This window comes from Hydra vulgaris, chromosome 09 (assembly GCF_038396675.1).
Source record: "Hydra vulgaris chromosome 09, alternate assembly HydraT2T_AEP".
In the NCBI taxonomy this organism is placed as follows: Eukaryota; Metazoa; Cnidaria; class Hydrozoa; order Anthoathecata; family Hydridae; genus Hydra; species Hydra vulgaris.
Genome location: NC_088928.1, coordinates 26,552,647 through 26,624,735, shown reverse-complemented (window position 1 = coordinate 26,624,735; position 72,089 = coordinate 26,552,647). Strand labels below are relative to the sequence as shown.

The window sequence follows — 72,089 nt, the reverse complement described above, 5'->3', positions numbered from 1 at the left end:
GGATACTAAAGAGTTTTGTATTACAGCTCTTCATAAGAATACTTTTCAGAGAGGTGATTACAAGTATCTTTGTGAGCTTATGGCATTTTTTCTAGGAGCTGAGTTATCGAACTTTTCATTTAAACAGCCTGGAGCTCATCATGAAGCAAGGTTTATGGCTGACTGTATATATTTACTGGTTATTCAGATGACTCAAAAGTACCACCCTGCTGATTCCAAAACAGTTGGAAAAAATACAATAAATCATCTGAAAGTCGCAACCAACTACATAGTATTTTTTCATGAACTCTTCTTTCTAAAAAGCCCTAATGCTTCTCCAGCACCTTCAAACGATTTAAAGGCGTTCAATATTGCTTTTCAGTTACAAACAGTAGACGAGTTTAAAGAATTTGCAGCAATAGGAAAGGTTCTTTACCAAAGTCTTAAGCGTCACACTTGGTATCTGTCTCCGCAACAAGTCATTTTTGCTCTTGCTGATAAAGATCTGAAAACCGAAGTTAAGACCAACATGTTAAACAAACTGCTTTCTTATGATATCCCGGAATTAAAAGGTCTGATTAAAATGAGACCTGAAACTAAGGTTGAAATTATTCCTACATCAAAATTAGAAGACTTTGTCAACGAGCAGTCCTACCTTTTGTTCTTGCTATTAGAGATCTCCAAGAAGGAAATTCTGCTATGGAAAGAAAAAGGCATCAATGCATGTGAAAATGAGGAAGTTTCCCAGTCTTTTACTTACTTTTCAAAGTGTGTTAGAGCACTTGCAGTTGTAAATGACCGTGCAGAACGCCACATAAAGTTAATTCAAGATTTCATAGAGAGAACACACAATGAAGACAGGCTTCAGGATACTCTCCAGGTATTTTCTTCAATAATACGAAATATAAATGTGATTTTTAGTTATTATTAATAATAATGGTTGTTAATGTATATGTAGTACTTTTTATAAATTTATGTATTTGTAATTTAGGTAGTTCAGAAGAGCCATAAAATAGTTTCAAAGAACGCTACAAAGAAAGATTTCAAAATTATTAAGTTAAATATTATTTGAATTAATAATATTGGTTTATGTTATTTTACATTATGTTATATTATTTTTTGATGTTTGAAAAAAGTGATTTTTTGATGTTGAAAAGGTCAAACTTTTATATCTCATAGTTTTCGAACGTTAAAAGATTTTTGTGTCAATTTTAAATTTTATCGACGAATATAGATTTAGTTGAGAATAGTAAAAAAAATTACGTATCACCTTGTTGCTCTTACGTTTAGGGCAGTTGTAGCTAAAACTTTAGGGCTTTTTGTTCCCAGGATCCAATCATTGTAATTTTTTGCAAAGCATCCTTATTTAACATAAGTATAAACATATATGTTTGGAGTTTGTTCTATGTCTGAAAATTAAATTCAAACGTTAAAAAATGCTGTATCTGCGCATGCGCCTGCATTCTAAAAATTACTTGCTGTTCATTTTGTTGCATTTAAAACAAATTTCTCCTTAAAATCGATGATTTATTTTGTAATAAAATTTACTTAAAAAGTTTACGACAAGCATATTTGTTTGTTTAACACGCAGCAATTTTTTTGTTTGCTTAGGTAACAATTGTAATCGGAATAATATGAACTAAGTTATTATTAAGTCAAGTTTTACTTAATAAATTAAAAGTGAATTCACCTAAATAACCTTCCGCTTGAGCTAAAAACTTAATTTTTGTTTTGTTTTTCTTTATGGATAAAATTAAGCTAAATGTAGTATTCCGCACATTAAAATTTGATTTATGATATATTTTTGGGACACCCTAATGGCCAGCACGTTTGCAAGAAACCACACTTTTGACATTGCTAACGTATTTATCAACATAGTCTTTCCCCTAAGTGACAAAGTACGTAGTCCCTGAAACTTGAGTTTTTTCTCTACTTTGTTTAGAGTTACTAGCCAGTTGAAATCCGTAGTATTACTCAGTCTGGTGTAAAAAGTAACACCCAATATTTTGAAACCGGTGTTATTGTTCCACTCTGTTGTTCAATTCTGGGTACATTTCAGGATCAAAAACCCTAAGCGCGAGACCTTTGGTTTTTGAGGCATTGATCACTGAACCACTTGCTTTTTCAAACAGTTTTACTTTTTCAAAAAAATGGCGGACGGATTTTACGTCCCTGGCAAAAAAGTTCGAATCGTCTGCGTACTGCTGCATTTTAAGGGGTTTCGGTGTTCCTGGTAGTGGGAAACCCTCTATTCTGCTATCCGCGCTGACCACCAAAGCAAGAGCTTCGGCAACAAAAACGTACAGCAGAAGAGAGAGGGTCACCTTGTCTGACTCCTCTTTCCGTAGGAAAGAAGACCGACAAAAAACCGCAGTTCAGAACAGATGCCGAAACTTCTGAATACAGAGTGTTAACAAAAGGTACAAAATTTTCTCCAAGATTGAATTTTTGGAGATTTTGCAGTAGAAATGCACGATCGACTTTGTCAAACGCCTTTTCTTGGTCTATAGATAAAATGAAACTAGATAGATTTTTAAATTCTGCGTAATCTATAAGATCACAGACTAAATGTAAATTTGAGAATATTGTTCTGCCTGGGATTCTGCAAGTTTGATTTGGTTCTATAATTTTACCCATTACTTTAGCAAGTCTTAGACCCAGCACTTTTGTGATTATTTTGTAATCAGCGCCGATTAAGGATATGGGCCTCCAATTTTTGCATTCAGTAAGATCTCCTTGTTTTGGAGTTAGTGAAATTACTGATTTTTTCATAGAGTGGCTGGTTTGTTTTTCTACAAAAAGTATTTCAAAAGCAAGTTCTTCAAAATCTTTTTCTAAAATATGCCAAAAAGTTTTGTAAAATTCAGCTGGAAGTCTGTCATAGCCCGAAGATTTTCCATTTTCAAATTTAAAAAGAGCTTCTTTTAGTTCCGTGCTGGTCAGGCGGGTGTTTAAAATTTGGTTTTCATCATCACTTAAACGTTTAGTTATGTGTGACAAGACATAGTTTTGGCTGTCTTTGCATAAATTAGTTTTGGTGTAAATGTTTTATAATATGAAACCAGAGAATTGAGTATTTCACCAGGTTCACTCGTCAATATGCCATCATTCTTGCAAATTTTGGTAATTGACTTGTTCCGCTGTTGAGTTTTTTCCAAATTATTCAAAAATTTTGAAGGTTTTTCTCCTTCGATTAGTTTTTATTTCGTGCAAATTAACGCTCCGGGAAACTGGAGCAAAAAAAGAGCATCGCGTCTTTCTTTGATGCTATCTAAATTTGGGTTAGCGTTTTGTCGCTCCTGTTGGGTTTCGTTTTCAATCCTTTTGATTTGTTTTTTGTTTTTTTTACTTTCCTGTATCGATATGCGTTGTAATTCAGCCCTAACAAAAAGTTTGCAGTCGTCCCACCATTTTAAAATTGACTTATAGGACCATTTTTTAGTTTGCCAATCTTGAAATAAGAGTTTAATTTGCCTATGCACCTCTATTTCCAATAGAAAACAATTTAATTTCCAGTATCCTGGTCCTCTCCTAGTTTTACTAAAATTGACAGTTGTTGACACGATATCATGGTCGGAAAAAGGGTTGGTGAAAATTTTGGTGTATGTTGTTTTTTTGGCAACTTTATCAGGGCAGTAGATTCTGTCGAGTCTACATTTAACCGCCTGATTGCGACATGTGAATTCTCTTTTGTTGGAAAACTTGTAACAAAAAACATCTACTTGGTTATACATACCTTGGATGACCCCGAGTTCAGCAATGCCGTAGGTGTGATATTTAGAGTTGTTTGTGCCTTCTGTGTCAAGAAGTAGGCTTTCGACCATGTTGAAATCTCTAGCCAACAGGACGGGTAGTCCTGTGTCCTGCGAGATGTCTCCAAGGCCGCTGAAAAAAAGGCGCCTTTCTCTCGGCATATTAGAAGCATAAATATTCAGCACCTGCATTTCGTGTTCATCAATTTTTATCATGACGTTTAATATTCTCCCGTTATTGTCTCTTTTTAGTTCGTTTAAAGAAACGTTGGATTTAGAGAGAACTGCCACCCCATAACAGTTATGACTGGGACCGGAGTTCCAAATAGACTTCTAGTCCATTCGTCCGGATTTAGTTTCCTGAAGGAGGATAAGATCAAAGGAGGATTTTTTAAGAAATCCAAAAAAGTTCTTGCGTTTGTCTTGGTCGTTTAGACCATTTATGTTGCACGTTAAAATGTTAATTTCAAAATAGGAAAGCTGATCCTCTCCATGACGGAGAGGATCAGCTTTCCTATTTTGAAAACTCGTGGAGCTTAAACATAAGTATAATGATTTTACAACCTGACATAATAACACCAACATATAAACCTTAACCTTAACCCACGAGTTTTCTAATAAAATTTTGCAATACAAACAGCTGGACTTACCAAAGCATAATATTTTACACAATGAGCGCGTTCTACAACAAAACAAATTAAAACAGCTTACGTACCTTTTTACATATAGAACATGCATTATAAGAAAATAACGTCAAAGAATCGAAAAATTTAGCAGGTTTGAGAACAGATAAAAAAGAAAGATAATTTTTACAAAGAGAAAAAATTATGAATATATAAAAAGGAAAACCCTTACGATTTCGTTTCCGCACATTTTAAAATGTCGTACTCTGCGTAGTCGAAATTAAGCTCCTCGTTTTGTTCTCCTAAATGATATTGCCTTTCTATTTCAACGCCGTTAATTTCTTCCAATTGATTTCCTTGTTTTAATGGTGTTTCACCCTCTCCCAGTTCGTTTTGAATCTTTCTTTTTGGTTTTGTCGTTTCTCTCAAGTCTTTAACAATCTAAGTTACTTCTTGGTTTTGACTTTTCTTCTTTATTCAATTTTATTACCTCTGGGTTTTTTTGCTTCGGTTGTTCAGGTGATACTTTAATGGGTAAAATCTCTTCTGTTTCACTTTTCGAAACCTCTGATTTTTTTCTTGGAATATGAATTTTTTTATTTTTATATACGGATGTATTCATCTTAATATTAATACTACAGAAACGTTTCATGTTTAATGTTTAATGTCGTTTTATTAGTTATGCTTTGAAAGAACGCGTTCTCAAAATGCACGCGGTCATCGGAGAAAAATCTCTTAAGCGAGTTCAAACTTTTTTCCTTATGAAATTTAATTATTGGTTAAGATATATTACATGAAGAATCATACTAAGATAAATAATCATCATTAAGATCATATTATAATTGAAGTAAGTATATAAAATAGTTGTATATACATTTTTATTTGATAAAGTAGAAAGAATTTAAATTTTTATTAGATGAAGTAGCAAGGATTTTAAGTAGAAAGGATTTTAATTTTTTAAATCGTTTATATTTTGTTTGTTTTAGCTTTTCTTTTAGCAGTTTTATTATTTTATTTTTTAGAAAGAAAATAGGGGTATGGATGTTATTTAAAGTTTTACTAATGCTATTTCCATAAAATGGTTATTACTACTTTGAAATTTCTGTGATGCTATTAACTATTTTTGTTCCTCTTTAGAAAATTTAGAAAAATTAAATTGAAATTTTGTGCCAACACTGACATGACATGTCACATGTTATTATATGTAAAGGTTAAATTTTGTATTCATTCTAGATTTTATTAAATTATGGTTTGAGAATATTGGGTATTGTATTTTTATTAATTTTATACATAAAATTTATAAAATGATATGAGGCTGTTTATAAATTATGTCACGCTAAAATTTAACTTTTAAAGAGACATAAAAAATTATTGGCGTTCTTGCGCAGTTATGCTTAATATAAAAGACTTATAAAGCACGAGATCGAAAAAAATGAGAAACGGAAACCACTTTCAGAATATATTACTAGCATGCGGTAGTGGTGTAGTGGTAAGAGCGCTCGCTTTGTAAGCGAGAGGTTCGGAGTTCGACTCCCACCACGTCCCTGGAAGTACCGCGCTCAACTTAGTTTCTCCGCGCAGCGGCCTTGCTCGGCAAGGTTCGTGTTTCGGAGTTAAAGAGTTGAGAGAGGGTTGCACCACGAATAATGACTAAAAAAATAAAAAACATAAAAAATAAAAAAATATTAAAAAAAAAAAAAAAAAAAAAAAAAAAAATGAGTATCCTCCTCGACTGTAGTGGCCCCCCTCGGGCCTTGGGGAGGTAAATAATCTAAAAAAAAAAAAAAAATATTACTAGCATATTAAAAAAACAACAATAGTAATACTTTAATCTGAAAAACGATGGTAGTTGTCCAAAAACATAAAAAAAGAAGTTCAAATTATAATTTATTAAAATGTCATCGAAGCAAGTTGAAAATCAGAAAAAAATCTTGCACATTCATGACAAAAATTCATCATGGAGATAAAACGAGCCTCAAAAGCTACCAGAACCCCCATATCTACTGTTAAAAATGTTATGAAAACAATATAAAAAGACTTTATCTATTGAACTTGCTAACGGCTTAGGAAGAAAAAAAAAATTTAAACTATGAATCAGTGATAAATAAGATTCGTTGTTCTTTTTGTTTTGGCCTGAATTAGATTTGTGCCACTACGCTAAAACAACTTTTGGAGTGGTATAATTTAAAAAAAATTAATTTTGTACCAAAAAAGCTTTATTTATATCACTTACAAAAGAAATTACTTCATAAGATCAACAAGTAAATGTATTAATTATAACAAGGTAATCCAAATAATAAGCATTGAAAAATCAGATCTTTGTTTCCTATTTATACAATTTGTAACAGCAGCAGAAAGAAACATCCTTAGAAAAATATCGACATTTAGGAATATAGATACAATTTTTATTGGTCATCGGTACCCCTTTGTAATACCAATTGAAGTGGAAATGAAGCTCATGAAATGCAGACTTTCATTTGGAAAGTTAATGTCATATTGTTTGTGTAGATTTTTAAAATCTCTAGGGTGTGCGATATAATTAAATAAAAGTTCATATCAGGAAGATGGAAAAGAAATCCAAAACGAGAGATTAATAGAACATAAGCTTTCTTTTGTCTTTCAAGCCTAACTAAAAGTCAATTTGTGATGATATTAACCTCAGCAATTAGTTGTTTTCATCTAGTAAAGCCTTATGTCTCAATAAAAGTCAATCCGTCATGTTGGTTTTTGATCACTCGTTTTCGTTTCTGGTCAGCAGAGTACTTGTCAGTGCCCACCAATGTCATAAAATTTGTCGAAATTTGATCTGACCTCTTGAACGAAAATTGACAGAGAGTTATACAGTTTATTTACCATTCTTAAGTCAGTTTCAGCAACTTGAAGCATTTTGTTCAATTTGTTCCGTCTTTCAATAGTCGTACTCCAAATGACTTTCATGACGGCTGTCTCCAGCCGATCCTGAAAAGTATAACAGCTTCTACTACCATGTCGCTTTTTGTCATCTTTTGGTTCTTTTAGGATTACTCTGAAGTTTAAACGCATATTTTAGCATATTTAGGATTACTCTGAAGTTTAAACGCATATTTTTAGTATAAAAGTAAATAAGTACTGTTGACAAATAAGAACATAAAAAAACAATTGATTCTGGTACTTATACCTTGTAACTAATAAAAAAACGTTTAAAGAACAGAACACGCATCTGTACATGCAAACCATATAGTCTATGAGAAACTTTTTGGAATCTTAACACGTTTTTTCAGTTTTGATATCAAGATTTCCGAGCAATGCATTGAAAAATCTATCTAGCTGTTAAAGATAGCCAAAGAATTTTTTTTTAATTTTATTTAGGTGCTCCAAGAAGTCTTGACGGTCTTATCACAGAGCACCGCGGATAAGCATTTAATAGAAAGTTCACGCCTGCTTCCTAACCGATGTCGCAAAACTTGCCCAGATGAGGGGTTTGAACCACGGATTCTTTATTTCTAAGTCAAGTGCACAACCTCTGCGCCACGGCTGCTCAAAATAAGAATAAAGCAGTTGCCACACAAGACTCAGTCGCTGCAACACCAAACAGGTTCAAAGAATGACCGGTGCGTTGAACATATTCAGTTTGTAGATTTGACTTCTTAAAGTGAGCTTGCAACTCAGTAGACCCCACACATATTGGAGACATTATCAAACAACTGCTAACGGCTAGACATGGAGACATTATCAAACGGCTAGACACGGAGACATTATCAAATTGGCTAGACACGGAGACATTATCAAACGGCTGCCCACTAATGTTGATGCAGTGCATCTCTAATGTCTTTTTGACAAGATAAAGCATATCAGCTACTCCGTGACTTCTTGTAACTAACTAACATAAATAACTGCTTTAAGGCGCGTCACAAAGTTCCAGCATTTTACGGGTTTCAGACCTTAAAAAACTAGTGGCGTAAATCTCTTTCTTATGATTTGTTGTAATGAACTTAATCAGGCTAATATTTTAACGTATTTAGTCGACAGAATTCGTAGAAAATGCTTTGACATTCTGAGCTAATTTTTCGATACGTACTCTAATGGAGTCCAAGGTTGCATCCACCGCCTTTTGATAATGCATTAGATTGTTTTTTTGTGAAATATGTTAGTAACTTTGGCAAGGACGCAACAACATTTTGCAATTCGTTTTAAATTTGCCTGTTTGATTCTTTTTCCGCCGGATTTTCTCATGCTAAACTCATCCATGTTAATGTTATTCACTGATCGCTTTAGACTTGCTCACTTATTTTTTTAATCTAAAAGTTATGATGATTTTTCACTATTATTTTCACTTATGAAAATTATTTAAATAACTTTACTTTTTAAAAAAGAATTTCGAAAAAAAGTATTTTTTTTTAAATTCGTTTTGCCATCCCTCAGCCAACTTATTTTCTGTCTCCAATATGTATGCAAGAAAATTACTTTTTTTTTTAATAGATTCAAGGTTTAAAAACAGAATATATAGAGTAAAGTGACATTTTTAAAAAGCTTTATCATTCATCTGAAAAAAAGTTTTTTTTAATTGATTAAAAGAAAAAAATTGAGTTCCTGCTGGCCTCTCCAAATGCCCTGGCCTCGCAGCGACATCTTAGGCTGGACATGGGTAAAGACGGGGTTGATCTCATGCTTTAGTTCTTTAAAATCATTGTGCAAAAAACTGATTTCCCACATTTATTTATCATATTAACTTAGCATGAGTTTATAAACAGTACTTATTTATTAATTTGGTACGTATTTAGTTTTTTCAGTTTGTTAAACAAAAGTTTTTAATGTGAGAGATGGTATGTGTTTAATAATAATCTAATTGCATCTTCTTGTTTGTTGAATTGTTTTTTGTCTTAGTTTTGCATCAAGCAATGTCTTTCATAATCAAAATAGGAATGAAAAAGTAAGAAATATACGTACTTTAAGCATGATGATCATAGAAAGATTTTACTTTATAAAGTTTTAGGAAAGTTTACTAAGATTAAAGTAATATTTTTAAAATTTCATTTTCTATTATGTAAACATAACGTGATCTATCAAGAATTTCACCTAAGAATTTCATTTAAACATTCTTTTTTTACAACATGATTACAGATAAGTTTTAAAAGTGTTAGAGTGATTTTATCTCGTTTATAAAAGTGTTAGAGTGATTTTATCTCGTTTATAAAGGAGATTAAAAACAGTAAACTTAGTTTTATTTAAAATAGTTTTTTTTTAATTAAAAAAAATCAAAAACGTTCGAAACTTTGCTTTAATCATTAATAAAATAAAAATAAAATTGTGCATTATAAAATAAAATTGTGCAATTATATTGTACTTTTTTCTAAAAAGTTCTGAATTATTGAAAATGATGAAACTTATATGAAGTGCGATCATCCGCATATTCCTGGTGCTGTCTATTACAATGCCAAATATAGATGAAAACCAGATAAGAAATTTAAACACAAAAAACATGATAAGTTTGCTTAAAAAGTTTGATTATAAAAATTTTTTGGACTTTCAAATTGGCTTCGGGCCTTTGCTACGAAGTTAATTTTTAGTTCACTGCCGATTTTTTATTACTCATAGCGTTTTTTATCATTTTCTACGAAGATAACCAGTTTTTGGGCTACCAGTAGTGTTTCGGTAACTTAATTTAGTTATAAAGTCAGTAAAATAAATAGAGAACATAATTTTATGAATGATGCAGGTTTACTTAAAAAAAAATTTTGAACATAAAGTTTCATAGAGTTTGTTTACCTTTAAATTTTCTACAAGGCAGAAAAAACAAAAAAAGTGTTTGCATCCTATTAGAGTTACTGATTGTTTTGGCATTTTACCACATTACACTGACAAGGTTGTAAATGAGGATTAAATTCATTTTTTAATTCTTCAATATCTATTTCTGAGTCGTGTGCTGTCACAATGCTTTTTTTAATGAACGCAAACATTGAAAATTACCAGACTTTTTCACCAATACCAGTACAATCGATAAGCTTTTTAGATTAAGTTATTTTGCAAAATTTAGACTTTTACTGAGTTTTTATACCTGCTAAAAACAATAGGGTTCATTATAATGAGGTTTCAAAATCATACTTAAATGAAGTGTTTTCGATGTCTTTTGATGATATAGTTTATGGTATTATAACAGCAAAATTTATTCGGATGAACATTTTCTAACTCATCTGACAGCATGACATGGGACACCTTTTCATTTCTGTTTTGCTGGTTTGTTCCAACAGCGTAATTTATTTTCTGAGCCAAATATCTAGAAACCCCACAGAGAATATCTAAATTCTTGTTACGGATCTCCATCTAAGAAAAAAAAAAGTTTTTAGGTAAGTGTACTGAATAACCAACAAGCTTTAACTTTATCTATTAAATAGTGTTTATATTCATCAACTAAACTAAAATAGTGTTTATATTCATCAACTAAACTAAAATAATAAATCAATAATAAACTGCATGCAAAATTAAAAATGCTATTTAAAATTAAAATAAAAAAAGCTTATTTTTTAAGTTAATTTTTTTATATAAAGAAATGATTTATTTTACATAAAAACACTACATAGATCATGAACTAAAATGGTGTCACTTTATGGCAATGGTTAAATGTGATTTTTGAACAAAATAAAAATCGAGTCCTAAGATCAGTTAAAAGTAATAAAAAGATAAAAGATTCATATAAACAAAAATCATAGAATGTTTTAAGTTTTACCACACAAAAAAGTAAAAAGCCTTACAAATCTATAAACAAATTCAAGCAAGATTTTTTTTTAAGTAAACCTGCATCATTCATAAAATTATGTTCTCTATTTATTTTACTGACTTTATAACTAAATTAAGTTACCGAAACACTACTGGTAGCCCAAAAACTGGTTATCTTCGTAGAAAATGATAAAAAACGCTATGAGTAATAAAAAATCGGCAGTGAACTAAAAATTAACTTCGTAGCAAAGGCCCGAAGCCAATTTGAAAGTCCAAAAAATTTTTATAATCAAACTTTTTAAGCAAACTTATCATGTTTTTTGTGTTTAAATTTCTTATCTGGTTTTCATCTATATTTGGCATTGTAATAGACAGCACCAGGAATATGCGGATGATCGCACTTCATATAAGTTTCATCATTTTCAATAATTCAGAACTTTTTAGAAAAAAGTACAATATAATTGCACAATTTTATTTTATAATGCACAATTTTATTTTTATTTTATTAATGATTAAAGCAAAGTTTCGAACGTTTTTGATTTTTTTTAATTAAAAAAAAACTATTTTAAATAAAACTAAGTTTACTGTTTTTAATCTCCTTTATAAACGAGATAAAATCACTCTAACACTTTTATAAACGAGATAAAATCACTCTAACACTTTTAAAACTTATCTGTAATCATGTTGTAAAAAAAGAATGTTTAAATGAAATTCTTAGGTGAAATTCTTGATAGATCACGTTATGTTTACATAATAGAAAATGAAATTTTAAAAATATTACTTTAATCTTAGTAAACTTTCCTAAAACTTTATAAAGTAAAATCTTTCTATGATCATCATGCTTAAAGTACGTATATTTCTTACTTTTTCATTCCTATTTTGATTATGAAAGACATTGCTTGATGCAAAACTAAGACAAAAAACAATTCAACAAACAAGAAGATGCAATTAGATTATTATTAAACACATACCATCTCTCACATTAAAAACTTTTGTTTAACAAACTGAAAAAACTAAATACGTACCAAATTAATAAATAAGTACTGTTTATAAACTCATGCTAAGTTAATATGATAAATAAATGTGGGAAATCAGTTTTTTGCACAATGATTTTAAAGAACTAAAGCATGAGATCAACCCCGTCTTTACCCATGTCCAGCCTAAGATGTCGCTGCGAGGCCAGGGCATTTGGAGAGGCCAGCAGGAACTCAATTTTTTTCTTTTAATCAATTAAAAAAAACTTTTTTTCAGATGAATGATAAAGCTTTTTAAAAATGTCACTTTACTCTATATATTCTGTTTTTAAACCTTGAATCTATTAAAAAAAAAAGTAATTTTCTTGCATACATATTGGAGACAGAAAATAAGTTGGCTGAGGGATGGCAAAACGAATTTAAAAAAAAATACTTTTTTTCGAAATTCTTTTTTAAAAAGTAAAGTTATTTAAATAATTTTCATAAGTGAAAATAATAGTGAAAAATCATCATAACTTTTAGATTAAAAAAATAAGTGAGCAAGTCTAAAGCGATCAGTGAATAACATTAACATGGATGAGTTTAGCATGAGAAAATCCGGCGGAAAAAGAATCAAACAGGCAAATTTAAAACGAATTGCAAAATGTTGTTGCGTCCTTGCCAAAGTTACTAACATATTTCACAAAAAAACAATCTAATGCATTATCAAAAGGCGGTGGATGCAACCTTGGACTCCATTAGAGTACGTATCGAAAAATTAGCTCAGAATGTCAAAGCATTTTCTACGAATTCTGTCGACTAAATACGTTAAAATATTAGCCTGATTAAGTTCATTACAACAAATCATAAGAAAGAGATTTACGCCACTAGTTTTTTAAGGTCTGAAACCCGTAAAATGCTGGAACTTTGTGACGCGCCTTAAAGCAGTTATTTATGTTAGTTAGTTACAAGAAGTCACGGAGTAGCTGATATGCTTTATCTTGTCAAAAAGACATTAGAGATGCACTGCATCAACATTAGTGGGCAGCCGTTTGATAATGTCTCCGTGTCTAGCCAATTTGATAATGTCTCCGTGTCTAGCCGTTTGATAATGTCTCCATGTCTAGCCGTTAGCAGTTGTTTGATAATGTCTCCAATATGTGTGGGGTCTACTGAGTTGCAAGCTCACTTTAAGAAGTCAAATCTACAAACTGAATATGTTCAACGCACCGGTCATTCTTTGAACCTGTTTGGTGTTGCAGCGACTGAGTCTTGTGTGGCAACTGCTTTATTCTTATTTTGAGCAGCCGTGGCGCAGAGGTTGTGCACTTGACTTAGAAATAAAGAATCCGTGGTTCAAACCCCTCATCTGGGCAAGTTTTGCGACATCGGTTAGGAAGCAGGCGTGAACTTTCTATTAAATGCTTATCCGCGGTGCTCTGTGATAAGACCGTCAAGACTTCTTGGAGCACCTAAATAAAATTAAAAAAAAATTCTTTGGCTATCTTTAACAGCTAGATAGATTTTTCAATGCATTGCTCGGAAATCTTGATATCAAAACTGAAAAAACGTGTTAAGATTCCAAAAAGTTTCTCATAGACTATATGGTTTGCATGTACAGATGCGTGTTCTGTTCTTTAAACGTTTTTTTATTAGTTACAAGGTATAAGTACCAGAATCAATTGTTTTTTTATGTTCTTATTTGTCAACAGTACTTATTTACTTTTATACTAAAAATATGCGTTTAAACTTCAGAGTAATCCTAAATATGCTAAAATATGCGTTTAAACTTCAGAGTAATCCTAAAAGAACCAAAAGATGACAAAAAGCGACATGGTAGTAGAAGCTGTTATACTTTTCAGGATCGGCTGGAGACAGCCGTCATGAAAGTCATTTGGAGTACGACTATTGAAAGACGGAACAAATTGAACAAAATGCTTCAAGTTGCTGAAACTGACTTAAGAATGGTAAATAAACTGTATAATTTTGGGGGTGTTGAAATATTGACGAGTTGGGTTTTCCCGACTCGTCAATATTTCAACACCCCCAACTTGTCAGTATGCAATCATGGGTAAAATTCATCATTTTCATTAAAACAAGCTGTGTCTGCTTTGTCAAAAGATAAAATTAAAGTAACTATTCCACTAAATGCACATAACTTGAATATAAAATGCATGAAAATTTCATTTCTACACAGTTAATAGTAAATATCTTAAATATATGAAGGAAATAAAACTACAACAGCACATTCCAAAATCGATTTTTGTTGATTATAAAAACAATACTTGTGCACAAAGGGACGTTTTTTCACTAAAACTAATGTAAAGTCAGTATAGTCATGAAGGTCTAATCATTTTTTTACCAAAATCAATTTTAATGGAAATATGACCGGTATGCCATCATAGGCACCTTTCCTCTACTTTAAAAATAACTTTGTAATACTCTGTATTTCTATTTTTAGTTACAATGCATTTTAAAAAGTGTGCAACTAAAAAAATTGTAACTAAAATTAATTTTTTATTTCGCTGAAATCACTAACTTATAGATGAAAAAAAAACAAAAAACAATCCGCACATTTTAAAAACTACCGCTTAACCTAATAAATAAGCGGTAATATTTGAAACGGAATGCAGTGTTTGATCCCCACCCTTTTACTCACGACATGAAGCTGTTTTAAGGTTTGTGCTTTGGAGTTACAGGACTGCGACAAATAGATTTGCATTATTTAAATAATAGTAATGCTAATAAGATAGTATAAAACTAGTCCCTGTCTCCAATGTTAGTTTTTTTCTTAAATCTAACAATTTTTGTGCAAAAAAAGCGTAACAAGTTCGTGCAGAACAAGTTTTGCGCAGAACAATTTTTGGGGAGAACAAGTTTTGTGGAGAACAGCTTTTGTGGAGAACAAGTTTTGTGGAGAACAAGTTTTGTGCAGAACAAGTTTTGTGGAGAACAAGTTTTGCGCAGAACAATTTTTGTGCCAAACAACTTTGTGGAGAACAAGTTTTGTGTAAAAGTAAATTTGTACAAACCAATTTTCGGGTTTTCAATTGCCTCCAATGATTTTTGGATAGTAATAATTCGTAGAAAATAATAATACAAGATAATAATACGTAATTTCTTTAGTTTTTGAACTATTTAATTTTTTACTTTAAATTTACTCTCATTTAAAAAGCGAAAACAACAAAGTAAAATATCGACAGTTACAATTTTTATTTATTTCTGTACTTTTTATTTAAAATATATCTTGTTGAACTTTCCATTTTATTTTTTTTTATTTAAAAGTTAACAATATTTACTTTTTATGTTTTTCTTACAAACTAGTTGATATTTAATTCAATAAAAGAAAATATTTTTAAATATTCGAATATAACTTTTATGTTGCTTAATTGACTGTTTTCTATTTTTATATATTTTTATATGTAAAACTTGTAAATATTTTATATAGGATTAAATACATAATAACAATTGTGAATAAATAATTTTTTTTACCAGTTTATAGTTTCAAAATGAAATTTTGTAGATTTTAAATTGAAAACGAAAAGAACACTGTTATTTTTTGGGACTTAACTTAAAAACATATGTACCGTTGTGAGGAGTTGTGCACAGACTGGTTTTAGAAGACTATTTTGTATTCGTTGGATAAAAATCAAGTATGCGTCGAAAATGTAGAAAAAGAAAGTAGGGAATAAAGCTTAAAGAAAAAACACAAAAGTTTATCAAAAATCAACAGAAAAGAGAACAGGCATAGCATATATTAAAAACAAAGCTGCTGAAAACGATATAAAGGTAGCAGAGAAAAAGAGAATGGCTGTTGAAAAAAGCAAAGCATGGTCAATACACACAATATATATATATATATATATATATATATATATATATATATATATATATATATATATATATATATATATATATATATATATATATATATATATATATATTTATTATATAATTGGTAAATTTAAACACTCCGTTCCCTAATGAAAACATAGTAACGCAAGTATTTATTACCCAGCAACGTAAAAATAATCTTTTTAAAAATAGTTGCTAAGTTAATTTTTTTTCTTTTTTTAATAATTGAAAAACCACGCAAGACATTTCTAACATTTTACGTGTAATTTATTATGTATCCTAGCATCATGCAAAAGAAATGAATAAATGTTTATTTATAGGGTTTAGATGCTTATTTATTAAGTTATAAATACTAAAAAAGTTATAAATACTAAAAATTTTACTTGCGATAGAGTAAAAGTAAAAAGAATGACTTTTATAAAATTTTCTCTTGTGCTTTTTTTGTGTAAATTATCTGTTGAAGGTAAATTATGAACTTTTTTAAGTTTTTTGAGTGACTTAATTATGGTTTATTATTATTTTTAAAAAAATTATTTTTTCTCAAAATAAAAATAAAGTTTTCATATAAGTTTATCATGGTAAATTTAGATTGCATTGATCAAGGTAGTTATTGCTCGTCTTACCAACCATTTTGCGATGATCCTGATTACAAAGATTATTTAATCATGGAATGTCAAAAAACGTGCAACTATTGTCGTAAGTATTAAAAATGCAAATAAATATTTATACTTTGTAATGATAACTGTTACAAGTAGTCAACTAATTAATCTACGAGTATTAATTGTCATTCATCGGATAACACCTACTATTTATCACTTAGCACTTATAAAAACACCGTATTTAAAAAAAAAAAAAATTTGATCAATCAAAAAAATTAAAATCTGAAAGTAAAAGTACTGTTCACACTGTGAAAACTAAACCAACCTAATTGTTTAATGTAAAAACCAAGTTTTTCCGTAGGACAATTAGGCACTGACGTTAACGCATTGGCGGTTAGCACAAAATCAATTTTTTCAATTTTGCGATAAAAACCAATAAAAAATTGTATCGAATCGCACGCGATTTTTCAGATAAAAATCGACGCGCAATAAATGGCCCAGCGATTTATTGTGCGTCGATTAATGCGAAGCACTATTGCTTATGCGATTATGCTTCGTAATTTATATTATCAATAAATGAAATAAACTCCTGTTCTAAATTTTTTTGAATTAGTAACTTGTATTTTTTGCGACTTTTCAATCAACCGGTTGATTGAAAAGTCGCCAAAAATACAAGTTACTATTCTCACGGTTGCAACCGTGAGAATAACGATTAGCATAAGGTTTTTTATCTATTGCTTATCAAGTTATATAAACTGTTTAATCCATTTCTTGTGATAATGTAAAAGCAAACTCTACATCATAAACCATTATGTCTATGATGTATAGTTCTGTTATTTTCGGTATGGGTATTGTTTTTTCGATATTTTTGTGTATATCGACTTTGTTATCAACTTTTGTTTTCATTATCATAGCTATCGTTAGCGCCCTTTTATAAATTTGAAATTTATAATAAAATATCCTAACATATTGAAACAATAAAGTTAAATAAAATAATTTATATATGTATTAGATTTAGTGACAACAACATTGCCAACAACCACACTTGCTAGCAGTCCACCATTTACAGGCTCAGGAGGCAGAGGTGTGCTTTATTATATTTTATTTTGTTATAAGTTGTTCCATAAATATGTTTTATGAATTATTTCTTTATTATTTTTTTATGAAAGTTTCATCTGTAGCTAATAGTTTTATCTACATCATCTTCTTTCTTTTTAATTTTAAATTTGGCTTTTAAAAAAATGTAGTTTTTATTTTTTATCACTTTTCATTAAACTTTATTTTTTATTATTTGTTTAAACTCTTTTTAATTCTTAATTACTTAATTTTTTATTAATTTTATTTTGTCTTTGGTATATAGAATATAAAATATATACAAAAATATTTTTCATATAGAAATTATTAAAAATAAATGAAAATAACGCGACAACCCGTGCACTGTTGAAAATAACATGTGATTCCAAAGAATCTGGACAAATTAAATTCTAAAATATTTTTAGAAAGATGACTTATTTTTTAAGTTTTGAACGATGTTTCAAAAAAAGCAATGTTCATAGAGTTACTATATTACAAAAAATTATTACAAAAAATTACAAGTTTTTCATTCCTTGTCTGCGACCTGTATCAACTCTTGTAAAAATCTCCTTACCAAGTCGATGTACGTGCTCAATGTCGACATGTTTGAAGCAGTAGTTGATACGATTCCTCAGTTGGATCAAATTTTTAGCTTCCCAACAATTAGCATATACTGCTCTCTTGATTTTATTCCAAAAATTTTTAATAGGTCGCAATTCTGGTACGTTTGCAATATTTTGACTTCTGGGCACATATTCGACATTGTTGGACCTCAAAATGTCTTGAACTTTTTTTGAGTAGTGAGATGATGCAAGGTTAGGCCAAAAAACTATTTCATCATCTTTATGAACAGTCTCTATAAATGGGAGCACACATGATCTCAACACTTGTCTATGTACACATTTTCATTGACAGCTTGACCGGAAGGTGCAACATAATGCTTTGACAATCTCTTTGGAGAAATTGCAACCCAAACCAATAATTTTTGTTCAAATTTTTATTTTATTTTTAATTTAACATCATTTGGTGTCGTAGTAACAACTGATAAATGAAATCCACTGTTTCCTGAAATATTACAATTACTTAATCCAAAATATGATTCATCGTCAATGATCACCTGTTTTTTCGAAAAATTTCAACCAATTTAGAGCACTTTGGACGAACAAGAGATTGTTGTTCAGGAGTTCTTTTTGGAGCCTTAATTTTTTTATGATAATGAATGATTGTCTTCTGCTTTATCGTTTTGCATATGTATGATTGATTGACATTGAATTTTTTAGCAAGAGAACGTTGACTGATTCCATGTTGATTGTCGATTTTTTTTTCCAATTTTTGATCTTCTTTTTTGTCATCTTATCTGCTTTCCTACCGCTTCCAACTTGTCGTTCGGGTAATATGTTGTTGTCTTTTTGTTTTAGAATATTGTAGAGCATAGATCTTGGAATACTTTCCATCATAAAATGTTTTACAATTGCGTTTTTGGAAAGTTCTGGGCTAATTTCAATAAACTCGTACACTCGCTTTCTTACGTCATCTTGTTTCGAAGTAACTTCTTTCATCATTTCAAATTTGTTGCTCAGTATAAAATTAATGAGTTTTGTAGAGAATGCTTAATGATAAATATGTTCAAACGATTTGATATAATTACTTAGAAGAATAGGAAATTTAGATTTTAAACTTAACTTTGCCTTAAATTAGGAGTAAATTAGGTCAAACGCCCCTTATTTTTGAAAATCAAAAGGCACTGTTTTCCATGTGCTGTGGGCGTACGTTAAATTTTAGACCCCGCTCAACTTGCTCGAAAGTTAAATTTTTGTCCTAAAATGTCATACTATGAGTAATTAAACCCCCTTAATTAATTTGTTTTTTATTTGTTTAAGTGAATAAGAACATTTGTGTGATCAATTAAAACAATAATTCAGAAAAAAAGAGACTATTATGACAGCTTTTGGTGTTGTTTTATAAGTTTTAATGTTAAAACTTTGACTTGGTTTCTCAAAATAACCCGGTTTTTTTGTAATATTGGACTCAATAGCTAGCTATCGGTAGCATAAGAAATATACAACTAGGGATAGTTTTCTTATTGTGTTATGCATCGTTATGCACATATGTGGGTTTAGAAAGCTTTTTCTTAGCACATTTATAAATTAAAATTACAATTTTTAAAATTTTTTATTTTAAAATCAGTTTTTAAAAATAATTATTTTTATCAATTAACTTGACATAAATTTATGAAATTAGATAACTTTTTACAATTTAACAATTACATAAACAATGTAACAATTACATAACATATGTTAAATAATTTTTGACAACTTGTCTTTAGTATTGACTGAATATTTTTGTCTCTGACTTGAAATTTAAAGCATCAAACATTGCTTTAATTCCTCATCCTGGCACATGTGTGTAAAGTCTTGGATAAGCTTTACTCCTCTCTCATCCTGGCACATGTGTGTAGAGTCTTGGATAAGCTTTACTCCTCTCTCATCCTGGCAGATGTGTGTAAAGTCTTGGATAAGCTTTACTCCTCTCTCATCCTGGCACATGTGTGTAAAGTCTTGGATAAGCTTTACTCCTCTCTCATCCTGGCACATGTGTGTAGAGTCTTGGATAAGCTTTACTCCTCTCTCAGCACAATCATTTACGACAGTTAACTTTTCAATTAGTTTTTTTAGGACTCGATATCCTGAAAAATTATTCCAATCTCTAAAATAAAATATATATAGGCTTTTTTAAATATTTTAAATGGTAAAAAATTTAATAAAATTAAATCAATTAAGAGAATAACTTATTTTGAGCTAACTTGCATCCATTCTGTTTCTATTGCAGATAGATTTAGCTGTTGAATTAGAACCCAACTTTGAGTTCCAACCAGCTCTCATAACTCTGGAATTTTCGTTTTGTTAATGTTTGGAAAAGGTGGTTTTCCCAATGTTAATCTTGAAGGTTTAAGGCATAGAATTAGTTTTTTGATACTTTTTTCTTTTGTGTTAACGGGTGATGCGGAAGTTATCGGACAAAATAAAAACGTCAATAACTTATTTATAAATAAAAAAACAAACTACTATTATAATTTTTTAAATAAAGCATTTATCTTTTAATAAAAATATATTATTTTTTATATGAAAAAACACCACCATCTGCAATTCATCTCAATTTTGCTCTGACGCCTTTCATATGCGACTGTAAAAAGTTTAAATCAATTTCTTCTAGTTTTAGTTTAATGCAATCAATCAAAACTTGCTCTGTTGAAGCTTGCCAATCTCCCTCGTAAACCTTCTGTGCCAAATGTCCCCAAAAATTTTCAATTGGTCGTGCTTGAGGCACATTTTGGGGATTGGATTCTTTATCAACGTAATAGACATATTGGTCCATCCAATTTAGAGAATCTTGAGAATAATGAGAACTTGCTAAATCTGGCCAAAATAAATAGTTAAAGTCTCCATGATACTTGTGAATAAATGGAAGAAGTCATTTTTCTAAACATTCATTAATATAGATTGATGAATTGATCGCTACAGCCTTGGAAGTGCGAAACAATGGCTCGGACATACCACCTTCAGATATGGCTATCCACATTAATAATTTTTTTGAAAATTTCTCTTTTCCTATAAAACGAACACTTTCTGGGCATGTCTTTTTGTTGTTTGTGTAGTATCCAGAATTTGCAGGCATGTTGTCCCCTGCAAAACAAAAGTATTTTTCGTCATCGATGACTAGAAGCGATTTTGTGTTATAGAGTTGGTTAACTAGTTTCCTGCTTCTTTTCTTTGCCTTTATTTGTTGTTCTATAGTGTATTTTGGAGTCTTTTCGCGTTTTCTATATTTAGTATTCATTTTTTTAAACTAACGACCAATTGTCGATTGATTTACACCAAATTTAATACCTATTTTTCTCTGACTGACCCCTTTTCGATTGTTGACAAGTCTCGTTAATTCGGCTTTCTTTTCTCTAGTCCAGGATGTCGGACGACCAGGGTGCTTTCTATCAGAAAACGATTGAACAGTTTCAAGTCTTTTTAGGTTATCATATATTGTACTTCGAGCAAATCCTTCCTTTTCAAAATGATTTACGATTTTTTTTTTTTTTTTTATATTAGGTTTATTTACAAAAAACATTTTTAGTCGCTTTCGAAAAGATTCTCGTTCAGCTGCATTTAACCTCGTTTTACCACAAAAACTGATTATTATGCTTAAGTAATAATCAGTTTTTGTGATAAAATCAAAGATAAGCCACAGAAACTAATTATTATGCTCAAATAATGAAATTAGGATTTGTCCGATAAATTCCGCATCACCCGTTATTGTCTAGCGTTTCATCGCATATATAAAGTACAAAATTTTGTTCTGCAAGGAACAATCAAGATAAATTTTGGTTTCAAAAGCCTTCGAAAAAATGTTATTCTATTTTGTTAATATTATTTTTTTTTAATCTAGAAAAAAAAAAATATACAAATCTCTACCTAAAAAATGTCTACCTAAAAAATATCTAAAAAATGTTCCTTTTCGTTGCTCCATTCAAACCTGTTAAGGTTGTTCAAATTTATGTGGAGCTTTATAGTTTCCCAGAAATTTTGAATTTTTTTGAAAAGATTATCAACTGGTCCGTTTGAGACTATCTTAGAAAATGCAAGTGCTGCATGCTAGATAATGACAAATGAGAAAATAAAAAAGCCATTTGAACAGAACTAGTATTTTATAAATAAACAATAAATATAATGGTTCTAACTTTAATATGGAGCTCATATATGTGATGTCTGCAAGCAAACCATGTTAATAGTCTGCACATCTATTTTCCAGCAATACAAATGCACCCTGCATCCAACCTTAATTTGATTCATTTATTTGAAGAGAAAAAAATTAAAAAATATAATGAAATTATAAAAATATAAAAATAACAAGTTACAAAAGTATCATCTATTATACCATTAGGTGCACAAATTTTTCTCACCTGTATTTGAAGATGTAGTGTCAAAATATACACTATGCATTAAATCCCAGAGATTCCAAAATTCCAATATTTCTTTAATAGCTTTGGCTTGTTTATTCCATGACTATCTGTTATAGAAAGTTATATTTAACCCCAATAAGTTGTACTTTATCAATACTAGAGCTTGAAATCACTAGAGCTTGAAATCACTAGCTTTTACCATAAAAATACTTTTTTACTAATTTTGTATCAAAATGAACACAAAGTAGTTTTTCCTGGGCTATTTTAATGAAATCTTCCTTTATTTTCAAACCATTATCAAAAATTTTTTATCGACATTTCTTTTCTCTTTAGTGATATGTTTGTTTGATAAAATTTTTTGCTGCACATCTTTTACACTTATATCAAATAAGCCCTTTATTTTACGCTTAGTTATCTATAGTACTTCAATTTTGTGGTGTTTTACATATCTGATTTTTGAGAGCTTATTTCTATGATCTTCCAAGCACAAGATCTTACTTTATATAAAGAAAACAAAGTTGTAGTGTTATGGTAAGATTCTTAGAATAACATAATAAGATTCTTTCCCACTCTCTCCTCTGTGTGTGTGTGTGTGTGTGTGTGTGTGTATATATATGTATATATATATATATATATATATATATATATATATATATATATATATATATATATATATATATATATATATATATATATATATATATATATATCTGTGTGTGTGTGTATATATATTTGTTTTTAAAATCAAATTTAAAAATAAATATATACTGTGTCATTTAATAAATATATTAGTCAGCTACTATTGGAAATGAACTTCTGTTTCAGACTTTCTTCAGTGACAAAACAACACGAGTGCTTTTAAGAAAGTTACATCCTCCAGGGTTATTGCAACCAATTTCAAAATTCGCATGAGGAAATTTTTAAAAAACTATATCACTGAGTTTATATTGTAATTTTTCTTTTCCTGCTTTAATTAGTTTTCCATGTAAATATTGCAGAACTTGCTCTCCAATAGTAGGTATGCTACATGAAATTTTTTTTTGAATAAATTCTAGGTTGTTATATATCATTAGAAAGTGCTTCTATTAAATATTTTAAAATTGAAAAAATTATTAAAATCGAACAATTCCATAAAAAGTTATGACGTTATAAGTACCAATTTTTACATATATGATTTGTTGATAAAACTGTGGTCAAAATAAAGTTTTTTTTAACTAAAATTGTTATAACTTTGTCAACTCATATATATGCCCAAAACTTAGTTTCAATAGATAGATATAAGAATAGCCTATACATTAACACTGTCCTACACCTTCAGGGCGTATCTGTTAGGCTAGAGGGGCCACCCAACCTCCACCTTTACTGTCATAATATCAATAATTCATCTTTAAAAGAGTATTTTTTTTTTTTGCAATTGCTAGTTTTTATATGCAAGTAGTTGTTTTTGGTTCCTTCTAGAACAAATACGAGAGGTTGATTTTTGAGTCAGGGTGTATGTGGGGTTGGGGTAAGCACCGTATTATTGAAAACACTCTATTAATAACTTTACACTAATAGTAATATTATTACTAGTAATAATAGTATTACAATTAGTTTTACTGTTTCCATTTAAAAATCAACAAATAAATTTCAAAATGAAATTATTAAAATTCTTACAATTTAACTTTTCACTAATTTTATCTAAATAAAGCAACATTATAAAATTATTAATTATGACAGTAATAATATAAACAAACAATAATAAAAACCTTTTTAAGTTAAAAAGGTTTATATTATTGTTATTGAATATTAGTTTTTGTTATTGTTATTAAAATGTAACAAGCAAAATATTAAAAAACAAACAAAATTGTGCGTCTAAATAGGGTATCACCGCCTCTGAATCTGACAACAAAATTTGGCAGGAACATAAAAAATGTGCTAACTCGAGTGTAAGAAAAATTGAGAGTTTGTCAGGCTTTATCTTCAATAATTCCTTGATGCAGAATATAAAGTACCGTTTAGCCAAAAGTTATGAATATCAACATATCTACTTATAAAGTTCATTATTTTATTCAGAAAACACATATTATTAAAGTTTATTCATTCAAGTTTTTAAAAAATATCTATGTTGATATGAAATTCCAAAAAATAAATCAACAAAAGTCTGTAAAAGATTATAGAAAAAAGGAAATTAGGTACCAAAATGTGCGCCCAAATAGGATATCACCGCCTCTGAATTTGGCAACAAAATTTGGCAGGAACAAATTTGGAACAGGAAAAAATTGAGCATACTCGAGTGTCTCAAAAAGATAGAGTTTGTCAGGCTTTATCTTCAATATTTTCTCGATAGAGAAAGTAAATAACAGTTTTGAGTATCAATAAACCCACTTATAAAATTCGTCATTGTAATCAGAAGACATGTATTATTCAAGTTAAATCATTCTATTTTTGAAAATATATCTATGTTTATGTGAAATTCTAAAAATTAAGTCAACAAAATTTGGTACAACCTCTATCTCTAAAACCAACCTTCAAAAAGCGTTGCACATAATTTTAATACATTTATCGGTTCCGTTACACGCGATTTCCGCATACCTACCAGTTGGTAATTGAGATGATGGTAGTATACTACCATCATTGAGATACTAGTATCTTAATGGTATCATTTGTCAAAAAAATTTATGTTTCGATCTTGTATCTTTTCCCATTTTATTTTAAATATTAAATTATATTTGTTTCTACTGTTAATGTAGATATATTATTTTTTCCGCACAAATAAAACATAAAACAGGAGAATAATAAAAATAAAAATTATTTTTGATTCTTTTCTTTGCGAAAAAAATCAATTTTTCTACTTAAATAAAACTTAAAAGCGTCATAAATATTAGCGATCTTAATAAAATAAACAGACCATCAAGTTAAAGGTATAGTAAAAACCGGTCAAATTTTTAAGAAACCGGGTCAAAACTCAGGGTCCAAAACGCTTGAGGACATGCTAAAATTTATTCAATTACTATAAGGTTAGGCTTAAAATGATCATATAGGCCTACATATTCCGATAAAAAACAGTGCCTCAAAAATATCCATTTTTAAAGTTATTTAACCGGTTATAATATGATTTTTTGAAGTGAAAATTTGATCTTTGAGCCCATTGAGTAGGGTCTAAAAATTGTGTAAATGAGTTAAATTTTGTTTTTAATTGGTCACAGAGTACACCCACAGCACATGGAATACAGTGCCTTTCAGTTTTTGAAAATAAGGGGCGTTTGAACCACCCTAGTGTATATGCACAGTCTTAGATTTACCTATAGGCCGACTAGGCCCCAAAATTTAAGTGACAAATAGTTATATTTGGTAAGTAAAGAATAAAGTTATGAAGTTAATTTTTTTAGGGTGTATTTTACATGCTTATTGTTATGCAGACATAGATGGTAACAAACATGCATAAACTTGAATGTTCTCAAACATATAAAAAAAGCCTTGGCCAAGTTATGGCAACTAAATATTATGTACGTGGTCAGGAACAGAGTGCAATTGCATGTCTTTCCTGACCAAGCCTGTTACTTTAGTTATTTTATTTAGAAAATTAATCGATTATTCAAAAGTGGATTTCACTTGATGTTTTTTGGTAACAGAAGTACAGAGCCCATAAATTGCTCTATGAAACAGAACAATCACTTTCAGAAAATAATCATCAATTGCAAGAAGTCACTCGTTCTCCTGAATTAATCACTAATAGCTGTAACTTAAACATCAACAGAAAAGATGGCATTGCCTTATGGGAACATCTTTCTGAAGACAATATTTCGTTTTGGATTTCAAAAGGACCAAAAACTATTCAGAACTTTGATAATGATTTCAATGAATCAAAACAGTTTTAAAAAGATCGCGATCATTTTTGTTCAAAATTTTTTTTCTAAGGCCAAATAGCAAATGGTGAAAAAAACGATCGTGAATAATTTACTCACCAGCAAAAGGAAATTTCTATTGTTTTGTATGCAAGGTTCTTAAGGTTTTCTGTTTTTTTCTTGCTACAACTGGTTTGAGTGACTCGGAAAATGCCGTTTCACTGTTAAAAAGCAACGAAAATTCTACAGAACACAGAAAAGCTTTAATGGCTTATTTAATTAGAAGAAGTCACAACACATTGGACAGCAAACTTGAAGAAGAATCAAAAAAAGAAAAGCAATATTGGAGAATGGTTTTGAAGCATGTGATAGCTGTAATTTGTACTTTAGTTGAAAAAAATCAAGGATTTAGAGGTTTCAACGAAGTGGACTTCTTGAACTGATTGCTTGAATTTGATTCATTCCTATCAGAACACATTACACGTTACGGTCAAATTGGTTCAGGAAAAACTTCAAACTTGTCTAAGACAGTTTACGGTGAATTGGTTTCTTTAATGGCAAAAAATGTTTTGAAAGCTATTGTGACTGCTATAAATGTTTCAAAATATTTTGGAATTTCAGCAGATTATAAGCCTGATTTATCTTATCACGATCAAATTTGTTCTATATATGTGATACGTGTATGAAAAATACCATGAACCAAATGAACGATTCTTACAGTTTATACAAATTTAAAATCATACCAGATCAAACTTAGCCGAGATTTTGAGCTCCTTCACGGATAATTTGGAAGATCAAAACTTTGAATGAATTGCTAGAGCTGGAACACAAATTATTATATCAAAAATGGAATAATTTGAATTTGCAGTACAAACAGTTTTCTGGAATGCAATTATAAAAAGAATAAACTCAGTGTCAAAAGCTTTACAAGATCCAAGCAAAACATTAGATACATGTTATTTACTTCTATCTTTGCTGGTAGATTACATTCATAATTCGAAAGACAACTATGACGATTTTGAAGCTGAAGCTAAAATTTTACTTCCTGATACAGAATATTCACATAAAAAACATTGAACAAAGAAATAAGTCTTTGATGATCCAAACCATAAAAAATGTGTTATAATAAGTCTAAAAGAAAGGTTTCAGAAAAATGCTTTTATCAAAGTCGTCAATGCAATTCACTCAAATTTGAATAAAAGGATGATTGTATATCAAGTATCTAGCCCAACTTTTGGATTTTTGATTAGTGTGAACATCGATAATGCAAAGCTGAAGAAAAATGTTAAAGAAATCTTCGAACAACATCATAAAGATATCGATATTTCTTTGTTTGATGGAGTTTTTCAATTTCATAACTTTATCAAAACTAAATATTAAGAAATAGTTATGACTCACTTATTCATTTATAAGCTGTTTAAAGAAAAAAACTTAAAAATTGCATTTCTAAATCTTGAGACAGTTTTGAGAATCTTTTTATGCTTTATTATAACAAATTATTCCGGTGAAAGAAGTTTTTCAAAACTTAAATTGATCAAAAGTTTTTTGAGATCAAATATGAACCAAGAAACTTTGAATAATTTATAAATTTTATCTAGCAATGCGGATTTAAAACTTCTTGATACGGATTCTCTAATCGATAAATTTTGTCAAAAAAAAAAAAAAGGAAAAAATTTCTATAAGTAAAAAAATTGTTTAAATTTACTTTTATGATGATATGTTACTTATTTTCTAGTTTGTTTTGCATTTATAAAATCTAGTTACATATATGTGTACGGTATTATACTATCAGTATAATACCGTACATATATATAATACCGTATATTTATGCAATTCGTTTATCATGTAGTAAAATGAAAAATTGATATAAGAAAACTCTAGACTTTTTTGAAAAAGGACCACATAAAAGCAATTCGGCCTAAGGCCCCAAAGGGTGCAAATCCGGCCCTTTATATGCATATATGTATATACGTATGTGTGCTTATATATAGGGTAGATTAGGGTAAAATGAGCACCTAAAACGAAAATTGGAATATTTTCAAAAACAATTATGATGATCCAAAATTTTTTGCGAAGAAACAATTTTTAGGGATCCCTACTCATGGTCCATTAAACTACCAACCTGACAATTGAAAATAGTTTTTGAAATATAATGATTCGTTATTAACAAAACTTATCATTAAAAGATAAAATTTTAAGCCACTTTTTGTTGAAACAATACTACTATGTTTTCCGCAAAAATATTGGGTCAATTTTATTAACTCAAACCTTTGTACGATAAAAATTCAAATTTAATTGAATTTAAAATACAGGAAAATATTTAGTATTGTTAAAATAATAAATCTTTTTACTATGTTTTGTTTTTATTCAAAAAGCAATTAAAATCACAAATATTTTAGGATTTTAAACTAGGTAATTTCAATGAAAAACACTGGGTCATTTGAGCATGCTCATATTACACAAAAATGACATCTTTATAATAAGTCAAAACTTAATGTTTCTATGTTTTTCAAACAAAAATGGATTGGATTTTTAGCTAACATATTTTTCTTTATGAAAAAATAAATTTCATTATTTTGGCACTAAAATTTCGCGCCACAGATTTATTTATTCGTAATGATATTATTTTAACAACGCAAAAAATTTAACAGCGTTTCAATTAGATGATAGCCGCTAACTACTGCATATAAATTTACGCTAATTTTTTTTTTTTTATAATTCACCTCCCCAAAGCCGAGAAGGCCACTACAGATGAGGAGGCTACTTGTGGTTACAACCCTCTCTCAACTTTATAACTCCGAAACACGAACCTTGACGAACAAGGCCGCTGTGAGAAAAAACAAGTTGAGCGCGGTAATACCAGGGACGTGGTGGGAATCGTACTCAGAACCTCTCGCTTATGAAACGAGTGCTCTACCACTACACCACTACCGCATTGTACTGATTCCTGTTATCACCAATTGTACTGATTCCGGTTATGAACACATAAAGTCGATTCGAAAATACAAAGCAACTTTAACTTATATTCAACTTTAGAAAATATTTTCAACACATCATTTCATATACTTTCTTACAAATAAACATTAATAAAAAAGTTATTTTTCCATTACCATGTTTTTAATTTTAAATTACCACTATTTAGTTTCCCATTACTATGGTATTTCAATATGTTAATAATAACTATTTCAATAGGTTAAGGGGTCGTACATAAAGTACTATCGCGCATAGGGGGAGGGGGAGGTCTTTAAAAAGCGTACGAAAGCGAATCAGGGGGGGGAGGAGGGCAATTTTAAAGTATGTACATCAATTTTCTAATTTATCACAATTAACCAGGTAATCAAAAGAAAAGTTAAAATTCTGACTAAAGATCCTAGTTTGCCTACATAAAATGACGCATGGTATAGGGAGTAGAGGGTATAATTTCCCTCTATGCACACACATACATGGGCGCCCACAAGATTATTAGGACGTTTGGGTAGGGAGGGAAGGAGAAAACAATTTAGGGTTTCTTGTTCCCAGGCTTCCGCCATCCCAATTTTTTGCAAGTCTTTCTCATTTGGCATAGGTATAAACATACTTAAGTTTGGAGTTTGCACAATGTGAGAAAGTGTTCTATCTGGAACATCAAAAAAATCCTGCGGGCGCCTATGCACACATGCCACCTCTTATATACTGACCCTGAGCAAGACGTATTTCAAGCAACCTATTTTTTAAGTCAACAAAAAACAGATTAAGCAGTGCCGCGGGTAATGGGTTGGAGACCCCGTAAAAAAAATGTATCATTAGGGTCTAAAAATCTTCCAAATTTTAACGCTAGGTTTTGCTAAAATAAAAAGCTCCTTAAATTAGCAAAAGGGGCATAAAATTTTCCGCCTTCCCCCCTATCTTTCCCCCTCCCCAATCAAAGGGTATGGGTAACCTTCGGCACAGGGTTTTAGGGTTTGTTTTCAATATTACTGATTTCGCGTAAGACTCGTTTTTACGGACTTACTTAAGAGGGGTGTCTGAAAAAAACGTCCGCCTTAAGTATAGTTTATTTTTATTTGATCGTCATTAAAACAAAAAAAAGTTCAACATAGCTTGATTGGGAATCGATCTCTGATCTCCGCCTATCATTAAACTCGAGGCCAAGCACACACATTTATCTTTAGTAAAATTAATATTTGTATGTATTTGAAGACGTTTTTTAAATTGGGATCCTGTGCCGCAAGCAAAGGACTTTGGGGTCGTATATATCTAAAATATCTCCTCCACCTTTTTCTTTTCAATAAACTTTTATATTGAAAAATAAAAAGTTAGGGGGGTATTTGAAAAATGTACGTACTTTTTAAGGGGTGGGGACTTAAAAGTACGCAGTGCAACAGGGGGAGTGGGTGCTAAATTTCAAAGTTTTTGGCGTACATACTTTATGGACGACCCCTAATTATAACTAATTTCTTATTTGTTTAAATCTTAAACGTTAGTTTTACATTGAGGATTGATTTATGTGATTTGAAAAGCGGTTAAATGATACTTGTGATAAACTAACTTATTGTAAAATAAACAATTTAAAGTTGTTTGATTAAATAGATGTCAAAGAACAACTGATTTAGAAATCTGGCAAACAGATGAAGAATTGATTTAGAATTCGGGCAAAATAATGAAGATTTAAATAAAAATTATTTTCTGTTGTGAAATAGCACTAGATAAGACAAAACAATTGAAAAACTAATTTCCAAAAGTTGCGCATCGAATTTAATTTTTATCGGAGCCTATTATATTTCACACAAGAAAATGAGTAAACAGGTGAAATAAAATTCCGGCATATAACAAAACAAATCAGAAAAGATGTTTATCAAATTTATAGTTATCATATAAATACCTACATAAAAAATATTTATTTTTCTTAAAACAGAAAAACTATTAGAAAACCAAATATTTAAAATAATTAACTTAAAAAAAATTTAGAAAACTGAGATAACTGACCGCTAAAAAGTTTGGAGGAGCGAGTCTATAGAAAATTAACTTTTACAAATTAGGGTTATTTTAAAAAACAACTTTAAAAAAATAAAATTTGTAAATATTTGATAAAAATAACTGCACAAAAAGAGAAAATCTTTATTGAAAGAAAAAGATGTTACGAAGAGGAGTATAGTTCTTTAAAGAGCAGTTAAATCGTTTTTTGAACTACGTCATCAAATAAGATCTTATCTAAATTGCCATTAAGTGTGACAAGTATCATTGATTTAAACTTCTTTGTGAGGAAAAAATTTATCAAAAATTATTTTCTTGTTATTTAAGTAAATATTTTCTTGATTTAACTAGTTTTTATTAATAATATTTGTATGAGTATGTTAAGTGGACTGTTATCCAATATAAATTTGGGTTAAGTTTTGTAAAAGGCAGAGTTTGATTTAGTGAAGTTAGATTTGGTGAACTACCACAATGCGAAATCAAGCAAAGATTTATGATGAAAATTGAAAGCATAGGTGCTTAGATAGATAAAAAAATGATAGATAAAAAAGATAGCTTACTGCTTTTCATGCAGGTCAAATATGCCAACTGTATAAGACCAAGATCAATATCTGTGATTCTCAGGTACCACAAGAAATTTTTGAATCGTGCTGAAATATTTTGCACACAAAAAAGTGGTTTAAAAAGTTGCATTTTTTTTGTTTGATTTTAAGTCAACACAAGTAGGACCCGTAACAAGAGGCACGGTGTGTTTTTGCCTTATCTACCGAGTTGGTCGTTCAAAGCTGCAAGAAAAACATCCTCTCGAAGAGCAAACCGCCATTGAGTAAGAAAAGTGTGCGTTGCAGCACAGATTTAGGAAAAGTTTTTCCCCACCAATTTTCTCAGACAAGTTCACGCAAAATTTTCAATATTTAGCAACAAAGATGCCAATGCAGCCAAACAAATTGCATTCAAAGTCATTTCCAATAAAGAAGTATCTCCGGAAAAAAACTATTCAACTTGCTAAAGCAACCGCTAGGTCTCCACTTAAAACTATTCCCGGTAAATATTTTTACTTTATGTTTTCACATATATATCGAAAGAAAGTTTTGACTATTAAACTATGAGATTAAATAGATTTCAGGAAGTATATTATGACAAGTTTCTAATCTCTTTAAAAAGGAATAATTTGTAAGTTTCACACACTTTCTAAATAAAATTTATTATAAACATAAACATATATGTGTTTGTTTTAGGTCAAAGTTGTGCCCAGCACCATCAACTACGGAAAAAGAGGTTCTGCTCTAACCAGAAGCAGAACCTCTATTGTTGCTCGCTGAAATGATTTTTGTAAGTCATGTCAATCCTACAAAATTTCTGTTGAAGAATTGGCAAAGTGTTGCAAAGTGATGGTGGATAATTTGTTAAGCTAGGAATTGATGGTTGCAAAGGTTACCCAAAGCATTGTCGATACTGCGTTAAGGAAAAAAAAACCAGCTTACCGCCACAACTGCAGCCTCTCACTCAAAGGAATGGCAAAAATATTGGTGTCAAGAACCAAATTCTTGTTGCGATTTGAAAAAATTTGCCAGAAACTCACTCCAATATTAAACAAATCTGGTCTCTAATTAATGAAAATGGAGTTAAACTAATTTTGGCTTGTGATATGAAAGTTGCAAATATAATTTGTGGTCTTCAAACTTATTCAAGTTTGCACCCATGCACATGTTGTGACGTCAAATCATAAAGTCTTGTGAAATCTGGAAACTTGCAAACACTGAGCTTAATCAAATCTAGCCTTTTCAGCAATCTGGTAGAGGTTATTACTAATCATCAACAAGCTTGATGATGTTCTTATTTTATAAATTGTCACACCAATGGAATTGCGTAGTAGAACACTCATGTAGCCATTATTTTGAAATAGAGACCGAATATTATAGTAAAAGGTAACGTTTTGAGGTATAAATATCAAAACTAACAAAATTTAAACTAAAACTGCCATAAAGCTTTAACCAGTAAACTTAATAGACCGAAATTTTATCAAGAGTTTGGTGTGGCCATTCCAGCTAATATAAAACGTTTAAGTGCGTTCGAAAAACGTTGCAAACTTTCAAGCACTTTTTATGAACGTTCATAGAACGTTCTTGAACGTTTTGTGTTAGCTGGGATAGTAGGCAACAATTTTTATGAAATTATATAGAGCGATTCTCATTCTACAGGTGTTTTTATTGGCGCCTTGTAAAGTCAAAATTTCACTCAATTTGAGGAAAATTTTTTTCCGCGGAGAAGATTAAAAGATTTCAAATATTGCATCACAGGATACCTTGATGTACACTTATATGGAAAAAATCTTTCCATATAAGTGGCGTTCTTAGATCAGCTAGATTTGCATTATCAGGATCCATGATAACCGTAATGTATAGGTAATTTGTCAGTAAAAGTTCTTGCCAGGGTCAAATCTTCACACTTTATGTGCAGCCAGTGATTACAACGACCACATTTCCAGTGTTCACAACGACCATTGGTAGTGATAACAATAACTACATTGCACTCTACTCTACAATTCTATGTTTTTTGCAACAATTTTTTAAAAAGCATTTTTCGGGGTCTCTTTTTTTACTATTTTATGACTTAAGGATTAATGACATGCTTGACTTTTCATATTAGAGCTTTCTTACTTGATATTATTTAAAAACAACTTGTTCCTATTTTTTGACATTTATTATAGACACGATAATGTTTCCATGTTGACGCTGATGTCTTTGGATTTGTTCTAATTCAAGAGAGGTAGTTTATACCTTGTTTACGGCATTGTTTTCAGCTCTGCAAGAGTATAATAAAAAGTTGTAAATAAGTCAAACATGCAATGAAGAAGGTATAAATTGTATTAACTCATTAGGATAGAAAATTAAAGACCCAGCTACATTAAAGTAATATTTTTCGCTTTCACTTTTTGAATTGATAACTTAAAAAAAATATTTGATGTAACAGTCACCATTATTTTCAGAAAATAAAGACTACCATTAAAAACAAGAACTACCTTACTCTTTATATCAAAAGAAAATTCAAAGTAATCTTTTAAAATTATTTCTTCAAGAATTTTAATTATATTGTGAACATACATATAAAACTAATAATTTTTAAACAAGAGAACACCTTCACTTTCAAAAAGGCTGCAAGCAACCATTATTAGAGTTGGACGTTACTGAAAGAGAAAAGATGAAGTTTATATAGCAAGATAGCCATTAAGAGACAAATTAAAAGCTTGCAAATTATATGAATCGGGAAACCAGGATGAAAGGAGTGAGTTCCAAAGTACTGATGTTCGCGGGAAAAAACTGAACAAATAAGAGTTTTGGGGGGTCTTAGAAATAGCTGCAGTAAAAGGATGAGACATAATTGAATGACGAGTAACACGAGAATGAATATTAGTTGATGGTACAAGAGACGCTAGCTCTTTAGAGCAGTACCCATTATTGTATTTAAAGAAGAGTGAAAGAGAAGCGACGTTATGACAATGTGACAACGGTTGAAGTTTGGATGCAAGAGCAGGTCCAAATATGTTTATGATTCGTTTTTGCACCTTGTCTAAATGAGAAAGGGCATCATTTGAAGATCCGCTTCAGATATGGAAACAGTATTCCATAGAGGGTATTCTATATTTGAGATTTATAGAGATAAAGAATAGAATCCGGCCTAAGAAAGTGGCAAGCACAATAAAAAAATGCAACCTTAGCAGATGCTAATTTTGCAATGAATTTCATTTATATTGTTTTTAAGAAAAATTGGAAGTAAGAGTTTTTTCTTAGAAGAAAAGGTAGATGACTCATCGAGTACATTACCGTTCATAAACAGAAAAATTTAGATTGTTGCAAAAACGATAAGCTAAAAAAAAGATTTATCTGAAATAAAGTTCATCATTCACTGAGAGCCCCATGCTGTAGCAGAATTGAGATATTTTTCAAGCTCATATACCCACTCCTAGCAATCAGAGAGTGTTGACTTCTTATCATGACAAGAATAAATGGTAGTATTGTCAGAAAACAATGCCACCTCAGATGTAAGAATTTCTGGTAGATCATTAATGTCAATTATAAAAAAAATAGGGCTAAGAATGGAAACTTGAGGAACCACTGAAGTTACAGCAAATGAAGAAAAGTAATGTCCATCGAGGAAACTATTATTCTAGGATTGCTAAGGATGGATTCAATAATCTTAAAGATATTACCTTATACACCGTGAGAAGAGAGATTATAGAGAAGATCAGCATGCCAAATTTTATCAAAGGTTTTTGAAATATTGAGCACGATAGCCTTAATCTCTACGCATCTACTTAATGCACGATAAAACCTGTCGGTAAATACAATTACTAAATCAGCAGTAGAACGAGAAGATCAAAACCCATATTTATGACCAGAATTAATAGTTTGTAAATTGAAGACATAAAAATCTTGGTTATGATTGGAAGAAGACTAATGGGATGGTAGTTAGACGAGTTAGATTGCTCTTTAGAATTTCTAAAAATAGGGATAACAGGTGCCGCATTCCAGCAGGCTGAAAAACATGACTCTGATAAGCACTTGTTAAATAGTTTTGAGAGTAAATAGCTCCGGAGAATACTTCGGCAAGATTATAACAGGTATGTTGTCCGGACCACAAGTTGTAGAAGAGTCTAAACAGGAAACACTTTAGATACAGAAGCTGGAGTGATACGAATGTCAGCCTCAGTCCAAGAAGTTACATAAGAATCACACTTTTCAGCAGGAAAACAGAGTATTTCTACCCATGAGCCATCACAAAAAAATCACGAAAAAAGTTCCAGTCAGGTTTAAAGTAGATTCTTTAATTTTTTGAAATTCATCAAATATTTCCAAAATTACTTGGTTCATTATCCTCCCAGACATTCTTTATTTTTATATAAGGTAGGGTCTAATGGTCTATTTCTTCTTATACAAATCACTTAGTACCTCGATCATCGTACCTCTGTACGATGATCGAGGGATTCTGATAATGAAGAGATAATAGTTTTAAAGAGATGTTAGCTAAAGGATAAAAGATAGGGCTTTGTTAATTTGATCAGAAATAACATCAAAAAGAGTACAGTCTTAAGATGAAGGTGAGTGATATAAAACAAAACGAAAGGTAAAAGAGTGAAGTGGTGCTAAACTTAAGTTCATAAAAGTATAGTTTTAGGATTCAAACCTAGTTTTCCAACAAATAGGTTAATTCTTACAAATGTATATGCTCAAGCCTAGCAAGCGACTATTGGAGTCTTTATGAACCAAAGGAAGATTACCATCAGCACTAAGGTCACAAGAGGAAACAGCTGAACTCAAATTAGTCTCACAAAGAGCAAGTAAGTAAACTTTGCACTAGATAAGTCTCAACAGAAAAAAGTTACCTTAAAGATTACGAATTTTAGTGAATGATAGTTTTAAAGAACTTGATGGTAACATTGATTTTTTGTGCTTTATAGTTTTTTTTCTTTTTTACTCATTTTTTGATTTGTTAAAGAACATGACTCAAAGCACAGGTAGTATTCAGTTCACTTCTAGTAGTCCAAGATATTGCTTCAATACCATTAATAAACCCTAAACCGTAGCAGAGGGCTCCAAATGTGGCCCCAAAAATGCGCACCAAAAGTACGAACGTGAACACCATCTATGCAAAACATGGCATTGTTAGTAGTTTAATATTTTACAGCTGTTGATGGAATTGGCCTCTCTGAGAGCTATCGCAAGGTTTGGGAAACCTGACTACCAGCCAACCTCAGAACCATACCATTGAGTTTTATAGCTGTATCCTCATTTGGATACAATATAATGAGTTTTTAGTCATAAAAACAGAGACGCAAGCAAATCCCATGAAATGAGTAAAGGAGACCCAAATTCAACTTCTTAAACTGGAAACAATGTATTATAAATATATCAACGCTAGCCTAAAAGATGAATAAGGGGAGCAAAACTTTTGGTCAACAAATAGTATCTGTTTACCCCTTAAGAGACAATTTTTCTAGCCTTTACTCAACTTAAAGCTCCACGGCAGGGAATGTGTTAAGTCAGTGTCGGCATCTCCTAGCCTTTGCCAAAAAAAGCATATACTTCATTGATGAAAGAAACATTGAGAAATTTTACTTTTGCAATGGTAAAATGTTCATTTTAAAATTATTCAGAGAAACTCATAAGTTTTAAATTTTGTTGTTTGGTAAAAGTTGAAGAAACTGTACTGCAATTAGCATCTTTTGCTGTCAGTTTCACTAGAGGAATACCTAGCCCTGAACAATATCCGCAAAAGTGTTTTTACTAAAGTTAAATGTCTATTTGATGGTTTATCACTAAAATAAATATATTTTCAATAAAATGTACATATTTTTTACCTCCTTTTTTTTTGTTCAACACAATTTAAATTATCTTGAAACTGAGCATTAGTTAAATTTATTTCATAGTGTTTTGCTCATTTTCATCAACATCAACAATTAACATAAAAACTTTTCATAACTTAAGAGAATATTTAATTAAACAAGTTACCTGTTAAAAAAAACGGATTGAAAATATAGTTTAATAAAAGCAGCGTTAAAATTAACTTAAATATGTACCTCAATGTTTTGATGACATTTTAAAAAACTAATAATGGGTAAATGCCTTTATTGCATTTTAATCCTTAAAGACTACTGTTTTTATTCTCAAACTAATTCACGTATTCTGTTTTCTTCTATACCTTAAATAAGGCAAAAAGAGTGTCCATTGGTAGGAAAGAAAACAACATAAGTTTTTTAAATAATTTGAGTAATACAAAAATACAACACTATCATTTATGCATTATTTATTGTGTTTTAAAGGATTTTTATTAATCAATTAAAGTTTTATGTTATAGATTTACAACCAGGATGCGGCGCAAAAGGAATGACTAATACACGAATTGTAGGAGGAAAAAATGCAAAACCTGGTGATTGGCCTTGGCAAGTAAACATTGATTATCGTTTTAACACTGCCAATCCTGGACACCTTTGTGGCGGAACTTTGATAAATCAAGAATGGGTGTTAAGTGCTGCCCACTGTTTCTATGAAGATCAAAACAAGGATAACTATTGGTTAAAATTAGGTAAAAGGATTTTTAAAAAATCAACGTTAACTCTTGATTAAAATAAATAACACATTTTTTATGACAACTAAAACAAAGATTAAAACTAGATAGGTTTTAAAACTCATGACAATAAAATTGAAAAAATTATTTTTTATTCAAAATAAATAAACTACATACTATGCAGTTTGTTGTTAATAAAAATATAAAAATAAAAATATAGTACTGATGCTTTCGTCAGAAACTTTTACCATATGTTAATAAAAATACTGATGCTTTCGTCAGAAACTTTTACCATATGTTAACAATGTACGTGATAAATATGAATATTTTGAAAGTAAGACTACTCTTTCACCAAAAGTGAAGTACAGAAAATCTGACAGACCAAAGCATATTAATGTTGAAAATGGGTCAACATAAAACTTATCTTAAAGGACTAGTTTGGAAATAGAACATTTATTCCAATGGCTGATGACACACTAATCAGAAGCAAAGAGGCAATCTGAAACAAAGAGGTCTACTCAAGTGTTCATAAGAGTTTTTCTTGGTTAACCTTACCAAACCTCAAAAAGGATGTGATTGAAATTATTTTTCTAAATGTTTCGACTATACTGCGCATTGTTTTAACACAAATAGTAACTAATTGTTTTGGAGTACTTTCATTTTCTCACCTGAAGAGAACAAAAAACGAACAGAGAACCACAATTGGTTATCAAAAAATCAAAGATTCAATACAAGGGCTCATATCTGAGGCTGCCTTAGGGCTCCATCGTGAATCATATCTGAATCAGACCGAGTTCTCATGATTAGACAATTAAAAAAGTGGTTTATACTTTAGTTTGCTCTCGCCTTTTGCTTACTTTTATTATTTTTTTGTTTAAATATTTTTTAACTCCCGCCGCACGACAGCACGGTCCTGATATATAATTTAACATATAACTAAAATTATCTTTAAATCATACATTTAAGTCTTACATAAAGCGTTTCATAGATTAAAGAAACACGTACTTTTTTTAATCTATAAAATACTGAAAACACTCTTTTTATTTTGAACATTATTTTTTTAAATAAGTTTTGAAATTTAGAGGTTTCAAGTTTGCAACTAATTCAATTAAACTACTGTTTCTGCAATTAGGCATAATAAAATTAAAAATTTTTGGTTTATACAAAAATTCCGAAATCATGTTCGATGAAATGCGTAATTTAATCAAGAAAGTTGTAATTGCTTGTTGTTCAAAATATCAAGAAATTCTTTTGCAAATATTTATGTAGGCAAGTCAAGATAAATGTTGATCAAAAATAAAAAGATATTACAAAGGTGGCAAATTTATTTATAATTAAATGAGCATGAAAACAAATAACTAAAAAAAATTAAAACTAGCTTTCAAGAACTCGCAAAATTTTATGTTGTGTAGAAAAAGGCAAATGCATGCAAGTAATTATCGAAAAGTTTTAATTAGCATCAGTATTGTCAATAAAATGAGTTTTGAAAAACCTTAAAGAAATTTCAATAGCTGCTTAGTTGTTGATTTTTAACTGTTTACCCTTAGTGATTTGGTTTTTTTATCATTGGCGAATTGCCAGACCAACCCAGAACGCATGTAATAACCTATGACAGAAAAAAAATTGCTTTCTACTCTTTAAACTAAAGCACTTGTGAGAAAATTAATGTTACTTATTATTAACATAAGGTTTCATCTGCTAAAGTTTATATACTGAAATTTATTAGACAGGTTCTTGAATAATAAATGGTTTTACTTCCTAATTAATTAACTTTATTATTATTAATATTATTAATTTAGTTATCTACAGAACTAAAGATTTTAGAAAGTAAAGTTTTAGGTACTAAAGATACAGAACTTAAGCATATTAAACATGATATTAAATGTGAAAAACTATCGTTAAAATTTTGTAGTTAAAGATTTTTGGACATATTAAGTAAACTTCCAATTTTTCTCAAACTTTTCTCAACATAAGACACTATATGTATTTTAAAGACACCGTACAACATTGTTAATAAAAATCTGTCTTTGCAGCATTAAGGAGATAATGCCTAAAAGTAAATCGCTATTATATCGCTACGGAATCATTTTTTAAAGTTTTTTATTGCTTGTAGATTTTATTAAGAATTTTGGGACCTGTATCAACTTTTAAGGAGAGAAAGAGGTATGGGGGTTACTCCCTTACCCAATAGTATTCACTTTTGGTTGAAAAAACAGATTTCTATCATTCCAGGTAAACAATTTTTTGATGCTGAAAGAATCTAACGAATTTATATACATTTTTGAAATAACCTAACGGCAAAAATTCCAATTTTTTGTATATATTTTTGAAAAAGTAACATTATACACATTTTGATTACTCAACATGCAATAATATGCTTTTATTTTATATGTAATTTTTGATTTAACTCATTGTTGCATGAATTTTCTTTTAATCTATTCAAAATTTTTATCTATAAAGTTATAGTGTGTATTGGTTACCAGGGAAAGAGTAAAGGTATGTGTGGGATTCTATCAAATCCCACAAATAACTTTACTCTCTTTGTACTTTATAACATCAGGAATAGCTTGCTACTTAAAATAGTTCTTGACAGCAGAAAATTCATACAAGTTATTATCGCTAGCAATCAAATGAGTGAAACAGTCACTTACAACCAATAAATTGTCAGCGGCAGCCTAATGTTTAGTTGTATGAAGTACGGCTCTGTAGAGGCAGCAAAAAAAAATTTTTTTTCAATTAATTTATATCGTAAATAAATTTAATAAAATGTGAGTTGTAATAATAATTATTATTATTGTTGTTTTTATTATTTTGATGTTATTTTAAAATAATTACAGAGTTATTGTTTTTTAGTTTATAATTCATTTTATATAATTGATCTATATTTAAAAAAGTATTTATAACGTAAGTATTTATTTATAACGTGAGCATTTGGTTTATATTTAATTTTATCTGATTGATCTATATTTAAAAAAGCATTTATAACTTTGGTTAAAATGTTAGGAGAAATTCTTTGAAATCAATGTTTGTAAAGTTTTTTCCAAAAATGATCCGTAATTCAGAATTGAACAAGAGGTTAGTTTTGAATGAGATTTTGATACTATAAACTAGTTTACTAAAATAACTGTACCAGTTAATGGGTATTTTCTCTAAAATAAGTTTATCAGGGGACAGTGCACATTTTATTTTATACATAAGCAGTAAAACAAGATGTATGTTAAATTTAAAACAAGATAGGTGTTAAGTTTAAAAGAAGATGGAAGTTCAGTTTAAAAACAGTTAAGACAAAAAGTTTTTTTTTCAGTTTAAGCTACTTCATCTTACACTTTTAAAATGTTTTTGACAGGTGAGCATGATTTAAAAACAAATAGTGTTTGGGAACAAGTTTATGGTATAAAAGAGCTTATACTCCATCCTCAGTACGAGCATATAGGATTTCATTATGACTTAGCACTATTAAGACTTAACTCAACAGCACGTTTAAACAGCCGTGTTCAAACAGCATGTTTGGCCGATGGAAATCTTACGTTTCCGGTGGGTACAGAGTGCTTTATTACAGGATGGGGATTGCTACAAGAGTATGGTACAGGACCTGCAGTATGTTTTTATTACTTAATTGAATAATATTTAAATGAATAATACTTGTTTAATATTTTTACATGCAAATATATGTGCAGTGTGTAAAGCTGCATAAGTATGGTGGTCTGCAAAAATATGTTAGATCATAGCTTATCTTTTTCTTTTTCTGATATATCTTGATCTCCTGCTATCTATTATTTGACAATAAAACATGATAAAACATGAAGAAGCGTATTTACAAAGCGTTTAACATTTATTTATATTTTAAAGAAAGTTAAAATCACCGTTAAGTATTGTTAATGTATTTTTAATGACTGTTATGTAAATATGTAAATAAAAATGTATGTAAACTTTATCTTCTGTTTTATTCAGGTTTATTTTACATTTTTAGATAATCAATTCCTAAATTTTCTTTTCTCAATCTGTTAATTTTATTATTTATTAAATATTCTTTTTTTAGGTGTTGTTTCTTCTTTTTTAATTTTAATTTGTTTATATCTTCTACATTTAGTAAAGTTTTCTTTAATTTAATGACTTTTAAGTTTCTACGTTTATACTTTCTATCAGGTCGAACGCATAAATATTCTATTTTTTAATACTTTTTATTGAATAAAATTTCTTTCAACACATTCTATATATAATAAAAACGATAAAACTTTAACAAACAGATGGTTTCATCATAATTTTTATAACCATGTTTTATTATTATTTTAGGGAGCTTAATTAAGAACTGCTTTCCATTTGCATGGCAGGCAGTCATGGGCAATGGGCAAAAAATTTACATTTCTAGGATGCAATCCAAGCTTTGACATTGGTTAAAATGTTGTCTAAAAAACAGTTGTATAAAATATTGTATAAGAAACACAAACACATGTAGTATATAAAACATTTCGGGTTTAAAAAAAAAACATTCAACCAAACACGCAGTAGTCGAGCTTGTAAACGAGATATCGGACGCTCTAAACAACGGTTACTTTACATTAGGAGTTATCATTGATCTGTCCAAAGATTTTGATACAGTAAACCATGATATACTGCTTAGTAAACTTGAACACTATTGCATTAGAAATAAAAATTTACTTTGGTTTAAAGACTATTTAACGAACAGAAAACAATTCATATGCTACAATTCAAAAGAAGTTAAACACTCAATAACTTGTGGGGTTCCACAGGACTCTATTCTGGAGCTATTGTTGTTTCTACTGAACATAAATGATCTTTATTTATCATCAAATCTTATAAATTCTTTTCTATTTGCAGATGACTCTAATCTCTTTTATTCACACAAAGATATTAAAATACTTTTTAAACATGTTAATGAACAATTAGATAAAGTTAATGAGTGGTTTGTAAGTATCAAACTTTCTCTGAATGCTGATATAACTAAATTCATCTTGTTTCAAAAATTGAATAAAACTGATAACGTACCAATAAAATTACCAAACCTTATTATAAATAAAGTTATAATTAAAAGAGAATCATCGGTAAACTTTTTAGACGTTGAATCGGACGAAAATTTAAGATGGAATTTTCATATAAACAGTCTTGAAAAAAAAATTTCTTGAAATGTAGAAATGATTTATTGAGCTAAACCATTTCTTAATTTTAAATCACTTAAAAATTTGCTTTTATCCAAAGTTACCTAACATACTGTAATATTGCCCGGGGCAGTACCAATCATACATAATTAAAAAGGCTTTATAATAAACAAAAACATGCATGTCGTATTATATTTGGAGCAAATAGAGCAGAACCCTGTGAACCTATATTGTGTTTACTTGGAGCTTTAAATATTTATAAAATAAATTTACATGAAATTTTAGTTTTAATGAATAGAACTAAGCTAGGAAAGTCGCCAAAAAAATTTGAATCCTACTTTAATGAAATCTTCCATAAATATAGCATAAATATAGGTTCTCAGTAAACAATTTTACTGTCCCAAGATATAGTTTAAAATTGAGTTCATACTCAATTAAGTATCGTGGGCCATATTTATGAAATTTATTTCCAGATATTACAAATAAAAAGAAAAGCACTCTTGATCGATTTAAAAAAGAACTTAAACGGTTGTCCTTATTTATGGATCACTATGCTAGATTTTAAGATTTTAAGATTTTAAATGTTTCTTTTAAATAAAGTAAAGCTCTAATAAAAAATCAAAGTAACTTTAAAAAAAATCCTTTTAAAAGAATGTTATTATCACAACCACTATAACAAAGTTTGTTAATGATATTACTCTCTCAATATAAATATATGTATATATCTCTTTTTTTCATATTTTTTTATTTTTTTATTACAAGTATATAATCGTTTTTTTGCAACTGCAGCTGCCTTCTTTTTCTTTTCGCAACTGGAGATAATGGAAGCATTTAGAAGCAATTACTAATTACTACTTTGTATATTTACGCCAATATAATATGATATTTATAAATCACGATTTTATAAAAATGGGGCTCGGTGATAAGACAGAATTGCGTCTTCTTCTTGCTCCAGCCATTATTTATTTTGTTGTATATATATATAAAAATTATATTTATTGTAGAAAGCGAAATAAACATATTTTAAAAAAAAAATTAGTTACTAAATTTGAAAAATTCACGACGACTTTGATTGTCTTAAATTTTGTGGTGGATGTGGATGGGGATAAAAATTTCTCGGAAATTTTCAACTCGGCGAATTTGCGGAAAACTTAAAAATTTTCATAAAAGGATAACTTCTTTATAATTAATGGGTAAATTCTTTTGCCTTACTTAGGCAGTTGTTATGGAGAGTTTTATGGTAAAATATTGTGAAGCAGATTATAAAAATTTTAGAAAGCCCTCTTTGAAAAAATTTTTTTTCGATATTTTCTTGAGTTTTTATATTATGATTATTAAGCAACTATGATAAATTGTTTTCTAAAAGTGTTTTATCTTGTTATTTGCCAAGCGTACTGACGTTCAGTGCCGTTGCAAGTTTTGTTTAAAGCTAAGCATGATTTTCACCTCAATCCCTAAAGGGGTGGGGTATTTTTTAATGTCTATTAAATTGGCCTACAAGTTAATGAAAATTTGTATATAAAAAGACTTGATTGAATATTTACCGTATTTTACAACTTTTTCTTGATTTAACGACGTTATTGATTGATGGAAGGCAAAAAGAAATATTTTGCTGAACTTGACTATTTAAAAATATAGTTAGCAATAAAAATAGAGTTTACCATTAAAAAATAAGGTAAACCATTAAAAAATAAAGTATACCATTAAAAAATAAGGTAAACCATGAAAAAGTATAGTTAGCAATAAAAATATTAGAACTAATGATTTCGAGGTCATAAGTTCTACTGCTATGTTTAAATAAGTGGATTTAAGACTTTAGTCTTAAATCCACTCATTTAAACATAGCAGTAGAACGTATGACTACAACTGTAGCAAGGTTGTAGCAAATCTTTTGCTACAACCTTGCTACGGCTCTTTTGGCTTTATAAATTAAAAAAATCATGCTAAATTTTAAAAAGGTTTAAATATATACCATAATTTTCAATATAGGAAATCTACTTTTTGTTTTTCCATAAAAGTAATTTACGTAAAAGTAATAAACAATGACTTGAGCGGTTCATTGCTTTTTTCAAAAATAGTGTCTTAAACTGATAAACTTGATTATAAAAATTTGACTAAAAGATGTATATTTTTTATTTGTGGGTCTTTATTATTCTGTTTTTGTTTGGAATATTTAAAGAATACCCAAATACAACGATGATAAAACGCATATTTTTGAAATAAAGAAATGAATTTTATAAAAGTATATAAGTTTATTGCAATAAAATTTTTTTGAATGATATGCTATGATTTAAAATGAACAACATTTCCATTTGGCTTGTACTTTAAGAGCTGTTGCAACATGCTATCTATGTAAAAAAAAATTGTGATCTTTAATTCAAGCTGTTTTATTTTAATTTTAAGGCTTCAAATATTATAGTGTAGATAATAAACATTGCAATGTAATAAATAAACATTGTATTATAGTTATTAAAAATCGTAATGTTGTTAATGAGTATTTAAGTGCAGTTGATAAGTATTGTAGCTTAGTAACAAATGTTGTCGCGAAGGAATAGGGGAGAGTGGTACTGAATGGACCACAAAATTCGCCTTTTTTATAAACTCAATATTTTCTCATATTGTCAATAACTATGGCGAATATATTGAATCAAAAGACAAGATTGATATCTTAACGAACTATGATTGAAGGTTGTAAACTATTGCGCTAACAGAACATAGTTAAAATGTGCGATAAATGTGACCCGTACCAAATTGTTTAGTGGTTCATTCAGTACTTTTGATTGTACTGAATGGACCCACCCTTGTACTGAATGAACCACAAAATAAGCCTTTTTTTTATAAATAAGATCAATATTTATATTGTTAAAACTATGGTAGATAAATTAATTTAGAAGGAAAGATTGATATTTTAACTAACTATCCTTGTATATTGTATACTATTTTGGAAGTTGTAAGCCAGTGCGCAAATAGAACATAGTTAAAATATACTATAAATGTGACCCATACCAAATAATTTAGTGTTCCATTTACTGCCCTTGCACTGAATGGACTAGCAGTTTAGTTCTTTTATTTAAAGAATAGCAAGTTATGCTACGCAAAGTAATTAGGGTGATAAATGAAGCTTAAAAACAAGAAAACGGTATGTTGAGACATTGATATTTCTGACTTAAAAATTGAAATAAGTTGAAATACTTAATACAATTATAGATCAATCAGATATTTAAAGTACAATAATCACAAACATATTGGCTGGCATTATATGCACTTGTGCAAGCTTTATGTGCCCAGCTTGCACACTGTCTGCAACGGTACCATACTTCGTTGTCTTGACCCATTTCTTCACATATAGCACACAAATCATTATTTGATATAATACCTTCACAAATATTTAAACAATCTTTTGCAGAAGGATAAGGGCGTATACTTTCTACATTCAGGGTATTGCTTACATTTTTGTTGACCTTAACATTTCTATTTATTTCTATTAAAACTGTATTGATGTTGAGTGTTTCAGGATTAGATTTGTTTATTTCTGCTGAAACTGGATTGATGTTGAGTGTTTCAGGATTGGATTTGTTTATATCTACTGAAACTGGATTGATGTTGAGTGTTTCAGGATTGGGTCTGTTTATTCCTACTGAAACTGGATCGATGTTGATTGCTTCATGATTAAGTCTGTTAATTTCTACTGGAAAATGGATTGATGTTGAGTGCTTCAGAATTAAATTTATTAATTTCTATTGAAACTGGAATAATGTTGAGTCTTTCAGTATTGGGTCTGTTTGTAACCTGAGATAAAAAAAAATCCTAATCCTTCCATCAATCGGGTTGAAATGGACTTATACAAGATGCTGAAAAACCACTAATGATGTGGCAACAATACTTTTGCCCAAGCCTTTCCAGAAATTTCTGCAATGTCATATATTGAGACAGTTTTTCCTGGATGTGATACCAACCAGCTATCAATTTCACGATTATAATGGCATTTGAATGGTCCATAAACTGCTATATTTAGTGGTTGCAGTTTGTGTGATGTATGGGGTGGGATTGTCAAAACAATTACACCATTATCTGATGCTAAGTCAATGAAGTTAATCGACATATGTGTCTCATGATCTAGTATCAATAGCACAGGGTTTGCCTTAGATGGTTGAACACTTTTTATAAAATAATTAAACCACTCCATAAAGGTTGATTCCACCATCCACCCATATTTGTTTGCAGTGCAAACAGAACAAGGAATTGAATTTCGCAGAAAATAATCTTTAAAATGAACACGTGGAAAAATGTAGAATGGTGTTATTGATGATCCACTTGCATTTACTGCATTGCACATTGTTACCAAGATACCTCGTTCTGCACTTGTAACAGACACAACTTGCCGCTCTTCTCTCTCTAAAACATGATCTGGCACTTGTACAGTAGTAACACCAGTCTCATCAACATTCCATTTATCATTCAGTGAAAACTTGAATTTAATCAAAACTTTACGTAGATTATTAAGAAATATTTTGACATTATTTTTGTTGAATGCTGAAATTCGACCAATGGGTGTTGCTTCTGGGTTTTTTATAACCAGTTCTGGATGACACCTTAAAAATACTCTAAATCAATCTACACCAGCATGTTTATATGTTTCTTAAGGTTTAGCAGAACCTAGACGGGAATGCGGTAATTTCTTCTCAAGTTTGAGAGCATATTCTTAGCTTAATAGGACTTAAACCATATCCCATTTTTGCAGAAACTAAACAATATTGAACCAGCTCGTGTTCCTCTAATACTGAAAAAATTTTCATAGAACTGTTACTATATGGAACACATTGCAATTTATTTAAACCGTCTGGTGATATTTGAGCTTCTTTAATTATCCTTTTTAAGAGTTGAACATTTGACTCCAAATATCTCAACAGCTTTTCTCTTAGATAAAGTTTTTGAAAAAACATTCTTAACTGCTCGGATCATATTATTGGAATCCCAATCACCTTTTACTGATGTTACTTTAGGATGTCTCATAATCGTTCTGAAATGAATAAAACTTGCTTATAACCATATTATAAAATAAAAATCATCAGTGCTATTATATATACATATATATATATATATATATATATATATATATATATATATATATATATATATATATATATATATATATATATATATATATATATAATGCCACTATAGCACACACACATATGTGTGTATATATATATATATATATATATATATATATATATATATATATATATATATATATATATATATATATATATATATATATATATACTATATATATATATATATATATATATATATATATATATATATATATATATATATATATATACATATATATATATATCTATATAGACATATATATATATCTATCTATAGATATGTATATATATATATATCTATAGATATATATATCATATATAAATATATATATACATATATATACATATATATATATATATGTGTGTATATATATATATATATATATATATATATATATATATATATATATATATATATATATATATATATATATATATACATATATATATATATATGTTTATATATATACATATGTTTAATATATACATATTAGATAGATAAAATTCTATATTTTATAAAAGTTTAAATGTAGAATAATTTGTATATGATGATCAACAAACTTTAGTGATTTAAATAGAAAAAGTAATTTACAATATTTAAATATTGCAATTTAAACATTTGCAAGAATAAATATTTATTATTGATTTTATTACTTTATTTTTTATATTATTGTAGAAGCTACTAATAATTTGATATGCAAGATATTTTTTATTACAAGAAACATTACAATTACATTCGTAATGTTTCTCGATGTTTTTAAAAATTTTGATACTCAATTTTTTAACTTATCCTTACTTCTTATTCGTAATAATTATCCTTCATTCAATCTGAGAAGTTAAATAATAACAACTGAAATAATTTAATATATCGTAATAATATTAGGACACATCAAATTATTCAAATAATGAAAATAAACTACAAATTAAACTTATTACCTAGGTATGTAAATAAGTAATGTGCTGGAGTTTTTGTTTTTTATTTCCTAGTTCACACTTCCATTGTTTGTTTAAATAAGAAAATTTTGTATTTTATCTTAGTAAGTAACATACTGAAGCGCGATAAATACTCTAACACAAATATGAACCGGTCCATTCAGTACAATTAATGGTGTTTCATCAGTACACTGATCAAAATGCACATGTTACCCATATAATTAAAGCAATCAGTAAAGTATATAACTCTCATTCTAATGTTATACAAAGTAAAAAATATATATCAACGACATTATTATTAATCATAGTTAACTTTACCTTAAAATTTTAGTGTAAATTGAAATAAATTGAAAAGATAAAAAATTACTTTTGTGTTTAAAAAAATACAAAATAAAAATATAAATGCATTATTACGAATAAAGTTAAACAAAAAATACTAAAGAGACTTAGAGTATATAAAATCTATATGCAATAAAAGAAAAGCAATTCACCGCTTGTTAAGTCCTTATTTTTCAAATTGTCCATTCAGTACAAGGTCCATTCAGTACCACTCTCCCCTAAATGTTCGAACCTTATTTGGTCGAATACATACTTAGGAGTCGTCTTAAAATTACGTCACGCTTATAGGAGGAAGGGGGGTTGGGGATTAGTGGTTTTGTGACGACTACGGAACTTGTTACTAAAATACGGAACTTGTTACTAAAGAGCTACGATGTTGTGACGAGGGGAGGAGGGGATCAAAAACGGTCGAAAATTGCGTGAAGTTATTTGTGGACTCTTTATTTTTTTCTTATTAAGAAAGAATTTATGATAATAAAAAAAGTATAAATCTGTAAATAAAATAAAATTAATAAATAAACAAAGCAGTATAAATTAATAAAAATATATCAAAAAACCTTTTTAAAACTTTTCCTAAATTTATTTAGTGTTGATTGAACATAATGTTTAACTTTTAATTTTTATTTTGCGCTTATCAACAGTGGTCCTCAGAGTTTATGTATGTGACCGCTCATCTATGCTAACGGTTTTCCTCATTTACTTAACTGCGATAGTGTGCTAAAGTTTGGCAATTTTAATAAGTTTTAATTATGAATAATTGTTAGTTATTTCTTATGTAACTTTCTTTTATAATTTATTAACCACATACATACTAAACATAAGAAATATATGTCAATAAAGATGAAAACTCTTAATATTTTAATGGAAACTTTTTAATTTTAAGTCTTCGAAAATCCTGTTTGGCTCTTTTTTTCACATTCTCATCGCATATTCAAGTGTATCAATTATTGTTGTTCTTGCAAAGGCATCTCTGGTTTTCGATATGTATCAAAAATTCGCAATAAGATTCAAATCTGGGGGGATTCAGAGAATTCCCCAGATTTGAATTTTTTAATATTAATGCTTCACAACCATGCCATAACCGGTTTAGCAGAGTGGCAGGGTTCAGCCCCATTTTTTAAGGGTTGACACTTGCTTAATCAAGATTTCGATTTAATACATGACCTTTAGTTGATCTGAAAACATAGTGCTATTTAGCAATACTTTGTTGTCTGTTATGAAATTATTGGGTTTGTTTTTATTGCTCTTGTGAGTGCACTTTTAGCTGTCTAACGGACCTTGTCACTGGCCTAATGTTACTAGTTGAGTTTAACTTTTAAAAAGTCGAGCTATAGCTTGATAAAATATTTCCAACAAGGGCTTTTTTAGATTTTTTTAAAATATAAATTTAAGCAATCATAAAACATTGTTACATAGATTATTTAACATAATGCATCGCTAGTTTCAAGTGATATAATGAAAGTAATAAATATTTGAAGTTTACTTTAAAAAAAAAAATAAAGGTCTTTCATTAAAGTTGCTAAACTTTTGCACACCACAGTACCATCGCAAACTTTATGCTGACATTACCAAACTTATTGCAATCATCAGTAAGAACTCTAACATCCAACAATTACAAACCAATATTATTACAGTAGTCGGCTGGGCTAATGAGTCTGTTCAATGAGTTTTAATACAAAAAAAGAACACAATTAAAGTTGAGTCTGAAATTTTGAATCTCACACGGCAGTATATAAAATTTTTTTTTTTAATTTTTTAGTTTGGGTAAGTAATTGTTTCAACTTTTTCCTCATCTAATGATGCTTCTTCTTGCTCCAACCGTTTCCATTAATTGCAGAAACATTGTAATTATTTTTAAACGGCTAAATAAAAAGAAAATTTCGATTTGTATAGTTCTCATGAAAACAGTGAGAAATTTCTTTACCGTGTTACCTTTTACTCCGTCTTGTTTAAATTTCCAAAAGGTTTTTCTACATTCTTTGAGCTCTGTAGCCCTAACGGCTCACCCCATTGGCTAAATGATTATTAATGTATTATCTTGTCCAAAATTTATAAAAAAAAATTATTATTTATTTTGGCAACAATTTAAGCCAAAAATTTAATGTTAAGTTAAGCTGTAACAAATACTAATTTGTAAATAAAACAGTAGCCTGCTTTTGTACTGGGAAAAAAAATATTTTTTTCTTCCAGAATTTTTTTTTTTGAAAAAATAATTTTTTCTCAATATTGTTAAAAATAAAAAATAAATAATTTAATTAAAAAATGTAAATAACTTTTTTCCATAGTAAATACTAGCCAACTAGCCGCCTAAAAATTTTGCCTAATCCACGTGTCTTTTTTCAATAAACTGCCCGTAGATTTTGAAATTCTGCAGCTATTCTAAAAAATTTTTTGACTGGAAATAGTAAACCAATTGTGACTTTTTTTCATGACTAACTATTTGTTTGTAAAGTAAAAAGAAAGCGTTATTTCAAAAATTATGTTTTTGTCTAAAAAACACATACCCAGCCGGCACTAACACGTCTTTTTAGCATCTTAAATGTTAACACCTTTTAGATGTCTAAATTCATATAGCTACAAACATCTAATAGTAGTCACCTTTGAGACGAAAATATGAGCTCATGTTCATCGTCTTAAAGATTAATACTATTAGATGTCTTGTCGTTATCTGAATTTAGACGTCTAAAATGGTGTTAAGATTTAGATGTAAGCCTACTCCCTCCTATGCGCATACGCAAATTCTTACAATACTTATGTGAATAAGGAAATAACTAATTTGGAATATTTTATGTAATTTTTGGCGTTTTCTGATGAAAGACTTTGAAGGTAAACGCAAATCGTCAACTTACCCTTGTGTCAACTAGCCCCGGCCTCCCCTAAAGACTAATGCATCTTAACTTTTTTTAATTTAAAATTTTACTTCACTTTTTTTCACTACTTGATATATCAAAGTTTTCCAATTTTGTTTATAATGAATAGATTTGGTTTGTTTGATTTTTTCTTTGTTTTATATAAAAATAGTATCATATAATAAATATAAAACCAAAATTAAAACTTATTTGCAATAACTTTTACTGTTATATTTTAAGATTTTGCAGCAAGCCAAAGTTCCGTTGGTTAAGCAGGAAAAATGTATTACGGCGTATAACCAATTAAACTTAAAAGTAACTCCTCAAATGTTTTGCGCTGGATACGAAAATGGTAAAGTTGATGCCTGTGAAGGAGACTCTGGTGGTCCACTGGTTTGCAAAGTTACCGATTTCAAACGAAATGAAGAAGTTTGGTATTTATATGGGACAATATCATGGGGCGTTGGTTGTGCAAGAAAAGGCTATTATGGAGTTTTAGCAAACCCAAAAACAATGCGTTCATGGATCGACTCTGTTGCATTTAAAAAAAACTTTTAAAAATATGTTATAAAAAAATTTAATAATTTTTTATTTTGCATTTTATATTTATTTTAGCCATGGGTTGAGCATAGAGGCAATTTGGGCAATTAAAATCAAAGAAAAAAACAACTAGATGATTTTTCATATTTTTATTGCCCAACTTGCCTCTATGCTCAACTAAAACCGCTCTATTTTGTTACTATTACAATACCCTAACTTTCATCCGTTAGATATCTAATGAATGAAAGTTAGGGAACTATTATGGTAAAACATGTGCAACAAAAGGTTGTTGGATTGGAGTCACGTAAGATGCACGGGCAATTTTTTTATTTTGGACCAAAAATTACAAAAAAAAAATAATATTGGTATTTTTCTCTTAAATACTTAAAAATTATTTTTTTATCAAGTGTTGATATTTCACCATCGGACTTTTGATTAGAATTAGCCTTTTTTCCATTGTATTCCAAGTATTGTTGTTTTCTTTAAAACCTAACTGTGTCACTTAGTGTAACTAACGTGACACCTTGTATTAATTAGTGTGTTACTTCGTGTAACTAATGTGTCACCTGTAGTAGAGGTAAGTTGAGCAATTTAAAAAAAAAATAAAACTGAACTATCGAACACAAAGAAACAAATTTAGTTAAAACAAAAATCAACTCCATCAATTTTGAAAAATACTGCTTTAGCTAACTGCATCTCGTGTAACAGTTTTTTTGTCATAGTTATACTGTATTTCTTAATTTTGTAACCTTTTCAGTATATTTATTTTTATAGTTGTGGGTACACTGTCAGAGTCCTATTTATTTTTTGGACCTGTGTGTCCTTTAGAACATGTATTGTTGCTGTTCTGATAAATTTAAATCAATCAACCAATCAATAAGAAAGAATTTTTCGGTAAATTAAGCAGTTTAGTAAACTTTAAGCAATATATTTTCAAACAAATAAAAAATTTACCTTTTCTTAACCAATTTTTATCAGGTTAAATTATCATTTCAATAGTAAATAGTTATGTAAATCCGACGCACCGTTTATGAGTTAAATTTTCTTCTTGTTAAATTTAGTAAATATGCCCATATTGGGCAAGATCGTTTGTAAAAACAATGAAGAGGTGCGAGCCGAGAACAGAACCACGAGGAACACCACTAAGAACATCAACCCAGACAGAGCTTGTGACTTTCTACCTACTAAAAAGGAAATTAATCCATTGTAGTAGTTTGCTGATTAATCCGAATGATTTTAATTTTAACATAAGTTTGTTGTGAAGTAAGGAACCAAAAGCTTTAGCAAAGTCGAGGTAGGTTACATCTAGAAACTGGTGCAAAGTTAGGAAGGACAAAATAATATCAAAAGTCTCTATTAGATTGGTTATGCAAGATTTATGATGAAGGAAACCATACTGATTTGCAGAGAGCAGATTGTTATCGTTGATGTGCTTCAAGATTTTATTCTTTACAACTTTTTCAAAAGTTAAGCACGCAACCGAGTTTAGTGAAATAGGTCGATAGTTTTCAGGAAGCAAAATTTCTACCTTTTTTTTTAGATCGGACTAATATTTGCTAATTTCCAGTGAGCTGGTACTACTCCAGTATTAAAAGATTCATAGAAGATTTTTGTAAGCGGAATTGCGAAGCTTTTGGCACAAATCTTAAGTATTAAAAGGTGCAAGCCGTTAGGTCCGAAAGATTTGTAAAGGTTTAGATCGGTAAGTTCATTTATAATGTCTGCAATAGAGAAATCCAAGTTGTTATTGTAATTGCATTTAGGTTTAACTTCACTTTTATTTAGCAATGGAAAATTTTCGGAGCTTTCGAGAGTAAACACAGATTTGAATTGCGAGTTCAGAAGTTCAAGTATACCGGGAAGGGTTTCAGTAATTTTCCCTGCAGCATTTTTGAGAGAACGAATTTTATTATTAATTTTTAGTTGGTTGTTAATGTATTTGTAGACGAGTTTTGGGTTGTTCTGAGATTTTGATATTATTTATTTTTCATGTAATATTTTTGCTTTGAATATTTCAGCTTTAACGGAATGATTAAGGCAATTGTAATATGTTTTCAGATCTTTATCTTCCATTTAGTTTAGCAGTTGATATTTGTTTGAATTAAGATTTTTATATGTGGAGTAACCCAAGGATCATACTTTTTTATTTTGTTTTTTTTTAATCTTGGGGATAAAAAGTTCGCAAGCAGTACGATAATAAAAAATTATTATATTGAACATTTGATCCGCATTTTTGTGTAGAAATAAAACATTCCAATCGATTGATGCAATAAAGTTTGATATTGAATTATAATCACCTTTGTTGTAGCTAAACAATTTAGATTCGTTTTCGCGTAGCGGTTGAAACTAAGATCCTCCAAGTAATGCTAAAGTGACCCTTAGTTTTATTACCTAGTATAGCATTAGGAGACAAATTTTAAATAGAATTATTGTTGTAAGTAAATAATAAGCCCAACATAATTTTTGGGGAACAAAAGGTTGTTTGGAAAGTAAGGAATGTGATGTGTTGTGTAAAGAGGCTGTTTTGGTAAATGTTCCAAAATTCATACTCGTTAGAATTGTTTGGATTGAAAGATTTAAATCATTATTTGACCACTTCATATTCGGGAAATTAAAATCACCAACGATCAAACAGTCATCGTAGGGCTTCCTAATTAAGCTAATTTGAAAGATTCAGCGACATTAAATAGAGTTTATCATCATTTGGTCTATATATACACCCAATAAGTATGCGTTTATTAATAACTTTTACTGATACCCAAACTTATTCAAGTGGATTTGTATAGAACTATTAAATAAGTTAGTAATGTAGGTAGCTACACCGCCACCTCGACGTCCGTCACAGCGATCTTTGTGATATAAATTATACCCATCGATGTTAGGAACTGAGTCATTTCAAAACCATATTTCAGAGACAGCAATAACATGATAGTCAAACGTTCTAGCTATTGCAATTAAATAGTTCATTTTATTATCAAGGGATGTTGCATTAGTGTAGTAACAATTAAGGCTGCAGTTTGTTTTCAGGTTATACACGTATTTACCCTTGTATTTTTTTTTTTTTTTTTAGAAGAGTAAAGGGAGGGTAGTGATTCTTAGGCAGTGGTTTGGAGATTTTTGAGCTTAACAACACTGTTCTTCGTAGACCGTATCTAAAGGGCGTATCTAAAGGGCGATGTTTTTAGATTTATATTACTATTTAATTCATTACGCTTCATTTTTAATTGATATCAATATATATAGATATCGCTCAGCCTCACTCAGATCTGGGCTTATAAGACATTTTTGTAATCATCTGAATTTTTCAATTTATTCGCTGATGTAAGTTTGATAATGATGATGGGTTTCTTTCAGAAACATCTGATGGCTCGACGATGATTGGTCCTGGTTTAGAGGACATAGATTTAATACGTTTTACAAACTTTGATTTTGCATCAGATGCGTGGTATGCGAATATGTTCTGAACCGTTTCCGTGTCGTTGGCTTGCTTTTCTGCATCTGATAACTTAGTAGACTCTTTAATACCATTTTTTATGGTATCGAGAAAAATATTTAATTATTTATGGCATAAATAATTACATTTTTATCTTGCTTTTTTTGTCGTTGTTGCTCAATGGAGAATGCGTTGATAACTGTTAGCTATTCCAAGGGTTTTTTTTGTTTTTGTTTGCAACTGTAACCCAACTGGATTCAATATTTCTGGTTGTTGCGATTTAATTTAAAAATAGTTTACTTAAGTAACCTATTATTTAATATATTTAAAATATAAATTAAAATGTATATTTATAAGTTATTTAAAATTTTTAGACACATTTTTACAAAAGTAATTTTTACTTGTGTAAGTCTTTATCTATAAAATTGTAGACAGCTCGAAAAATATGTTAATTTTTATTTTCAAAAACTGTTTTATTTTTAAAAATCTTTTAAAATTTTCTTATTAAAAAGTTTGAAAAATAATTAACAATTAATTTCAAGAAATAAAATATGTAAAAAAATATCTTTGTGAAAACTTTTATAAAAACCTAAAAAAATTTAATAAAGCATTACAAAATAAAATTATTACAAATTATATATATATATATATATATATAGTATATATGTTACTGTTACCCGCAGTACCAGGAATTAGCTAAATGCTTATGTTTTTTATATATTAAATATTGCAACTCTGAGTTTCATGTGTTATCACAATCATCAGGCAAGTAGTAAAAGTTTAATTTTGCTACAATTTATATATATATATATATATATATATATATATATATATATATATATATATATATATATATATATATATATATATATATATATATATATATATATATATATATATATATATATATATATATATATATATATATATATATATATATATACAGTATTGGACAAAACATTTGCAACCAACATCGAACAATGCTAAAAAGTGTTCCTAATTTTACATGTCTTAAAAACAAAACGAACTATACTACCACAGCAAACAGTTCAGAAGTCTGGAGTCATAGCATGCCATGACATGAGCAATCAGCTGACAGGTGACAGCACACAGGCAGAATTTCGTTGACAAGTGCCATTTTGCAGCGGACAAACTTTTTTGGTTTGTTTCATTTTCTTAAGTCTAGTCCGTGTCAACGTCACGGAAAATTTTTTATAATTAAAGGAAGAATCCAGAAGTTTCCAGAAGTTTCTAGAAGAAGCATCTGGAAGCATCCAGTAGCATCCAGAAGTATCCAGAAACATTCAGAAGCATCCAGACGCATCCAGAAGCTTCTAGAAGCATCGAAAAGAAGCATCTAGAATCTTCCAGAACAAGTTCACACAGATTCATTTTACTATATAAGAGACATGTAAATCGACATGTAATTCAGCCAATATATGGAAGTCAATCAGTCAGTATTATCAACACAGTTTATCGAAGTGAGTTTTATCAAAGTGTTTTATCGAAGAACATCAATACAAGAAGTGAAATACAACAAGTGTTTCATTACATCAATACAGTCCACATCCAACCAAGACGTTGTGTTCCACAGAGCATTGTTGTATCATCACAAGGTAAATGTAACACGGTAAGCCTTGAAAAGCGTGATTATTTATTTTTATTATTTTTATGACTTCAAGTGGCTCAAAATGGCTCCCGACCGTCTTGGATTGGAACTAAGAAAGAAAATTATTGGAGATTACGTAAGTGGAATGTCATAAAAAAGTATTTGTGATAAATATCGCGTGAAAAAATGGACCGTATCAAGAATATGTTCCTAATATCGTTCTACGGGGAAGTTGGCAGCAGATAACAAAGGTGGAAGACCGCGTTCCACCACTTCGAGAGGATTCTATGATCGTCAGATCCGTCAAGAATGATCCCTGGATATCATCAGTCGAGATACAAAGCAATTAGAGCTGCCTGTATCGGACCAAACAATCAGACGACGTGCTGTTGAAGCCGGATTGTTTTCTCGACGCCCTGCAAAGAAACCGCTGATTTCACTAAAAAACCAGAAGAAAAGACTCCTGTTTGCTACATCTCATATTGACTGGAATGTGCAGAAATGGCGAACTGTCCTGTTTAGTGATGAATCGAAGTTCAACATCATTGGGAGCGATGGCATTTGCCGTGTACGTCGACCGGCCAGAAAACGCCTTAATTCACGTTACTGCCATAAGACCGTGAAGCATGGTGGAGGCAATGTAATGGTCTGGGGGTGTTTTTCTGCTTACGGTCTAGGTCCAATACATTGAAACGATGGAATAATGGACCGTTTCATGAATAAAAATATCCTGAAAGATGTTATGTTACCTCATGCTGAATGGAATATGCCAATAAAATGGGTTTTTCAGCAAGACAACGATCCGAAACACACTGCAAAAGTAGTCAAGCAGTGGTTTCAAGACAACCACCTTTCGGTGATGGATTTGCCGCCTCAATCTCCGGATCTCAACCCTATCGAGAACTTGTGGGAGATCGTCAAAAGGCAGAATTAATCGTGAAGGTGTTCGTAATAAGGATCAATTGTTTGAACAAATCCAAAAGGCCTGGGCAGCGATTCCACAAAGTTTCATTGATCACCTGATCGAGTTTATGCCTCGAAGATGCAAGGCTGTGATCGACAACAAAGGATTCGCCACGAAATATTGATAGCGAAATACAGCTTGATCAACATTTTGTTGAGTTGCACTTGTTTTGTCCAGAAGGAAATCAACTTTTTTTTAATACTTTTGATTTATTTATTAATTTTCGTGTACAAATAATGAACTTTGTGATGAATAAAACTTGAAGAACTCTAAACAGTTACATAGTTATTTCTCTAAATTGAAAAAATGCAGCACTTTATAAATTAGCATTATTTGGTTGCACTCGTTTTGTCCGATACTGTGTATACATATGATTATACAACCTCGTTTCCCAGTATCATAATTTGATGAGCTTTCATTTAAAATTAAATAAAGTATTACATTCAAGGTGATTTGATAAAAAAACCTCACGCACAAAATGATTTTAAGAATTTTATTTATTAGCTTTTTAGCCAAATTTTTGAAGTTACTGTAAGCAGATAAAAAATTGAACACAAGCTGTAGTCACATGCATATATCATTATATAGGATCATCAAACGCACAAGAAAGTCAAATATTCACGATAATGTCATTAGAGAGGATGAATCTCAGTGGGAGGTTGTCCTTGTTGCGGCAGGAGTTGTGCAATTCTCTTTGACGGCACAGGTTGCATTGGGCAATGTTGATTGGAGAGTCATCTGTTTTCCAGTGAGTTTTCAAGCAATTGAGAACTTTTGGGTTCAGAGCTTCAGATAGTTCTTCAAAATCTTCAACGTGGAACAATTGACTGCTGAACCAATGGTCAGCCTATGAGTAAGAAATGAATGAATAGATTTTACGCAACCTGATCCGGGTTTCTGGCATCAGAATAAACGCAAGAAGTGCTAGAATGACACGAGAGTTCCAGCGTGCATTGCTGATGTTTGGGATATGTTTGAAATTCACGAAGGGGATCTCATTCCTCTCAGTTAAGTGACAGAACACACGAATGAGGTGGTAGAGAAATTTCATATCATCTCTCCAGCCGTCTGTTTCCTTAATCTCAGTTTTACCGTTGCTGAAGACTGCTTTCAATTTATCACAATTGCTCATCTTATCCTGAACAAAGAAATACTTGATGTTTGGTAATTTAGTCGACCCATGGAGTTCATCGTCTATGACAACGCAACGAACGCGGCCTAGCACATGTTGCTGGCAGTTGATGAACTTGGGTTTGGGGTGACCTTTCTCTTCGAACATTTGCTGCAGTCGAGCAACAACGCCTGTCTTCTTACCGGTATTCACGTTTGTTGTGTCGGCAACAATCATTAAAACTGATCCCTACAGGTTGAACTCGTCTAACACATCCTGGAGTCTTTCTGCGATTGTTTGAGCTTTTGTTTTTAGCGCAATCAACCTAATTTCTTTTGATTCATTCTTGAGGACCACGGCCTGATATTTAAAGCCCTCAATGTGTTTGCCGTCAAAGTGTATGCTTCACTTCTCCAGATGAAGCGTGCTCACCAAGTGTTCCTTTACCTGAGCAGTTTTTGTGTAGATAGCCTTGTGGATTGCTGATTGACATGGGGTTAGGATTTCAATGCCCTCACCAGAAAGCTGGCAGTACGCCACTGCAGCTCTGTGGAACGACAGCTTTGAGCATGTAACAAGACGTCTTGCAATGCCTGTTGGGTTATGCTTCTTTTTGCTCATTGATGCTGCATTGTCATCCTCACAAGAACTGTCTGTACTGTTTTCGGATGAGCCCGTGCTACTATCAGGTAGCGCTAAGCTGGTAAGTGTGGACACCGTCGCTTCCATTGCCCTCTTTCGCTTGGATGGGTGGATGGTATTGACACTAGCAGGTTTGCCAGTCGAATAACCTACGTGATCTTTGCTCTCAATTCGCAGTTTGTAGAGGTTCTTATCCTCTTTGCACAACCTTCACCTTTCATCTTGGTCATGTCAACAGTTTATTCAATGAATCAAAGTTTTGTTTTTTTCTGCAGCGCTCGTAGTCTTTCAGAAGTTTTGCTAGTTTTGCACAAATGGCTTGATCAGATACATGCGGGAAGTTCAACGTATTGCTTCACAGATCTTTAAGCTCTACAGCAATTAAACCGATCCTCTCTCTTCGTTCATTTGCAGTGGATTCAAGAAATTTGAAGCGTCCAATGACGTGGTTTCTCAGGGGCATGCAACTCTGTTTGCTCAAGGGTGCTTCATAAATTGCCACGTTGCCTCTTCTTAATGGAGCTTGAAACTGAACTAAGTTCTTTGTGCAGGTTTCCTTGTTCTTCTCCGTGTTAGAAGAGCTCTTCTTGAACGACATGTTGTTTTCTACTCAGCAACTGAAATAGGAAAGGCCATGATGTCAATATTAATTACATAACAAATTAAAGAAACTGTTATTAAGTTTTCAATTGAACTGTTATTGTTAATTTATTTTATTTCAAATAAAGCAAATAATAATTGAAAAAAGAAAATGAAAAAGACAGACACTAATAAGAGTTTTTTCGGTTAAATTTATTTTATGTTGTAATGTAATCTATAGCAACTTTTTAATAAATTTTTACAAATTAACATTGTAGAGAATGAGCTAGCGACTAGTTAGCTTTATAGCAATTTTAAAACAATTTTCTCACATTACTGTTTTATTTTGTTTTTTACGTCTTTAAAAATGGGATTTTTAGTTATGGATCTACTTACAATAATAATTAAGCTTTTAATATCGTGTGATTTTATTACAACGTACCACTATTTAGATATTGCAGCTTTGTAGCTATCAATATTACTACGGTATATCGTTAGTTACATATCCATACGATATATCGTTAGTTTCATATCGATACGATATACCGTTCGTTTTTTATCGTTTCATTGTAGCAAGACAGTTCCGTATAAAGCCTGTGATTCATTTTAAAAAAAACAGATGATTGGGAAACAGATAATTTTTCTTTTGGAATGTTTCTTAGTATTTTTATAACCAGGTGCTTGGGAGCGAAAAAAGATAATTGCATTTAATATGGAAAAATGTAAAAATACACATAAAATAACAATAAAAAAACTTTTTAACTTTTAAACTTTTAAACTATAAGAATCAATAAAATTTCAACCAAGAAAGAATATCGCGTATAAAAGTTACGATTTTACGACCACAAAACAAAATGAAGATGAAAGTATTATAAGTTTTGTCCTCGATTATAAAAGCAGGCTGAATATTTTCATTTTCCATGTTGCTCAGGCACTAAAGAATTAATTCTTACAAGCATATCATTTCATAAAAAATAAAACAAAACGTGATTTTCTAATAAATCAAATGAAACAAATTTTAAGCGTACAAAAACTATAACGACTAAGCCCCGGCGTAGTTCATTCGTAAATTCGTTCAACTTGTATGAAAAATCTTCAGTTATCGAATTGAAAAATCTTCAGTTATCGAATTAAAAAATCTTCAGTTATCGAATTGAAAAATCTTCAGTTATCGAATTGAAAAATCTTCAGTTATCGAAATCTTCAGTTCAAAAATGTTTAAAAATTCTAGCTTTAGCTATTTGACATTAAAAAAGATAAAATAGAATTAACTTATAAGTTTGTCAGTGCGCTATAATAAACATTTAGAATTAGTGTTTTAAATAAAGAATTAATGCTTTTAAAATAGTGCATAAGAATAAGCGTATTTAAAGTACCAGTAATTGTTTTTTTATTTCTTTCTTTCTATATCTTTCTTTCTATATCTTTCTTTCTGAGTAAACACATTATTAATCTGATACAAATGTTCCACTGTCTCAATAGTATATATACCAACAGCTCAGCAGTTGCTTTCTTAAAAGTGATTCATGATTTAAAACCGGTTTACATATATATGGGTATCTGGGCCAAAGGTGTGTAAACTAATCAGTTTGTAAAAAAAAGATTTAAAAATGCTCTAAAAGGATTACTAGATTGTGTCCTTTTAATTACCAGACATACATCATATGCATAACTGTACCAAATACAACTATATACTAGCGTGTCCTAGCCTTAAAAAAGATCTGTTCATATTCATAAAAAAAAAAGTTTTTCAAAAGTATGTCATTATGGGTCTCAAAAGTATGTCATTATGGGTCTCAAAAGTATGTCATTATGGGTCTCAAAAGTATGTCATTATGGGTCTCAAAAGTATGTCATTATGGGTCTCAAAAGTATGTCATTATGGGTCTCAAAAGTATGTCATTATGGGTCTCAAAAGTATGTCATTATGGGTCTCAAAAGTATGTCATTATGGGTCTCAAAAGTATGTCATTATGGGTCTCAAAAGTATGTCATTATGGGTCTCAAAAGTATGTCATTATGGGTCTCAAAAGTATGTCATTATGGGTCTCAAAAGTATGTCATTATGGGTCTCAAAAGTATGTCATTATGGGTCTCAAAAGTATGTCACTATGGGTCTCAAAAGTATGTCATTATGCAAAATGTGCGAAGTTGTACAAAAATTTTAAAAATAACAATTTTAAAAATAACATTTTATAAAAAAATTATTATTTAAGATTTTTTTGGGAATTATAATCAAAAAAATACACTTCTTTCATTTTTATTTATAAAAGGACTTTTTTCTGCAATACATTCTAAAATTAAATTTTTAATAAAATGATTATTATTTTTGAAATTTTTATATACAATTTTGCTTCTTTTGAGACCCAAAATGACATACTTTTGAAAAACTTTTTTTTTTTACAATATTAGGGACCCGGTAATTGTTCAAGGGTCTTGTGCTCCCCTAAATCCAATAAAATTTTGAAAAAATTTAACCGAGTTGCTTTTAATTTAATCGTGAGAACCAATAGAAAGTTTTAAGAATATGAACAGATCTTTTTTAGAATATAAGGGGCGGCTGGGACACCCTACTATATACGACTGTATCTATTTGAGTAGATGTAAAAGGCGGCTTTAAACTCACTCAAAGATGACCTCTATATGGTCTCTTTTAAGCAGTCAAAAAAACTTTCTAGCAACCCTCTAAAGACACGCTTTTAGGTACCGTATCACAGAAATCTTTTTTCACCCACCACCTATGAAAAACATTTTAAAACCCATTGGAAAAATCTTTCCTTACATGGTTAAGTACTATCAGGCGGCCATTTCATGAAGGGATGGAATAATATAAAACTTGAGAAAAACAATCTCTATCAAACCCTGAAACTGCATCAATAACAAAGAACACAACAGTATCTACTTCTCCAATACCAGCTGTTCAATTAATAAGAATTTGGATTCCATCATTAGTATTATTAAACCTGAACCACTTAAGTGTTGATCGGAGCAGCTTCTGAAATCGAGTACTAGAAATTCTTGGGTACCCAAATAAAAACCATTAGGTGACACAGCTTGAAAACCATCTTTACTATTTAACATATTGGTTTCAGTACTAACATCGCGAGCTGAACCAGCAAGGCCATAAGATATTTCTACATGGTGATAAAGTTGCATTTTGTTTGAATAAAGTCTATTAGGCTGTCCATTAATTAGAACATCAATTCTGGTGATATTCATTGAGTTTGATTTTTCTGGTTGTTTTGTAAAAGAGGTGAGATTGGGGAGAATAAATTAAAACGTCTATGACGCTCAAAAGAAAGACCAACACGTGAAACGCTACCGTAAGCAATTTTATTTTCAAACTGCTCGTTTTGAACAATCTCATACTGCAGAGCTAAATAACTTAATGCTTAATTGGGAGAAGCCGAAGTATCAGTACTAATGATTACCATTGATTAATCAGAAAATACGATTTCATATTTGAGTTGATCTAAAAACGATTATTGTCCTCTACTACTAAATATTTTAAAATCAAGGGGCGTGCAATACTTTGAATCAGCAGCGGCTGGACCTCTTCCAAATGCAAGAGATATTGCTGCATTAGCTCCTGTTGTTGAACCAGTACTAAATCCAGATCTTAAAAGAGTTAAATTGCCACAGTCAGGCTGGTCGTCAATACGCTACATTATTTGGTCTGGAAGAATTTGTAGTGATGAAATTTCAAGTACTCCAATAATCACCATAGTAAAAAGTACTTTGAATCTCCTGTCCTTTGCGTTCTTTTTGTGAGTTTATTAATAATGCTTCGACTAACATTGTAAAGCAAATGAACTGACCTTTGCACAATTATCACGGATGGTGGCAAAGTTGGAAAACGAAATAAAATTGTTTGACCTCATGAATTTGCCAGTATTGCTGGATTTAAACTGACGGTGGTGATTTGTCTTACACCTCGGACCTTATACACTGTAAAAAGTTGGCGGATCCTATTGATCCGGATGAATCAATTCCAAAAGTTAATATACCACCAATTATTAATCTTGATAATTTAATGCCAGATCAAATATTTTTTCATTTATGCAATGAACTTAATAAATTAAATCCGGATGGAGTTTTGACGAAAAAAGCTATGAACGCATTACGTATGATAGATCAGTTTTATCAATTAATGCAACAAGTCATTTATATGAAAAACTTGAAGCTCTTAGTAAGACTCAAAATTTTATAGTTAATAAAACTAAAATTTGGGGGTCATTTTACATAAATTAAACTGAAAATGTCATTGTGAAAGAAAAACGTAAAATGCATTTTTCAGGAACAAATTATGGAAAGTATTATAAGGTTCAAATAACGAAAAATAATATAAGACAATTTTACTCTATAGCAAATCTTCCTTAATATCAGTTAAGAGATCTTGGGCTTGAGTTTAATAAAGAAGAAAAGTATAAAAAATCAGATGTACATTATAACATTCTTATAAATAAAATAATTTTTAAATCGAATTTTTTAGGTATTATACAAAATTATTGGATTAGATGAAAAAATGTATGGATTCTTTTTGTAGCTGCTGGAGCCATGATTATCATAATTATCATAATTATTCAATTTGTTGATAGATATAACAAAAAAAAACGGTGTTAGAAATAAACGACGTTAAATTATAAAATTTCTGTTGATATACTACACGTGATTGGTGGAATCGTCCTAATCATTTTAAAATTAATATAAACGGTTAACCATGTAGGTATAATGGTTTTCCAAATTTAACGAACATGTCTTTAGCAGAGTCAAACTTTTTATTTCGCGTTGTGTACAGAAATAATTTTCTTATTTATATTGAGAAGTAATGCATCCACCTCAGACTTGGGTAACAATCTAACAGTATTACCTATATAAATTATTTAAATTTTGCTGTATCACTTGCTGCGGTATATTGTGGAGCATTAACACATAGGTTTTATTGTATAGACTCTTACATGCGCTGTATTTACAGATTTCATGTTTACTACAACAAATTTTGACTCATGAAGTGTTGAAATTGATAATAGCCAACCTGAGGAGATTAAAAAAGAATTTGATATTTCTGAAATAGGATTGCATACTTGGGTATATCATTTTGACGAGAGACGTTTTGTTCAAGATGGAAAAACAGAAGCGATTCAACAAATTCCAGAGATGACAGAAGGGTTTACTTCTACAGGATTCAGAGCTTTATCAAATAGCATACAAGCGTACACAATCTGTGTTATAAACACAGATTGTGTACGCTTGAGATTGCTCTGAAACGAATGATATAAAAAGGTAGCCAAGGCTCTCCAAGCATTTTGATTGGACTTTTGGAATATGACAAATTGATAAGCAACACTGCAACTTATCAAAGATCTCCAAAACGAATACATGAAACTATGCGCTTCGAAATCGAGGGAACGAGTACTTCGAAATCGAGGGAACAATCACTTTTCAGTGATTAGCAAACTTCAGTTTAAATTTTATAAACCTGATGGAACAGCAATTAGTTTTTCTGAAGATTTTCTTGTATTTGAAACTAAACAAATCTGCAAATTAAAAAAAACAATAACAAAATAATAATAAAGTAATAAAAAAGTGATAACATCCGGTGCTTGCATCAATGGCTAAAATATTACTACAGATGTAACTGAATTATCAAGCACATAGCGCTTTAATATAGAATTAGCATGGGTTCAACTTATCACATCTACTTCGGACAACTTTCGCGATAAAAGCATAAAACACAAAACAATTTCAAAACGTTTAGCTGTTTCATCAGAACTGCTAGCAGTTCTGATTTAACAGGTGTGGTCGGTAGGTCTCTTGTGGGAACAGGTGTTAGTGCTCCTGTTGGTATAGCTCTTGCAAGAGCTGGAGCCGAGTGTAGAATTGCTTTGGCTTATATATATAATAACAGCAGTAAGCGATATCATATGCTTTACACTATGGCCGCAGAAGCTGCTTCTTCTCCAAGTAGGGATACGCTGAGCACTTATCAATGGTGACCTGTTAGCTGATGAGTTTCCAGTTCTTGAAGACAAATATCAATAGTTTCTTAGATTAGTTGACGCAGAAATGCAGAGAATAGAGTCTGTTGACTAAATTGATAACATATCTAAAAATGTACAGGATATTCAACGATATCTGACAATGAGAAGAGCTTAACAAACACTCTAGCAATCTCTTTCAATATAACACATTTTTTTATTGGTTCAGACGCTGGAGCAGCTACAATTGGAGCAACTGGAGTAATTGCTTTAGGTTTCATTAAAAGGTAAATTACCCCAAGAACCCCTACTCTCATAAATACAAATGTAACCAATAATGAATCCGTTGTTTGGATTTTCTCTTTTTTTCAACCTTTTTTTCAATTTCTTCTTTTTTTAAGAGTTCTTTTTTACTTTTTTCAAACTCATTTAGTAAGGCAAATTTTTCTCTTTTCGCTTTGCAGCAGATATTAGTCCAGCCCTTATTTTTTTTTGTGATTTTACCTTTTCTTCCATTTTACTATAAACAATTTACTTTTTTATTTTCAATTGGTTGTTCAAGATTGCTCTTCATCCAAGTCTTGTTACATCAATATAATTTATTGTAGCCAAAGCAACAGTGAGAGAAGCAAGTGCCAATCCAAAACGGTGGTAGACTTCTTCCGCTAAGATACCTAAAGCTTGTTGAAGGACAGGGTAAATATCAAGATATCTTAAGAGCGTCGTAATCACCAACTAGAAAGATCTTTTGGTCAATCCTACATACCTCTTTACATCCATTTTTGAAATTAAATTTCCCATTCCATGCCTTATTCTTTCTGTATATTGTAAACAAAGGCTGATTATTATTGTTCAGGTGTCATTTCTGGTAACTCTTGATGAGTCAACCGCCGTCTAAGAAGCTTTACACTGTAACCTCTTAAAGCGGCAGCGGCTAGACGTGATTGGTAAAGTTTAATAAAACTATCTTCTTCACGAGATAACACTTCGGCTTTAACCAAGTCATCACTCATTAAATCCTTTAAAACCCTCTCCATTGTTGTTATTTTTAATATAGCGTAATATCTTTTTCCTCTGAATGTACGATAACACGAAACTTGTAATAATGACTCCAAGCAAAAGCAAATTTATACAAAATCATAACAGCTACACTCCTTCTTAAGCGTGATCAGTGGCACGTATCAAAGCAGCAGCATATTGTCTTGAACTAGGTAATTTTTAATCAAGTTTATTTTTTCATCCGAAACGAGTTGTCCATTCTCTTCCATAATAAATTTAAACGATGGCTGGTCTTTTAACGAAAGAATAGCTGTTGCACTTAACTGATACATTTAGAATTTCTATTTATTTCGTCATTTTACACATTTTACAATGTTATCTATAAATTTAAACAAATATATATAATTACAAGCTGACTGGGGCAAGTAGAAGTCAAAATGACTTATCATCAAGCCCCTTTGTGAAGTACAAAAAAAATACAACTAAATTTTACATCTTCCAATATTACATAAAAGAGTGAAATTAATAAGTTTAAAAAAAAAAAAAAAAAATTTGGTTAGAATTTTTAGAAGGTTAAAAAAGAACTTAAAGTTAAAAAAAGAACTCAAAAAAAAGAAGAAATTTAAGATAAAGTTAAAATATAAAATAACAAATAAAAAATTACAAATCTGTACATATTACATATTAAAGACAATAAACAAAAAAAAAAAATTTAATTCGCTTCATATGCATATACATATTCAATACAATATTAAAATTAAATAAAGTACATAAAAAATTTCGATTTTTTTTAAAAAAAATGAAAGAATGTACGCAATGTTTAAATTTAGTAAGTGTTTTTTTATTGTAGCAATAGATTTTATTTTTTTCATATTTTCGTCAAGAACCGAATTCCACAAGCGTGGTCCCCGGCATATAGTCGAGAAGTCAGATTTTTTGAGTGATGTTAGTGGGATGTAGTAATTACTCGTTGAATGTCTTGTTTCATATTTATGATTAATTCGAGTGAAACTTTTAAAAAAATATTTTGGAATCATTTCATTTTGAAGTTTAAACATAAATAACAAGTTATGGTATATATTTAGTTTGTATACATTAAGAGCATTTATTTCCTTGAGTTACGGCTCGGCACTTTCGTATCTACTTGCTTGCTTTTGTATAAATAATTTTTAGGAAAGATAAATGATTTTTTGCCCAGGCAATATTACAATAGTTAATATGACTATGTATAAATGAAAAGTATAAATTTTTTAAACATAAATTATTTAAAAGATGTTTTGTCTTGCACATAATCCCCAGGGTCTTTGAAACTTTGTTCTCGACTAGCTTTATTTGGCTTTTCCAATTTAAATTCTCATCGAAAATTATTCATAGTATTTTCATTGAAAAAACTATTTTTATTTTAATATTGTTGGAAGGTTCTCGGATTTAGATGGCTTAGCAAACAAAATATATTTCGTTTATTCAATATTTAATGAAAGTTTATTTGCTTCAAGCCACTCATTAAGATATATTAATTCTGTGTTTACAATATAAAAAATATTTTTTAAATTTGAGTAAGAGAAGAAAACATTTGTGTCATCAGCAAAAATAATATAATTAAGTATTTTTGAAGACAAATAAATATCATTAATATAAATTAAAAACAGCAGGGGTCCAAGTATTGATCCTTGGGGAACTCCGCAATTTATTGATTCAAATGGGGAACATGTTAATTCATATGGTACTCCTTGTTTACGATTTTGTAAATAACATTGCAGCCACTTTAAATTGGAGTGAACTAGTCCATAATTGTGTAGTTTATAAATTAGAATCTTGTGGTTGACAGTATCAAATGCTTTTGATAGATCTAGAAAAATTCCGAGTGTGTAACTGTCGTTATCAAAACCATTTAAAATTTGGTTGGCAAGATCAATTACTGCATGTTCCGTGGAATGGTTGTTGCGAAATCCAAACTGTTTATGATAAAGAATGTTGTTTTTTTCAAGATAATTGTACAGTCTGTTGTGCATAATACGCTCTTGTATTTTGGAAAAACAAGAAAGTATGGAAATTGGTCTGTAGTTAGATTTTATTGAGTCATCACCGCCTTTGTATTTCGGAATTATTTTTGCTAATTTTAGTTGGTCAGGAAAAATGCCGTTTTTTAGGGAAAGATTAAAAATTTTAAAAAGAGGTTTTTCTATAATATCTGAGACCGCTTTTACAACATCAGGGTTAATTTCATCCAGAACCGCACTTTTATTTGTTTTCAGCATACTAATTGCTAGTCGAAGTTCATCAATTAAAAGCTCCGACTCCTCCATGAAGGAATCAGATTTTTTTTAAAAAAATTTAAATGATTTTTTTCCCTCAGGAATTGCACCGGCAAGCTTTTTTCCTATATTTATAAAAAAGCTATTAAATGTTTCAGCAATTTCTTTATTAACAAAAGCATCTCGTCTATTATCATCTCTTTGCAATCTTTTTGGAAGATTATCACTTTTCACAATTCCCACTCCTGTTATTTCTTTAATTAAATTCCATGTTTTCCTTGCATTTCCAAATGTTTTATTAAGTAACGAAGAGTAGTAATTTTTTTTTGATTGCTTTTTTAATTTTTCAAAAGAATTTTTATATTTTTTGTATTTGATTTCATTTTTGTAGTTCTTTTTTTTAAAAAATTTTTGGTAAAGTTTTTGTTTCCTTTTTGACGACTTAATGAGTCTTCTCGTCATCCACGGACTTAAAAAATTTTTAAAATTAACAATTTTTTTTATTTTTGGAAAGGCCTTTTCGTATTGTCTTGTAAACATGCGAATAAAAAAATTGTAGCCATCATTAACGTCATTGCAATCAGTTAAAAGTTCCCAGTTTACTTCATGTAAGAGATCACGAAACGTGGCGATTGATTCATTATTTATTTTCCTTACGTATACCGTTTTTGTTTTTATTTTATTGTCAAGGGTTGCAGAATTTATTATCAGAAAAATTGGAAAGTGATCAGTTAAATCTGTTTTAATAATACCACTTTGGATTTTAGTCCATGTGTAATTATTAGTAATAATATTATCGATAATAGATGCAGTTGTTTTAGTCACACGTGTTGGCTTATTAATCATGGGAAAAACGCTGTATTGCAAAAGTGTATCTATAAAATTCACGACTTGGTTATTAGCTTTATTATTCAATAAATTTAAATTAAAATCACCTAATAAGTAAACATTTTTTTTAATAAGCTTTGGTAGCAAATAGTTTAAGTGGTTTTCAAATTGATTGTAATTACCGTTTGGCGGTCTATATATTGCAGTTATAAATGTATTTTTATTTGTTTTATTATTTATTTCAATAGTTAATGAATCACAATCAGCGTCATTTACTTCGAGGTTTTCAACATGTTTAAAAACCAATGAGTTTTGGACGAAAAAATTGTGTCTTTCTTACAGAAACTTGGTGTCTCGATGACACGAAGTTTCTGTAAGAAAGATAATACTAAACTTGTTACTTATATTATTTAACATCAATTTTAAATTTTCAAAGTTTTTATTTATGCTTCTGATGTTTATATGTAATAAT

The 72,089-nt window shown here is 29.9% G+C and overlaps 1 protein-coding gene across 1 annotated transcript; it reads left to right on the top strand.

Moving 5' to 3' along the window:
- Positions 1-16,163: 16,163 nt before the first annotated feature.
- LOC100206572 (prostasin) lies at positions 16,164-53,277 on the top strand. Its single transcript, XM_065805182.1, has 6 exons — positions 16,164-16,318; positions 16,444-16,551; positions 17,467-17,538; positions 38,115-38,342; positions 41,671-41,921; positions 52,920-53,277. Exons 1-6 carry the CDS (start codon positions 16,264-16,266, stop codon positions 53,235-53,237), a joined length of 1,032 nt encoding a protein of 343 aa, XP_065661254.1. The 5' UTR covers positions 16,164-16,263; the 3' UTR covers positions 53,238-53,277.
- Positions 53,278-72,089: the final 18,812 nt, after the last annotated feature.

Excerpts from the sequence above, each read along its gene's own strand:
- LOC100206572 (XM_065805182.1), top strand. The coding sequence starts at position 16,264 with ATGACTTTTATAAAATTTTCTCTTGTGCTTTTTTTGTGTAAATTATCT. Across the intron at positions 17,539-38,114 it reads TACAGGCTCAGGAGGCAGAG|ATTTACAACCAGGATGCGGC; the intron begins GTGTGCTTTATT and ends TTTATGTTATAG. Across the intron at positions 41,922-52,919 it reads AGTATGGTACAGGACCTGCA|ATTTTGCAGCAAGCCAAAGT; the intron begins GTATGTTTTTAT and ends TTATATTTTAAG.